Here is a 60,948-nt window from a genome sequence, read left to right as displayed (position 1 = left end):
TAAATGAGCAAATGGGTGTTGCTGCTTTAATTTGTCCTTCACTGCAACACACTGCTGAGTGCCTGTGCTACATTAAAGTACATATCAGTTTGTTTGGATCAGTGTGCAACTCCAGTATACTGATTTCCAGGATCAGCTGCATTGATAATGGTGGTGGTGGAGGAGGAACATCTCGATTATAAAACAGCAGTGGGCTCATACCTGCTGGTTAAACAGGGAACGGCAGTTACTAATAAGCTGGCATGGAAGATTATGCTATGAAAGGATTTTCAGTCGTGCGAGTCCCCACAATCCACTGTGATAGACAACAAATTCCACCAAAATCCTTTGACAATTTTTATACAGGTTTATTTAAAACAAACTTTGTGTCTCTGGAAATACATTCAGATCCTACAAAATCATTTAAAGATGTACTTCATTTTTTTTTTAAAAAGGTACCAAAAATAATTAAAACCTCAGCTGAATAAAGTGGGGCGTTACCTCAGATTGCAATTATTTACACCAAGTCCCGACAATGGTCTGAGATGGAATGTTCCATCAGGTACTGATGTGAGCACAGTTCCAATGTGATGGTTAATCCATTCACCAGCTCCTTATCCATTTAAAAAGCTCTTAATGCAGGGATACAGGACATGCTATAATTTTGATTCTGGAAAAAGGTTTAAGATGCTTTCATTGCTCTCTCTATTGCCTCTGGTTCCTGCATCTCATTCATGCAATGGAGCTGTAGCATTTTTATTGATGACGCCCATTTATAACCTATTAAAACCTCATTGTGATAAAATTAATATTGCCAGCCTTATGTAAAAATGTGCAGCCACTGTCTCATCCTTGAACTCCATTAAATTTAGGAGGTATTACACCCTGTGTATTAATGCTCCACTATACTGGGTCAAGCATGGGTTCCACACCCAGTTCAGTTCATGCAGATACATTCACCATGTCAGGCAGAGACATGCAGCATCACCAGGGGAACAAAAATAATAGTGTAAGTTTTTCAGGAGTTGCCCCCAGGAAGAAATCTGCATTTCTCGGTCCGCAAGTGGAAAGAAAGCCATCTGGCTGGGGGCGGCTTCTCAACCGTGGAGATGATAGTCGCAAGTTTAAACATTCTGCCTTCCCTCAAAAAAAATGTAGATGCCAGGAACCAACATTTTTTTTTGAGGTGTGGGGGTGGGTAGAAAGAGGGAGACAAGGAGGTAACAAACTCCCAACAAGCCAAACTTCACACCAGCAAACACGTACTTAGATTCTGAGGATCAGCAGATCTCAATGAGTCAACTACAACCAACTCTAGGCTCTGTTAGATACTAACGGCACAAAAAAGTGGTTCTGATTCTCAAAGAGAGCGCCCAGCACCCATCAAGTTCTACTGATTCTCCCAGGGCACAATACGTGGAAAATGTGGTGAAGTTGCAAGATTGCGATAAGACAACTGTGTCATATGAAGGTTGATGATCCTAAGTTTGCAATAATGGAGTTTTTGCTTTGAAGGAGACATTTTAATTAGGAACTCTAAGGGACACTGGTGAAAGGGTTAAAATCACAGAAAAAACATTGACTGGGCATGGCTGGAAATATACACAAATTTCACAATTCATCTTTTGTTGCAGTTTTATCTTCTGATGCATCCTCATCCTCCTCCTCCTCCTCCTCCTCTTCTTCTTCATCCTCATCTTTCTTTTCTTCCTCCTCCTCACCATCATCATCTTCATCCTCACTGCCTTTATTTTTCTCTTCCTCAGCACGACGATTCCTCTCTTCTTCATCCTGACTTTCCTTCATTTTCTTCTCGGGCTCCTAAAGGACAGCAGCAAAGGGACATCAGGTAAAATATGTGGGGAGAAGCCTATGAGTAACTATGCAACCCTAACCAGACCCAGATCCACAACATACCTCCCATACAGCAAACCATCTCCCTGTGAACTCATCAAAAATCACCCAATCGAAGCAAGTATCTCAGACTGGTGCCATTTAGTGCGGAGTAAAGTGCAAGACCACTGGAGTTGCAAAGTCACCAGAATTTTTTTTTTAAAACTTTGTTTCTGTTCAAATTTTACATCATCCCCGTACAATCACATATTGTTACATTCTGATCCACACAGTGACCTTCATGGGATTTCTCATTTGGCAACTATTACTCTTCCAAAAATCCTGAATATCTTTCGTTTTTTTCCTTTCTTTTCATTTTGATTTTTCCAAAGCTTTTGTCTGAAGGTTGAGTGTTTCTCCCAATGGACTGTAGGGTAAAGTCACCATTCAGTGCAATCTAACCTATACAGAACAGAAGGTCATAAATACTACCCATGGCAATAGAGAGTCAGAGGGTCATTAGGCAGACCAATGCTTGGGCTAAGGCTTTGGTGTAGGGAAATCAGGGTTTCGGTTCCTCAAACAATGAGATACCTTTTGGAATGGAGAGCCTTTACAGACCGGACGGGTTCCACCTAAGCAAAGGCCCGGGGGGGGGGGGGGGGGGGGGAGCGGGAGAGGGGGCGGGTGGGGTAGAGGTGTTAGCAGGCACAATAGATAGAATGGTGGGAGCATATTTAAACTAGATGTGGGGGTGCTTGCGGTAGCTGCAAGAAAGCACCCGTACCGAATGAAGCATATCTTAAGGCATACCAGTGAAAACACAAATCGAAGTTTAATAAGTCCAATTTCAATGGTGGGAGAAAAACATAGTAAAACTATTAATTTAGCAAATGGGAAAGATCAAAAAAAAAACAATGGAGCTGCAAGAAGTCTGAAAAATAAAGATGTGTGACCTGGAAGGTCTTGCAGGGGGTGATAGATTGGACATCATTAACATCAGAGAGCCAAGGTGGAATGAGTCTAATCAATGGGATACATATCTGAAGGTTATAAATTGTTTAGAAGAGATTATCGGGAGAAAAAGACGTGGTGTGGCAGTATATATAAACTCCAGTATTGAGGCATGTGAGAGGATAAAAGGAAAGGGTAGGTGTAGCATCATTTTGGGTAGCATTAATAGATGGTGACAGAGGTAAACTATTACTGGGGGTATGCTGTTGACCCAGGCCAGGGTGAAAGCCTTGATCTGGAACTGTGGAATGAGATAAGGAAGGCGACTAGTAAGGAACCAACTATAGTAGTTGGAGATTTCAATTTACCAGAAATTGATAGGAATCAAAGACAGGGAAGAGATTTCTAGAGTTATTGGAAGATTGTTTTAAGACTCAGTTTGTAAATGAGCCAACACGGGGCGAAAACATCCTAGATTTGATTATGAGTAATAGGGACGATCAAATCTCCAACACAAAGGTGGGTGAGGCTTTAAGTACCAGCTTGAGAAGTCTTGTCAATTTGGGCCTAGAAGGTTTGAATATGGCTAAGAGAGTAGAGGAACTTTGGAGTTCCTTCAAGGAGGTGATTCTGAATGCAATGGACCAATGTCTACTCATACAAAGCAAAAGGTACCAAGCTTAAAAGGCACTCCTGCTGGGTAGAACAGGACTACTAGGCAACTCAAGAGAAAAAGGCATTTAAGGCTATGAAGGAAAATGGCACAGATTTAAGATAAATTCAATACCAAAAGGCATGTCAGGATTGTAAAAAAGGCACCAGAATGGCAAAGAAAAAATTTGAAATGAATATGGCAAGACAAATGAAGAAAGTATCACTAAGAAAAAGAAAAACGAGGGTTGGAACGGGACCATTGAAAGTGGGCTCAGGTGAGGGCATGACAATTGATGCTACACAGGCTGTAGAAGTGTTCAATAAGTTTTTTGTCTCAGTCTTTACCAAGAATGAGATAGGTAACTAATTCCCTTCCCAGATCAAATAAGAGGGTATTGCAGAGGTAGGTTGTAATACTATTCACATTACTACCAGCATGGTTGCTAAACAGCTATGCAAACAAGGTAAATAAATCTCAGGAGCCGGATAAGATGCATCCGAAAATCCTCAAGGTACTACGGGAGGAAATTGCAGGAACTCTGGCACAAATCTTCCAGAAATCACTGAACAGTGGAGAGGTGCCTTGGGGGAGGGGGGGGGGGTGTGGAAGAGAAAAGAGATGGGGACTGGAGAAAGGCAGATGTTACTTCTAACTTAAAAAAGATAGGAAAAGTAACCCAGGAAACTATAGACCAGCGAGTTTCACGTCCAATGGTAAAGTTATGCAAACCCTTATTAAAGATCATGCTAAAAAATAGGCAGTATGGATTCATGAAGGGGAAGTCTTGTCAATTTAATTTACTGGTTTTCTTTGAGGGTGTGACAAAGCAACTTGATAGGGGTACGGCAGTGGATGTGGTATACTTGGGTTTCTCTGGAAATGCTTGGTGGCTGACTAAAGCAAGTCAAATGTTGGGATGTATTAAAAGTTCAATACTGAGCCGAAAGTGAGGTAATCCTGCCACTTTATAAATCAGTGCTGTGACCGAACTTAGAATACAGTGCATAGTTCTGGTCGCTGCAGTACAAAAAGGATATTGCAGCTATTGAGAGAATGCAGAGGAGGGCAACCAAAATGATGGAGGGGATGGAGGGATTGGATGGACTGGATTATGAGGAGTGATTATGTAAATTAGACATGTTCTCACTAGGAAAGAGAAGGTTGAGAGGTGATGTGATTGCTGTTGTTAGGATTCGAAAGGGACTAGATAATGTAGACGATGACGAGCTGTTTCATCTTGTCCAGAACAGTAGAACCAGAGGACACGGCCTGCGCTTGGAGGGTAAAATGCAAAACTAATCTGCGGAAACATTGTTTCACTTAGTGAGTGGTCAATCTATGGAACAGGCTCCTTAAGGAAACAGTGGAAGCAGATAGTGTTGATTAATTCAAATGCAACTTATATGGATTTCTCCCAGAAAATATTTGGTATACAGTAGATGAGTAATTTGAGATGTGAAATATGGAGTGTTTAGCATGCTTGGGATGAACAGGGGAGTTTGGACCTATGGTTCCCAGAGCTTTCCAACACCAGGGGTTTTCCTTGCCTGATGTCTGGGTCTGTTGTAGACTGATTGAGAGAGATTGATTGCTATGATTAATCAGCTACTCCATTATCGTTGTATTGTGTGACTACCAGGAAGGTAGAAGGACGGTGGTATTTTTTTGTCTAACAATTCCTATGTTCCTACGTCCTAGGCTCAACCCATGGTCAGTGTCAAGTTAGTGCCAATTGGAATTGGGCTCAGCATCCCTGGGCTAAGAAAGGAGGGGGTGGGGCTGGGGGAAAATGAGTGTTCTTGATCATTACATAATGTCTCTTGTTGGAAAGTGAACATGTGTAGAATCAGTTAAGAACAGGACCCGGCTCAGCTGTGCCGCGCTTCGCGGTCCAACAGCTTGCTGACTTGGTCTCGAGATTTACACGTAGTCATTCTGGTAAGGTGCCAGAGGGGCAACCATAACCCACCGAGAGTCAGTACCTTCAGTTGAGGAGGGGAGAAAAAGGAGCAAAATAAACAAACATCACTGGGTAAGTGGCTTGCAGCGGTTAATACACTTGACTTTTATTCTCTCTTTCTTCTCCCCCTCCCCACCTACCATTTTGTTTTCCATGTACAATCCCTGGTTGGTAAAGCAGGGAGGGAGACTCATTGCCAGGCCTTTACAATATTAGTCAGACAACTGTTATGAATCTACTGGAATCATGAGCACAAATCCATGTCCTCGACTTTCACGACGACAATGGGCATGATTATTTTTTTAAAACAGGGGGCGGGGGAAAGAGATATATATTTTTAAAAACCAGACACTAAACCCGGAAGTAAAGTTGGCGGGTCGCATTCTGCGATCGCGAACTTAATGAGGGCAATAAATTTTACTTTGGGTTTTGTGCCAGACAGGGAGGGAGGGAGATATTGTGGGCCGTGGAGGACATCAGGGGTCGGGAGATGATCAGGATGCCAGAAGATCGGATGTCATGGAGATCGGAGGCTGGGAGAAATCGATCATGGGGGTCCGAACGCGCCAGGTGAGCTCGTTGTGCCTGGATGAAGCACTCCTGCTCCTCCGGGCCCACAAGCAGTGCAATAAAGGCACTCATGGATCCGGCCCTCCCCGCCTGCTTTCACGTAACGAGAATCAGAAGCAATGGGAAACCCGAACAGATAAAATTAAATTCATTTTATATTTCCAATACAATAAGTGCCTCAACTATCGCAATGAGGTACATCGCCCCTTTAACTATTGGCCCGCTGGCTTTAAGTGGGGATGGGACTTCCAGGTTTCTGTTGTGCACGTGCATCCTAACGCACCTGGGTTAAACCCGGAAGTGGGCATGTTGGAGCCGGTATGCGTTCCTGCTGATGAATTCAACTTTTTTTTTTGTTACTACCCACGCGCCCCAGCCCATCCATTCTTGGGGGGTTAAAATTACATACTAACACAATTAACTAAATTAGCCGATTGTCCCTGAATTCTTTCCCCATTCTACAAATTCACAGACTCCTCACCTTGGTCTTTCCCCAGGTGTCTCTGCCAAACTCTTCTGCATATTTTTCATCATCGGTGATGAGAAAGTTGTCAAAAATAGTTCCTGATTTCACCTATAAAATAAAAATTGGGATTAAAGTCCTTGAACTGGCCGCTTTTGTAACCCTATACACGCCATGCGTACAATCTCCCTGCAAATCAATTTCAATACATTTGTGGTAATTAGTCACTAAGTGGTACTTCATGTCATTCTTCAAGGAGACACTGAAATCATCTCGCAAACCAGGAAACCTCAGAATTCAGCACAGTAATCATATACTCTCAACAAATATAAAGTAACAAAAAAACAGGCAGTGAACGGGACAGGAAATGCCACCTTTGCCATTCCAATCAATCAGAATTACTGCAGTTGGAGAGAAAACTCATCCAAAAGACGGCACCTCCGGCAGTGCAGCACCTCAGCACTGTTCTGGTGTCAGCCTAGATTACGTGCTCAAGACTTGAGTGGGGCTTGAACCCACGACCATCTGACTCAAGAGGTGCGGGTGACAGCACTGAGCCAAGGCTGACACCTTTAAGGTAAAGAGCTGACAGGGCAGTGCCATCCTCACTTCTCTTGGCTACTGGAGTCAAAGTACTCTGTGCTAAAAATGGATGTCAACTCGGGACTAGCACAGCCAAAGTTAATCCGACCTTCAGCTCAGCACCCTCTAATTCACCACAGAATCATAGAAAGTTACGGTACAGAAGGAGTGCCATTCAGCCCATCGTGTCCATGCCAGCCGAAAAAGAGCTATCCAGCTTAATCTCACTTTCCAGCACTTGGTCCATAGCCCTGTAGCTAACGGCACTTCAAGTGCATATCCAAGTACTTTTAAAAATGAGTTGAGGGTTTCTGCCTCTACCACCCATTCAGGCAGTGAGTTCGAAAACCCCACCACCCTTTGGGTGAAAAAATTTCTCCTCAGCTCCCCTCTAATCCTTCTACCAATTACTTTAAATCTATGCCCCCTGGTCACTGACCTCTCTGCTAAGGGAAATAGGTCCTGCCTATCCACTCTATCAAGGCCCCTCATAATTTTATATACTTCAATTAAATCTCCCCAGAGCCTTCTTTGTTCCAAAGAAAGCAACCCCAGTCTATCCAATCTTTTCTCATAGCTAAAATTCTCCAGTCTTGGCAACATCCTCGTAAATCTCCTCTGTACCCTCTCTAGTGCAATTACATCTTTCCTGTAATGTGACCAGAACTGTACACAGTACTCAAGCTGTGGCCTAACTAGTGTTTTATACAGTTCTAGCATAACCTCCCTGCTCTTATATTCTATGCCTTGGCTAATAAAGGAAAGTATCCCGTATGCCTTTTTAATCACCTTTTATACCTGTGCTGCTACCTTCAGGGATCTGTGGACATGCACTCCAAGATCCCTTTGATCCGCTACACCTCTCAGTATCCTTCCATTTATTGTGTATTCCCTTGCCTTGTTTGCCTTCCCCAAATGCATTACCTCACACTTCTCCGCATTGAATTCCATTTGCCACTTTTCTGCCCACCTGACCAGTCCATATCTTCCTGCAGTCTACAGCTTTCCTCCTCACTATCAACCACACGGCCAATTTTTGTATCAAGCCACCCACATTCAAGTCCAAATCATGAGGTTTTCCTCTTCCTACACCAACCATTCTTAATCACCCGAGTAAAGCTGCCAAATTTTGGACTGTCTAGTGCCATGGATCCACACTCACTTTGAGCTGAGTTGAGTCCAGCGACTTTTGCATTTCATCCGCTGGGTTGGATTTGAGCCCTGATCCCAGGGGCTTTAAGCCAGCTCAGTAATGTCTAATACTGAGGGCTCAATTTAAATTTAAACACACACATTTCTGTCTCTATTTGATTGTGGTGGTATCACAGTTGAACTCAATTTTGCCATCATCCAATACCCATTTACAGCTGGGGTCATTGAATAGCGGTCAGGAACAGCAACTCTTGCTTTATCCCCCTCCCTTGTTCAGAGGCACAGGGTACAATTGTAGCAGCCCTACTGCCATGCCAACAGAGACCAGCTGCTGTGGCACAAACCAGGCAATGAACCTGGAACTTTCAGTCTGTTTGTCTCACACTGAGCCATCAGGAGTGGTGGAGTTGAATTTTCACATCAGTACAGACATCATCCTGAACCTGGAGTATTATAGGAACTATATGATTTTAACAGGACGAAAATTAATCCAGCTCCTTTGTAACATCAGGCTCAGTGACTTCTCCAAGCCAGTTACTGAGATCAAGTCATCAGTGTTGCAAATGGAAAGCCATGTGGTGAAGGATAAAATACTAGAGTCTGGTCTTAAGTTGTTTCCAAGCTTTTATTCACAGAGATTCCCCTTACACACACACCACGCCCTACATAAGCTCTCCTATATAAAAAGGATACCAGAGAGTCCCCAGTTGACACCCACCACCTGAATACAATTAACTGATATAAAAATCACACAATTAACAGTCAGCACTCAAACTGAAATAGATGAACGAGGATGCTAATCAGTGTTCTCTGAAACCGTTTGTAAGAAAGCCACGATTGTGAAATTGTTATTAAGTGCAGTTATTAAGTTAGGACAAAGGTCAGACCTGGCAATTGAGGAGCATACCTATTAATGACTTAACAGCAGTTGGGGTAGGTTTGTAGTCCTGTGTACTCCCAGTGTAAATATTACAATAAACCATACTGCAGCCAATCAAGAACCCCACCCATTACTGACCTGCCACAGGTCCAGTCCAATCACACCAATATTCTGAAATCTGTAGATGTTGGTATCAGGCGCATATTCAGGATTGTCGATCTCTGGATGGACCCAGGCACCTTTGTAGCTGGGGTTCTCTATTTGTTTTGGTTTCCATTCACCCTGTGTTAAAACAAACGATGAGTGAATACCACTCAGCACAAGAAACATCCTTACAGTCCAATCTGCCATTGTTTAATGCAACATACAAGTTTCTTTTAAAGCATGGCCTCAATACATGTGCTATGATTAAAAGGAGGCAGTTAACCTTTTGGTCAATACTCCAATTACTCGAGATTTTAACAGTTTTCTGTTGGGTGCCATTCTGTTCCTCAAGGCTGTGAAAAAAAACATTTTTAATAAGACGAACAGTGAAGACTGTGCTGCATCTGCCCTACTAGAACCAAACTGAATGAGCTTCTGAGTGATTAAAGCTTCAGTCATAGGAGCAAGGGGTAGGGTGAAATACTGAATGGAAAATAGGAGAATACCTGTGTTTCCCTCGTAATTAACAACCCGCTAACAAAATTGCATTCTGCATGTTTCAAACTTACATATTTCTGCAACATTAGTATATTTCATTCATAACGGACAAAAAATGAGCATCTTGTTTCTGTTAAAGAGGAACTTTCAGGGTAAGGGCTATTCACTGTGACCATATGGGGTTATACAGCAGGGCAAGAGTTATTCAGTCTGTGATTGTATGGGTTATACAACAGGGTAAGAATTATTCATTGTGACTGCATAGGGTTATACAGCGTGGTAGGATTACTCATGACTGTATGGGATTATACAGCAGGGAGTTATTCAGTCTGTGATTATATGGGGTTATGCAACAGGATAAGGGTTAATCACTGTTACTGTACATGGCTACACAGTAGGGAAAGGGCTGAACACCCTAACTTGTGCCGCTATATTAAAGTCAAATGGGCATTAGCTTCTGCCACCTAGTTTACAGCCGAAGCAGAGGCTGCTGTCCACAGTTCTGGTCTCCATATTACAAAAACTATATAGAGGCACTGGAGAAGGTGCAAAAAAGATTTAGAAGAATGATACCAGAAGGTTATAAATGTCAGGAAAGACTGAATAGGCAGGGGCTCTTTTCTGTAGAAAAAAAAACTCAAGGGTGACTCAAGAGGTCTTTAAAATTATGAAGAGCTTTGATTGGGTAGACATTGAGAAGATATTTCCACTTGTGGGAAAGTCTAAAACTAGGGGCCGTAAATATAAGATAGTCACTAATAAATCCAATCAGGAATTTAGGAGGAACTTCTTTCCCCAGAGAGTGGTTAAAATGTGGAACTTGCAATCACGTGGAGTAGTTGAGGCAAATAGCATAAATGCATTTAAGGGGATGCTAAATAAGTACATGAAGGAATAGAAGGTTAGATGAATTAGAAGAGCTCATGTGGAGCATAAACGTCGGCACAGACCAGTTGGGCTGAATGGCCCGTTTCTGTGCTGTAAATGCTGTGTAATACAGAAACACGTTATCAATGAGCTAAGTCAATACCAACAATTTCACTTCCATACCTTGTACTCTGGGTTTGGGATCATTGGAGGCTCCCACTCCCCATCCATTTCTTCATCCCAATCCTCTGGTTTCTTGGCCTCTGGGTCTGGAATATTCTCAGGCTTATCCCAATCCTGCATTTGTTAGTAGAGGTAAAGGATGCTGTGGTCAGATCAGACAACTACCATCTGCACTGGAACAGTTAGCAGGTCCCTAAATCCATTCATTTCCTTTCATTAGCTGGCTTGCAACACCAGTAATCAGCCTTCTTACCAAGATGTGTACATAGCGATGCCACTTTATTCCTAATTAAGGCTTTTTTTTTTAATTAACTTTGTAATCAAATCCATGCTAATAACATTGAGGAAGAGTCCCCCATCACCAGGTGATGCAGTTTTACAATGACCATCTACGTCACTCAACACAGCCTCTGATTCTACAGTGGAGTATACTCATCAAAAAGACTTGCATTTATGTAACCTTAGCTTGCTCAAACTGCTTTACAGCCAATTAATTACTTTTAAAGTGCAGTCACTGTTGTAGTTTGCACACAGCAAGATCCCACAAACATGTGATAGTGCCCAAGTCACATTGGCTACCTACAGGACACAATCAAGATCATAAAGATGCTTGAGGAAAGTCATTTGGCCAATCTTAATTCATTTATCCAGAAAAAAACCTACAGCCACCGCCACCCCCTACCGCATCCGATTTTGTTTCTTAAATGATTCCAAGGTTTTAGCCTCCACTGCTCTAGCTGGGAGTGCATTCCATGTCTTGATCACTTTTTTTCTAAGAAAAATTTTGTTTTCAGTCCTAAATTTACCTTTTAACTCATTTGAAACAATGTACCTGTGCCCCACTCTCAATTTAATTTGGAGTAGTTTTCCAGATTTAATTTTCCATTCCCTTAACTATTTTATACTCCTCTATAAGTTCACCTCTTGGATCTCTCCTAGCCAGACTGAAAAGCACAAGTTTCTCCAGTTTTTCATTATGCATCGGACGCCTGACACTAGCATCAGCTTCGTGGCACTTGAATGTCTGTCTCCCTTGTTTCTCAGCAACCAGCACTAGATGCAGTACTTGTGGTCCGATCAGAGTACAGGACAATCTGATCCTGTGATTTGTATTCTACTGTTTTGATTATGTAGTTCAACATTCTGTTTACGCAGCAAGCTGTCATCATCTGGAATGCACAGCCTGAAAGGGTGGTGGAAGCAGATTTTGCAGGGTTATGGGGGAAAAAAAAGTGGGGGAATGGGACTAATTGGATAGCTCTTTCAAAGGGCTGGCACAGACACAATGGGCCAAATGGCTTCCTTCTGTGTTGTATCATTGTATGACTCTTGGTTGGATATGTTGAAGGTTGAGTCTACTAACACTCCTAGGTCTTGTTCAACTTTATCCTGAGCCATTTCAACACACTTCATGGAGTACATGTCACCCATTTTTCCTCCTATATGCGTCTGCATCAAATTTCATCTTCCAATGTATGGTGGACTTACGTACCTTGTCTAACTCATTTTATAATTTCTCAGCTGTCTTCTTTGATTCCAGAGCCCTCCTTAGTTTGGTATCATCTAGAAAATGTTGCCAATTTGCATTGAGTTTCTGGATCCAAGTCACTAAAACCCAATCTCTGGGATGTGTGACAAAACCCAATCTCTGGGATGTGTGACATCTCCCCTTCCCCCCACCATTCCTGCCATGACTAATCTTAATATGTACCCATTGTTTTCTACCCTCATACACAATGTTTTCTACCCTTCAGTCAATTGCTTATTAGGTCCTAAGTTTTATTTTGAATCCCCACAGTCTTGAGCTTAGCTAGTAGCCTTTCATGTAAACTATATCAAATGCCTTTTGGAAATCAAGATACACAACATTAGAGGGCTTGCCACGGTCCATTTGGGTTATCATTTCCTCAGTGAAGTCTAGGAGGTTTGTCAGGAAGGATCTTTCCCTTCTAAAACTGTGTTGAGTGTTGTTTTACTAGGTTCTTGTTGTACAGTTAATCCTCAGGTTTACTCCTGATAATCGATTCCATTAATTACACAAAATGGAAGACTAATAGGTCTGTAAATGCCTGTATCTGTTTTGTCGTCGTCCTTTTTGAATATTCCTAGTCTCTCTCAGGACTCTTAAATACCATCTATTCCTGAGGATTTGTTTTTTTTTTGTAAGAAAGCTCTTTCAGCTTGTCTAGGACATCAATCTCATTTAAATTTTGCCAGAGCATCTCCAACAATGGCTTCTCTTCCTGCCTCTGTACCGTTACCTCTGGAGTCCCCCATTCTTGACCCCTCCTCTTCCTGATCGACATGCTATCCCTTGGCGACATCATCAGAAGACATGGAGTCAGATTCCACATGTACGCTGACGACAATCAGCACTGCCGCACTACCTCTGTACTGCCTCTGTGTTGTCAAACCACTTGTTTGACATTCAGTCCTGGATGAGCCGCAATTTCGTCCAGTTAAACACTGGGAGGACCAAAGCCGTTGTCTTCAGCCCCCGCCACAAACTCCATAACGTTGCCATTGATTTCATTCCCATCCCCATCCACTGTCTCAGGTTGAAACCGACTGTTCGCAACATCAGGCGTCCTATTTGACCTCCATCAAAGAGGGCCTACTTCCACCTCCATAACATTACATGTCTTCGCCCTGTCTCAGCCCATTTCCTGCTGAAACCCTCACCCATGCCTTTGTTAAGTCTAGTCTCTACTATTCCAATGCTCTCTTGGCCAGTCTCCCATCTTCCACCCTCCATCAAACTTCAGTTCATCAAAAACTCTACCCTATCTCACACCAAGTCCCGTTCACCTATCGCCCCTTCATTGCCTCCCAGTCCCCCCAATACCTCACATTTAAAATTCTAATCATTGTGTTTAAGTCCATTCCTTCCTTTTAAAAACTTTCTTTCCTCCTTTGACCCTCCTTAAAACCTACCTCTTTGACCAAGCTTTTGGGCACCCATCCCAATATTTCCTTTTCTGACTGATTACACTTCTGTGAAGCGACTTCGGGTGTTTTTCTATGTTAAAGGCACTATATAAATGCAAGTTGTCGTCGTGGTTTTTTTTGGAGGGATGGCATTTTGCTCATGTCTTCTGTTGTGAATACTTTGAGGCAGTAATCATTTACAATATTTACTAATTCACGCTTATCCTCAGTTTCAAGCTCATCTTTTAATGTCTTCACCCTTGTTAATGGCCCTTTTGTTATTGTAGTATTGAAGACTTGTATTTTACTGTTTTGCTTTGCTTCTGCAGCTGTTTCTAGTGTCTCTTTTACCCTCTGATCATCGTTTTAACATCTTTCTGCACGTTCCTATATTTGTTTCAGTGAACTACTATTTCTGGCGAGATTTCTCCTTTATTTCACTTTTAATTTGTTGATCCATTTAGTGCCACGCTTGTTTCATCTGAGCTTACTGATTTTGGTTATGTCTTTGTCCTGCATGCTCAGCATTATTCATTTAAAGGTTTTCCATGTAACCTCTACTGAAATGTTGCTATTTCATCAAACATAGAAATAGCAAAGTACAAGGTTACACAGACCAGAATCCACTTGATATGGTCACCCTGGTATCTACGTGTCACATTGTCAGGACATTACAAAGTCCAGGTAATTTGTGAACTGAAAGTTGATGTTTAAACATAGCGGGGGTTTGGAAAATCCTGCAGTGTTTTAGCTGGCAATCTCCAAAAATGGAAACATGGAATGTAATTTCAGTGAAGTTGTTCCTCTTTGAATTCTATTACCTCAACCATCTCCCAGAATTCAAACAAATGACATGCACTTATAAACAGGCACAGTGGTAAAGACAACCACAGTCCATAACCATAGAAGGAATTTAAAAAAAAACAAATAAAATTGATTGGTATGAACTGGTCATTTTCACCACAGTAAAACCATCTTGGACAGAGGTGTTCATACTTAACAAACACACAAAGATAGGTAGGAGGGAGTGAATTACCAAATTAAAGGTTGTAATGTAACTAACTGTTGTTTGATATGAATAAACCACAATATGACAGTAAAGCCTGAGCAGGTAATGAACATGCTAACTTATTTTTCAACGGTATTTTTAGACCTTGCCCATATTTTGGGTCTGGCCAAGAAGGCAGTTGGCACACCAAATCCTAGCTCTCCATTAGTGCAGCTCTGAAGTTAGTCATTAGGAGCCTTAAGAAAGTGGCTTTAGGTGTCTACCCCCTTTTTTTCTGTCCACCTTGTGGAGAATTGCCAGACTTCTGTTCATTGCCTCCGCACAACACCGTGCCTCAGATCAGAAATTCCACGTGCGAGTGAGAGCAGGAGTGAAGTAGTCCTCTCCTCATCTCATCTCTTGATGTTGGGTATCCGGCTTGATGTGCTACTGCACTACCTCGACACGCATTGGACAAAATACCATCAAATGTGTCATTCTCAAGCTGCCTCGATGGCTTATTGGGAAAATGTACCACACGATGTGGTACTGAGCTATACAGACTAGGACGTTTCCAGGTTCAATCCATTGTCTGTCCTTTTAGCTGATCTCAGCCAGAGCAGCAGTGGGAGCCCACCTACTGGGCTCAGGAGGAAATAAAAGTCAACCACAGCCTGGACTATTATCTAGTGAGTCCAGCGGCTATATTGTGTGTGCGCGTGTATTTGATTATTATAGTCTTTGGAAGGTAAGCAAGAGGTTTCCCTCTAATTGATCTCATTACCTCTCATCTCCCTTAAATATTATTGTAGGGTTACACAGGCACCCTCTACTACCTCACTGAGATGATCCTTATGAGTGTCAGCAGTTATTCAACTGCGAAGGGCATCAGGGCAGAGCCTAATCCTGTCTTTGCCCAGTGCGCATTTCCAGTAGAGGTTACCGAGTGGGAATCCTGGCTGATTTATTTTTTGCTCCTCCCGCCACGCCACGTGTGATTAGCCAACTCAACCTAGACCATGGGACCTGGCAAGGCGCAGGTATAAAAAAATAAATCTAGTCAGTTCCGGGTTTGAGAGGTGAGCTTGTCAGTGTGACCGTGAAGGGAGGTGATTAAAATGCTTTATGAGACAATGAGTGCCTGGCCTGCTGCGCTTGGTAGCCTCCCCGGAACAGCATAGTTGAGATCAGCAACTCATTGTGGGGAGAATCTCCTAAAGATCTACTAAAAGTAGGAAGCAAAGGGTAATGGCTGGGTGTTTTTTGGGTATACATACATCAATGATTTTGACTTAAATATAGGGGGCATGATTAAGAAATTTGCAGATGATACAAAATTTGGCCGTGCATTGATTGTGAGGAGGAAAGCTGTAAACTGCAGGAAGATATCAATGGACTGGTCAGGGCAATTAGGGATGGGCAATAAATGCCGGCCTCGCCAGCGACGCCCACATCCCATGAACAAATAAAAAAAAGTGGCAAATGGAATCCAATCCAGAGAACCGTGAGATAATGCATTTGGGGAGGGCAAACAAGGCAAGGGAATACACAATAAATGGAAGGATACTGAGAGGTGTAGAGGAAGAGAGGGACCTTGGAGTGCATGTCCACAGATCCCTGAAGGTAGCAAGACAGGTAGATAAGGTGGTGAATAGGGCATACAGAATACTTGCCTTTATTAGCTGAGGCACAGAATATTTGAACGGGGAGTTTATGCTTGAACTGTATAAAATACTAGTTAGGCCACAGCTTGAGTACTGCATACAGTTCTGGTCACCACATTACAGGAAAGATGTGATTGCACTAGAGGGGGTACAGGAGATTTACGAGGATGTTGCCAGGACTGGAGAATTTTAACTGGAAAGTGGGATTAGGCTGGATAGCTCTTTTTTGGCCGGCAGACACGATGTGCCAAATGGCCTCCTTCTGTGCTGTAAATTTCAATGATTCTATGCAGTTTTACAATAACCATCTACGCTGCTCTTAATTCTGCCAGGAGGCACACTGCATTGGCCCCAAATAACTCAACTTTCCATCTCCCCTCTCAACGTCTTTGCCAACATGAGTGATGGCAGAAAGTTGCTGTGGCAGATTATGTCACAATTAAAAAATTTGCTGTAACAATTGTGAAACGCTACTCCGCATCAGCAGCATGTATGCACTTGGCACCCATGGGATCAATAAAGGGTGTGTGCCCAGCAATTGCAGGAAGACAGAGGCATGTACTCGTCATGGTTCTCAGATCTCACCTCTGGCTTGACATCCTTATCATCATCAATGGTCTCTCGGTCATCCCAGTCCTCTGGCTTCTTCGCCTCAGGATCCTTGATCATCTTCGATGGCAGGAAGTCCCAGTCATCCTCCAGGCTACCCGATTCCACTTTCGCGTTGTCAATCTTAACTTCATATGTCTGATCTGGTTTGACAACCAGTGTGTAGAGGTGGGTCAACTCATCATCCTGCAAAGAACAATAAATACGGTGTTTAGAGCAGTACAATCCCACTTGTGTGGGCTCAGGCAGATCAATTTGAAACCCAATGGTCAATCACAAAGTATTGCTGCGCCAGAGTGAGGTGGGCTATAAGTGTGTACTTACAACCCCTCTCCCCCACAGGGAAGTCTCAAGCAGAAGCCAGGTGTGTCCTGGTAAGAAAGGGAGAAAAGGTGCAAAGAATTGTAGGCAAAATTGCTGTTGGAAGACCACAGAGAAACAGGAGGAAAAATACATTTGGTCTTAAAAATGAAGCCCTTCAATAAACTTGCTGTTTGCAGTATGGGACCACTTAGGCATGGCACTCCCTTCCACTTGTCCTTCCCCCATGCCTTCCTTCATTTGCCGTCTGCCTGTTCAATGCACATCAAATAAAACTGGGATCCATTCCCATTCCGTTGCACTTGCTGCCTATTTGAAACCCTCTTATAATTTCTCACTCTTGGGTTTCCCAGTTCACATATTGTTCCTCAGCCAAGTTCCCCAGTGGGCAACCTGGCCTCCATCAATATTGCTCCCAAGCTGGCCACTAACAAGTGACACAAGAACAAATGTGATGGGGATTCTCCCTCTGTTTTCTCCCACAGTAAGACATCTTCGTCTGTTGCTGCCTCCCTCCCCTCCACCACCTGCACATATCAGATCAGAGCAGAAACCCAGCGTGTGGAAGAATCAAGAACATGAACCTGTATCTGATCATCTGTGACAAAATACAAAAGCACCAACTCACTGTGCTGCTCTGCCAAGGCCTGCAACCTCCCTTTGTTAATTCTTCAAAATCTCTGTGGTCCCCGACTTGAATCCCATTTACTAACACTCAATAATATTTGTAGTCCTACAATCCTGCATACTGTCCATTCCTCCGACCCCAGCCTCAAGCATTTCACTTCTCATCTGCGGCCATGCCTTCAGCCTCGTAGGTCTCACCCTCTCGAATTCCCTTCATCTCCCTCTCCTTTAAGGCCCTTCCTAAAACCCACTTCTTCGACCAATTGTTCAGCCACCCCTCCTAATCTCTCTTCCTTTGGCTCAGCGTCCATTTTCCTTATGCCTCGGTGAAGTGCCGTGGGACGTTTTTCTGCATTAAAAAGTGCTATATAAATGAAAGTTGTTGTTAATACCCGCCTTGCATTTGATGTCCTTCTTGATTAGATGGTTTTTGCCTTTGTAGTTGAAAATTACGTGTACTTTCTTTGTTGAGTATCCACAAATATCAGGACCTAGGACACCATGAAAACAGAAATACATTTTCAATTCAGGTTCAATTTGATTCTTGATTAAGAAGGAAACTGCAAATGCAGCAGATCTGGCAGCATTTGTAAAGAGAAATGGAAATTTGTTGTTTGTGGGACCTTGCTGTGTGTAAATATGCCTACATACCAAAATGACTACACTTCAAAAGTAATTTACTGGATGCAAAGTACTTTGGGACACCATGAGAATATGATAAAGTGCTATATAAATGCAAGTTCTTTCTCACAGTATGGCACCATGTGCCCAATACACTATATAGTGTGACGCACAGAACACCGTGTGCCCAGTACACAATGTAGTGTGGCATAGGGCATGTTATGTGTGCCTAAATCAGTTCCACACACAGAATGCTCAGTTATTAAACTACTTGAGAACGTTGCATAAACACTGAGTAAGAGATCACGCTGAATCTGTTGAATCTTTGGTTTCCAAATGAACTGTGATAAAGCGCAGTAATGGCCCACTGACTAGACCACACTTAAACCAAAACGTTGTGACACACTGGGAGAGCTTACCTGATACCACACGTCTCTGGCCAACCACCCAACTCAATTATAATCTGGAAGCTGCTTTCATTTCTAACTTATATGTGTCAGTGGAATCAGTTCATAGTCTGTCATAACTTCCTCATGAAGCGCTTTGACATTGCTAGCCAGGCTCAGTGAACTCACCAAACATGAGATAATATTCAGATTCTCCATGAGTGGCCTCCTGATCCAGGTCTGCTGGGAAGAGTTTGATATAACCGCCACCGCAGTCAATCTTCTGCTCGTGTTTCACAGTGAACTGAATCACCAGGCTTTTCCCCTCGCTGCTGAATTGATCAAATCTTGCCGACAGGGCATAAAACTTAGCATCTTGGCTGGTCTGAATGCCTGGAAAGGATTGAAAAGTTTTATAAATTTCATAGTTACAGTTCACAGAATAGCTTATTGTAGAATGGCATGAACATGGGTTAGGCACCAGTAACATGAACGGGTTATCAATATGGGGTGGGTACCAGTACAAGCAGTAACATTCAGCCCCTCAAGCCTGTTCTGCCATTCAATTATATCATGGCTGATCTGTATCTCAATTCTATTTACCCCTCTTGGTTCCGTAACCCTTAATACCCTTGCCTAACAAAAATCTATCAATCTCAGTTTTGAAATTTTCAATTGACGCCCAGCCTCAACAGTTTTTTGGGGAAAGAGAGTTCCAGATTTCCACTACCCTTTGTGTGAAGACGTGCTTCCTGACATCGCCCCTAAGCAGCCTAGCTCTAGTTTTAAGGTTATGCCCCTCGTTCTGGACTCTCCCACCAGTGAAAATAGTTTCTCTCTATCTACCCTATCAAATCCTTTAATCAACTGAAACACTTTAAGTAGATCACCCCTTAATCTTCTATATTTAAGGGAGTACAAGCCTAGTCTGTGCAACCTGTCCTCATAATTTAATCCTTTTAGCCCCGGTATCATTCTGGTGAATCTGCACTGCACCCCCTCCAAGGCCAATTTATCCTTCCTGAGGTGTGGTGCCCAGAACTGAATGCAGTACTTCAGATGGGGTCTTATCAGAGCTCTGTACAACTGTAACATAACTTCCACCCATTTGTATTCTAGCCCTCGAAATAAAGGCCAACATTCCATTAACCATTTTAATTATTTTTTGTACCTATCCACTAGCTTTTAGTGACTTCTGTACTTGGACTCCTAAATCTCTCTGCTCTTCCACAGTACCCAGCTTCTCACCATTTAGAAAATACTCTCATCTATTTCTCTTAGGTCTTAAGTAGATGACCTCACACTTCCCCACGCTGAACTTTATCTGCCACAGTTTTGCCCACTCACTCAATCTACCAATGTTCCTTTGCAACTTTCTGCTCCCAGCAAACTTAGGTATACGGCTCTCTATTCTTTCATCCAAGTCATTTATAAATATAGTGAAAAGCTGAGGCCCCAGTACAGATCCCTGGGGGACACCACTAGTCACATCCTGCCAATTTGAGTCATACCCATTATCCCTACTCTCTGCTTCCTACCTCCTAACCAATTCCCTATCCAAGCCAATAGGTTAACTCCAATTCCATGCACTCTCATTTTTGTTAAGTCTCTTATATGGAACCTTGTCGAAGGCCTTCTGGAAATCCATATAAATAACATCCATAGACACTCCCTTATCTACCATGTTAGTCACCTCCTCAAAAAAATTCAACTAGGTTCGTTAGTCATGACTTACCCTTTCCAAATCAATGCTGGCTCTCTCTGATCAGCTCATATATTTGTCCAAATGCTCAGTTACTCTGTCCCTAATAACAGATTCTAGTAACTGCCCCAGAACTGACTTTAGACCAATAGGCCTATAATTTCCTAGTTTCTCTCTCTCACCCTTCTTAAATAGTGGAGTGAAATTGGCAGTTTTCCAATCCAAGGTGGCAATTTCTGAATCAAGAGTGTTTTGGTAGATCATGACACACATCAACAATTTCCCCACCTACTTCTTTTAATACCCTGGGGTGGAAACCATCGGGTCCTTTAGATTTGTCTATCTTTAACAACATTAGTTTCTCCATCACCGCATTTTTACTTATATTGAATCTAGTTAGTTCCTCCCCTTGATTTTTAAAAAAGTTTTCCTTGTACCTTTGGTATTTTATCCTCATCCTCTACTCTGAAGACCGAAACAAAGTAGCTATTTAGTAAGTCTGCCATTTCCTGGCTTCCATTTACAATATTCTCTTCTCTGCCTATAAAGGGCCCACGTTACTTTTAGCCACCCTCTTTCTCTTAATATATTTGTAAGAACCTTTAGTGTTGTCCTTGATATCCCTTAAGCTTTTTCTCATATTCCCTTTTTGAGGCTCTTACCACTTTCTTTGTATCCTTTTGCTGTTCTTTATATCTTTCCGAGCCTGCGGGATCTCTACTGTTCTTTGCCTTCATATAACCCTTCCTTTTAGTTTTATACCACCTCTCGCTTCCCTTGTTGACCAAGGTTGTTTAATTACACAAGTAGAGCTCTTGCACTTTAGGGGTATGTACAGGTCTTGTATTCTACCAAATACTTTTTGAACACCTCCTGTAGTTTTATCCCGTAGTTCTGCCGAGTCTATTGTGGTCAATTCCTGCCTCATCCCTCCAAAGTCAGCTTTGCCTAAATTTAAAACCGTGGTTCGTGACTCACCCTCTCCCTCTCAAACCTAGTATCAAATTCTATCATATTATGGTCACTGTTAGCTTGGTGTTCCCTTACCGTTAGATTATTGACTATTTCAGACTCATTACTCATTATTAAATCGAAACTCAAGAAATTCACTGCCTTTAGGACTCAAGCTGACTCGACCCCAGTCTGTGTGAAAATTAAAGTCTCCCGTTATAACTACTGCTTTTGCAACAAGCTTCTCTGATTTCCGCATTTATGTATCCTGCTACTTTATCACTGATATCTGGAAGTCTATAAACAACTCCCAATGTCTTGCATCCTTTTCTATTCCTCAATTCTACACATAGCATTTCTATTGCCTGTTCACCCTTACTGATATCCCCTTTCTAATGTTGTATATAGTGTCCCTTATCAATATTGCTACCCCTCAGTTTTCAATTTCCCTGTCCTTTCTAAAGACCTTACAACTTGGAATATTTATCTCCCAGTCATGCCCTGTTTGTAGCCAGGTCTCAGTGATGGCCACTACGTCATACCCCTTTAGCTGAATTTGCACATCTAATTCACTTATTTTATTTCTTAGGCCACGTGCATTAGTGCATAGAACTTTTAATTTGGCAATAGACCCTGTCCTGCCTTTATGCCCTGATGTTTTTAAACTTATCACATTCCTTGTTGTTTTTAAAAATCACTTCTATTGTATCTTGATCAGTTATTTTGTTATTATTTGCTATCTTTTTTTCTGAACCTGAAATTTTTAATATTACCTTTAACTCTATTGATGACCTGGACTTCGCTCTCATTCCTTATTTTAGTCTTCAGACTAATTTAGCTTTTGTTTCTGTCTGAACCCCCCCCCCCCCCAACTTTATTGGTTTAAAATCCTTTCTACAGCCCTACTTGTCCTTTCAGTTCATCTGGTTGAGGTGATCAATATGGGCTGAGCACAGCAGGAATACAGGCTAGGCACATGCAATGATGTGCCGTGGGTTTAGGCAGCCTTGGTGAGACCTATACAAGTGAACAGGGAAGCTCTGCTCATATTCATGTGTATCCACTCTGTACCTGTGAAGGTCTGGCTCAGTCCACAAACAACCAACCAATTTCATTCACACAAGACTTTAAGAAGATGTCCATCAACAGAAACCCGTATCAGATGTGTTAATGGCACACACGTGAATATAATTCCACTAGACACAGGTCAAATGCATGCCTGTCTTAACGTCGTCTTACCAACAGCGTGAAGTCAGCCACAGAGAACCTGACAGTTGTAAACTCTGAAGATGAAAGGCAACTTTCAGTAGGAAGAAAATGACAGCCAACCCCAATCCTATCACCACCTGACATCCATATTTCTACATTTCCAACAGGAGACACAGGCTAGCAATCAGGAGTGGGAACCCTAGTTAACTTTCCTCCTCCCTAACCCAGTGGTAGTGAGGCCAACTGTAGTTCTTTTACTGCCACTTTGGCCGAGGTCAGTTAATTCAACGCAAACTGAGGATTGGACCTGGGATCTTTCTGGTCTGTACAGCTCAGCTACACACTGAATAAACTTGGTGAGTCACTGGATGGAGACAGCCTGAAAGCAGATGCGTTGTACAGGATGCCCTTTGGATGACATGAGTGGGTAGTGCTGCCTTCATAAAAATTGTGATGTCACTGAGTGCAACCTCAGATAGTATAAGGTTCAATATAAAATACGTGTCCCTAAGTCACCTTTAATCCATGATTCTGAAAATAGGCAACAAGAGACAAGAGAAATTCAGTAGAGTTTATTTCTTTCAGGTTATAAACAAGCCTGGATTACAAGGATGTTTATATCAGTACCCCATAATCCATTATAATACGCTGACATGCAAGTCGTTCTGCCGTGCAAGCACAGTGCCAATGCTTTGAATTTCAAAGCTCAGAACTATCAAGGACAAGGTAGCTGGAGACATCTGTTTAAGAACATGAAATTGTATTTCAGGTGTCCAACCCATTTATAGGAGTGAAAAATGCAAATGTACACTCTAATTAGTTCCCAGTTCCTCGAATAACTTCCTGTTCTGAGGTTGCATGCGTCACTGACTGTGCCAAGGCCTTGCCTCTATGAAATTCACTGATCAGTAGATAAAGCAGGCAAAAATCAAAGCAGTCTGTTATTGGAGTATCACAGGACAGTGTAAGAATCAAACCTATGTACAAACAGGTGTACAATTAGAAATAACTTAAATAAAACATAAGAAATCAGAATCTTAATGCCTTCTATCAGTCTTTATGAACCAAAGCCGTTACAAGAAACTGGCTGGGCCATATGCATGATTCCTCACTCAGCTAGTTCCTGATCTCAACCAAGGCATCAAGGAGATGCACAGAGCACAAGAAAGGCCCTTCTCTAGAAGGAAGGAGGGGAATAGACCCAGAGCACTGTCATTTATCAGCATTTTACAAAGTGGCATTGACAGAGGCCTGGGGAGCAAGGTACCAGCCTACTCTTCTCATCTACAGAGCACAGTGAGGAGCAAAGGAAACTGGAACGCTAACAATGGCCCAGTTAGTATGTGAAACGTAGTCATACAAACTGAGAATTTCCAAGGTTTGGCAGCAATGGTGCTGAAACTTATTGGCGAGAACTGGACCAGACTTCGCTGCGATGACCCCAATTATGATTGTCTGATTTTCTGTGTCTAGGCTTAATCATGAAGACTAGTCTCTTGCCTGAAGCACCTGACGAAGGAGCAAAGCTCCGAAAGCTTGTGATTTCAAATAAAGCTGTTGGACTATAACCTGGTGTTGTGCGACGCCTTACATTTGAACAAATGCTAACCTACCTTTGTCTTTTTCCAGATCCCCGTAAAATTTTCCAGCGGTCAGTTTGAATTTGCCGTAGTCCGATTTATGTTTGGATTCAATCCATCGGCTCTCCCAGGCATCTGAAATCAGAACAAGAGGGGGGAAAATCTGTCAATAACTTATTTAGCTCACCTGCTGCTGTCCTTTCCACTGATCTTTCCACTGATCTAACTAATTCAGATCAATCCCATCCATTCAAAAATCAGCCAACCAGTAAACTCAGGGAAACAGGAGGAGGCAAAAATGAGGTGACAAAAAAGGTGAGGCGATGAAGAAAAGGAGAAAATAGAGAAGGGGAGAAAGAGGAGGCGAAAAAAAGAGAAAAAGACTTGCATTTCTACAGCGCCATTCACAGCCTCAGGACGTCCCAAAGTGCTTTACAGCAAATGAAGTACTTTTGAAATGTAGTCACTTGTAATGTAGGAAATGTGGCAACCAATTTGCACACAGCAAGGTCCCACAAGCAGCAATGAGATAATGACCCGACAGTCTGTTTTTAAGTGATGTTGGTTGAGGGAAAATACTGGCCAGGACACCGGGGAGAACTACCCTGCTCTTTGAATAGTGCTGTGGGATCTTTTACCTGTATTGAGAATTTCAGAGATTACTGACTATAACATTTACAGAATAAAATTGAGAGGAGTCAATGCACTTTTACCCCTCAGTTTTGTTTAGTGCTTAAAACCCAATTTTCTTTCCACCTCCCCTGAAAGCGCAAGTCTTGATTGGATACGTTTCCATGGAAGCCAGCAGTTCACCCAAGTATCTATTCTCCACATAACAGCTTAGGCCACTTGACAATGCTGGCGGGATGTTTGACCACGGAGGGATCACAGCTGAGTCTGACCCTATCCTCACCTAATGTCGGCAGTCATTTACTAGCAAGTCACAGCACAGCAATTAGGAATAGGAATCCTTAGTAATACCACCCCCCTCCCTCCTTAGCCCAGAAGTGCTGCTCACCCAAGATTAGCTAGCTCAGAACAGGCTGAGAATCAAACGTAGGACCTCTCTGTGCTTTGGATACAGCCTAGTTACATATCTAGAGAAAGGATTTCAACAGACTGGGTTGTGAGGCTCATTGAAAAACAGTACTTGGGTTCAAATCCAGTCTAGATAGAGGGAATATGCTGATCACTGTTAATTAACCCAATTTAAAGGCTTTTGGACAATCGCAATCCAGTACAAAACGTAGCCAACTACAGCAGAGCTGGCCCACTCTTCAGTCTCACTAAAAGAAACCTGATAACAGGAAAATGGAAATAAGAGATTGTTCCAAGCTGGTATTCAAGCTATCTGGCTACAGTAATGCCAGGAATTCGGAGGTGCCCAAGATCCAGAAGACAAGTAACCTGGGATTATTTAGGATAACGCATGATGCGGATGTGGGAAATGATTAATTTCCCAATAATCATCCTGCACTTAAAAGGAGCCACAATGTCTATCAAAAAATAAAAAATTATTCCCCGAGTATATTGATTATTCAATTTTAATAAAATGATTTTTTAAAATTTTGAGTAGTCTGTCAGCTCAGCCACTCCCACTGGCGTCTGTGCCGTATCCTAGGCAGGTACAGTGACACCTGTAAATACCTCACTATACCAGAAACCTGAAGGCAGGGGGGGAAAGATGAGGTTGGAGAGGTGGGGAAGCAATTGGACACACAGTGCTTTCAACTCAAATGAAGTATCAAGAACACACCTTTGCTGTTCATTGCCCTTTTGATGTTGTATTACTGAATTTCTTTTATTCATGTACTTCAGCTCTAATAAAAATAAATTAATTTCTCCAGAGCTTTTCTTTTTAAACACACAGCTCCTTTCATAACTGTTGGCTAGGGTTTCAAATACAGAATTGTCACAAATTTGGAAAAGTGCCCACTGATTCCACTCCTCTATAAAAAAGGCACACAACTAGGTTTGTGAAGTTGTACTGCTAGCCGAGCTAACACAGGTAGAATTGGAAGTTCACAGGTGAACCTTTCACTAGTGAACTATTTATCTCTTCATAGAAATTTACAGCACAGGAGGCAGCCATTCGGCCCATTGTGTCTGTGCCGGCCGAAAAAGAGCTAGCCAGCCTAATCCCACTCCAGTCCTGGCAACTTTCTCATAAATCTCCTGTGTCCTCTCTAGTGCAATCACATTTTTCCTGTAATGTGGTGACCAGAACTGTAAGCAGTACTCAAGCTGTGGTCTAACCAATGTTTTATACAGTTCTAGCATAACCTCCCTGCTCTTATATTCTATGCCTCGGCTAATAAAGGAAAGTATCCCATATGCCTTCTTAACCACCTTATCTACCTGTCCTGCTACCTTCAGGGATCTGTGGACATGGACTCCAAGGTCCCTTTGTTCCTCTACACCTCTCAGTATCCTCCCATTTATTGTGTATTCCCTTGTTTGCCCTCTCCAAACACATTACCTCACACTTCTCTAGATTGAATTCCATTTGCCACTTTTCTGCCCACTTGACCAGTCCATTGATACCTTCCTGCAGTCTACAGCTTTCCTCCACACGGCCAATTTTTGTATCATCTGCAAACCTCTTAATCATGCCTCCCACATTTAAGTCTAAATCATTGATAGATGCCACAAAAAGCAAGGGACCTAGTACTGAGCCCTGCAGGACCCCACTGGAAACAGCCTTCCAATCACAAAAACACCCAGCCATTACCCTTTGCTTCTTACCTTTAATAAATTTTTAGGAGATTCTCCCCACAATGAGTTGCTGATCCCAGCTACAATGTTCCAGGGAGGCTACTAAGCACAGCAGGCCTAGCACTCATTGTCTCAAAGCATTTTAATCACCTCCCTTCATGGTCATGCTGACGAGTTCACCTCCCAAACCCAGAACTGACTAGAAGCAAACTATACTACAACCAAGATACAGCAAGAACTGGATGTATTTTTTTATACCTGCACCTCGCCAGGTCCCATGGTCTAGGTTGAGTTGGCTGATCACAGGTGGTGTGTCGGGAGGAGCAAAAAATAAATCAGCCAGGATTCCCACTCGGTAACCTCTACTGGAAATGCGCACTGGGCAAAGACAGGATTAGGCTCTGCTCTGATGCCCTTCGCAGTCAAATAATTTCCGACACTCATACATAAGAATCATCTCAGTGAGGTACTACAGGGCGCCAGTATAACCATACCATATGAGTGAGTCACCATATTTAAGGGAGATGAAGGGAAATGACAGCAAATTAGAGGGAAACCTCTTGCTTACCTTCCAAAGACCATTATAATCAAATGCACGCACACATAATATAGCCACTGGAGTCACGAGATAATGGTCCAGGCTGTGGTTGACTTTTATTTCCTCCTGAGCCCAGTAGGTGGGCTCCCACTGCTGCTCTGGCTGAGATCAGTTAAAAGGACAGGCAATAGATTGAACCTGGAAACTTCCTAGTCTGTATAGCTCAGTACCACATCGTGTGGTACATTTTCCCAATAAGCCATCGAGACAGCTTGAGAATGACAAATTTGATGGTATTTTGTCCAATGCGTGTTGAGGTAGTGCAGTACATACGAACATACGAATTAAGAGGAGTATGCCATTCAGCCCCTCGAGCCTGCTCTGCCATTTGATAAGATCATGGCTGATCTGATTGTGACCTCAACTCTACTTTCCCGTCTACCTACTATAACCTTTGACGCCCTTGTTAATCAGGAATCTATCTAACTCAGCCTTCAATGACCCTGCAAGGGACCCTCAGAGAAAAAAATTTCTCCTCATCTCCATCTTAAATGGGAGACCCTTTATTTTTAAACTGTGGCCCCTAGTTCTAGTCTCTCCCACAAAAGGAGACATCCTCTCAGCATCTACCCCTTCTAGTCCCCTCAGGATCTTATATGTTTCAATAAGATCACCTCCCATTCTTCTAAACTCCAGTATATACAGGCCCAACTTGTCCAACCTTTCCTCATAAGATAACCCCCTCATCCCAGGAATCAGTCGAGTGAACCTTCTCTGAACCGCCTCCAAAGCAATTATGTCTTTTCTTAAATAAGACGACCAAAACTGCACACAGTATTCTAGATGTGGTCTCACCAATGCCCTGTACAACTGTAGCAAAACATCTCTACTTTTATATTCCATTCCCCTTGCAATAAATGACAACATTCCATCTGCCTTCCTAATTAATCACTTGCTGTACCTGCATACTAACTTTTTGTGATTCATGTACTAGGACACCCAGATCCCTCTGTACCTGAGTTCTGTAATCTCTATTCATTTAAATAATATACTGCTTTTCTATTCCTCCTACCAAAGTGGACAAGTTCACATTTTCCCACATTATACTCCATCTGCCAAATTTTTGCCCACTCACTTAACCTATCTATATCCCTTTGCAGACTCCTTACGTCCTCTTCACAATAGCAGAATACTCTGCTCCTCCCCCAGCCCTGGGTAAACTTTGACCTCATCCTGTAACTTTTTCACTAAATTCGTAGCAGCACATCAAGCCGGAGACCCAACATCAAGAGATGAGGACTACTTCACTCCTGCTCTCACTCGCACGTGGAATTTCTGATCTGAGGCATGGTGTTGTGCGGAGGCAATGAACAGAAGTCTGGCAATTCTCCACAAGGTGGACAGAAAAAAGGGGGTAGACACCTAAAGCCACTTTAAGGCTCCTAATGACTAACTTCAGAGCTGCACTAATGGAGAGCTAGGATTTGGTGTGCCAACTGCCTTCTTGGCCAGACTCAAAATAGGGCCAGGTCTAAAAATACCGTTGAAAAATAAGTTAGCATGTTCATTACCTGCTCAGGCTTTTCTGTCATATTGTGGTTTATTCATATCAAACAACAGTTAGTTACATTACAACCTTTAATTTGGTAATTCACTCCCTCCTACCTATCTTTGTGTGTTTGTTAAGTATGAACACCTCTGTCCAAGATGGTTTTACTGTGGTGAAAATGACCAGTTCATACCAATCAATTTTATTTGTTTTTTTTTAAATTCCTTCTGTGGTTATGGACTGTGGTTGTCTTTACCACTGTGCCTGTTTATAAGTGCATGTCATTTGTTTGAATTCTGGGAGATGGTTGAGGTAATAGAATTCAAAGAGGAACAACTTCACTGAAATTACATTCCATGTTTCCATTTTTGGAGATTGCCAGCTAAAACACTGCAGGATTTTCCAAACCCCCGCTATGTTTAAACACCAACTTTCAGTTCACAAACTATCTGGACTTTGTAATGTCCTGACAATGTGACACGTAGATACCAGGGTGACCATATCAAGTGGATCCTGGTCTGTGTAACCTTGTACTTTGCTATTTCTATGTTTGATGAAATAGCAACATTTCAGTAGAGGTTACATGGAAAACCTTTAAATGAATAATGCTGAGCATGCAGGACAAAGACATAACCAAAATCAGTAAGCTCAGATGAAACAAGCGTGGCACTAAATGGATCAACAAATTAAAAGTGAAATAAAAAGGAAATCTCGCACGAAATAGTAGTTCACTGAAACAAATATAGGAGCATGCAGAAAGATGTTAAACCGTTGATCAGAGGGTAAAAGAGACATTAGGAAAAAAGCATAGCTGCAGAAGCAAAGCAAACAGTAAAATACAAGTCTTCAATACTACAATAACAAAAGGGCCATCAGCGAAGGTGAAAACATTAAAAGATGCAAACGAGCTTGAAACTGAGAATGAGCGTGAACTAGTAAATATTCTAAATGATTACTGCCTCAAAGCATTCACAACAGAAAACATGAGCAAAATGCCATCCCTCCAAAAAAACCACGGTGACAGCTTCCATTTATATAGCGCCTTTTAACATAGAAAAATGCCCGACGTCGCTTCACAGAAGTGTAATCAGACAGAAAAGGAGATATTGGGATGGGTGCCCAAAAGCTTGGTTTTAAGGAGGGTCAAAGGAGGAGTGAAAGTTTTAAAAGGAAGGAATGGACTTAAACACAACGATTAGAATTTTAAATGTGAGGCATTGGGGGGGACTGGGAGCCAATGTAGGGGCAATGGGTGAGCAGGACTTGGTGTGAGATAGGGTAGAGTATTTGATGAGCTGATGTTAATGGATGGTGGAAGATGGGAGACCGGCCAAGAGAGCATTGGAATAGTAGAGTCTAGAGGTGACAAAGGCATGGGTGAGGGTTTCAGCAGCAAATGGGCAGAGGCAGGGTGAAGACACGTAATGTTATGGAGGTGGAAGTAGGCCCTCTTTTTGAAGAAGGTCAAATGGGACGTTGATGTTGGATACAGTTGATTTCAAACTGAGACGGTGGATGGGGATGGGAATGAAATCAATGGCGACGTTATGAAGTTTGTGGTGGGGGCTGAAGACAACGGCTTCCAGTGTTTAACTGGAGGAAACTGTGGCTCATCCAGGACCAAATGTCGAACATGTGGTTTGACAACAGAGGCAGTACAGAGGTTGAGGGAGGAGGTGGCGGCGGCGAGGTAGTGCTAATTGTTGTCAGCGTACATGTAGAATCTGATTCCATGTCTTCTGATGATGTCGCTAAGGGATAGCATGTAGACCAGGAAGAGGAAGGGCCAAGAATGGGGGACTCCAGAGGTAACGGTACAGAGGCAGCAAGTGAAGCCATTGCTGGAGATGCTGTGGCAAAATATAAATGAGATGGAAACAGAATGTTGAACTACATAATCAAAACAGTAGAATACAAATCACAGGATCAGACTGTACTGTACTCTGATCGGAACACAGCTTGAGTACTGCATCTGGTGCCAGTTGCTGAGGAACATTCAAGTGCCACGAAGCTGATGCTAGTGTCAGGCGTCTGATGCATAAGGAAAGATTGGAGAAACTTGTGCTTTTCATTCTGGGTAGGAGAGATCGAAGAGGTGAACTTATAGAGTATAAAATAGTTAAGGGAATGGAAAATTAAATCTGGAATACTACTCTAAATTAAATTGTGAGAGTGGAGCACAGGTACATTGTTAAAAGGTAAATTTAGGACTGAAAACAGAAACTTTTCTTCCCAGAAAAAAAGTGATCAAGGCATGGAATGTACTCCCAACTAGAGCAGTGGAGGCTAAAACCTTGTTAAGAAACAAAACCTGATGCAGTAGGGGGTGGTGGCGGCTGTAAGTTTTTTCTGAATAAATGAATTAAGATTGACAAAATGACTTTCCTCAAGCATCCTTATGATCTTGTTTTCGTCCTGTAGGTAGCCAATGTGACTTGGTCATTGTCACATGTTTGTGCAAACTACAACAGTGACTGCACTTCAAAAGTAATTAATTGGCGGTAAAGCAGTTTGGGCAAACTAAGGTTACATAAATGCAAGTCTTTTTGATGAGTATACTCTACTGTAGAATCAGAGGCTGTGTTGAGAGAGGAGGGAGTCCTTTACTCAGCTGTAAAAGACACCAACAAAACATCTGCCCCCCCCCCGCCAAAAATCAAATCACTCCAAAGCAGTCCCCTTGGAGCTCTTCATGAGTATTTCCTTTTGTACCCCTCCCCCAGATTCACAAGTCATCGTAGCACTTCCCCAGGGGGAGGGTCAGTCGGATAACAGCCATCAAGCTGGCCCTATTTTGCCAAGCCCAAAACGGGACAAGCCGGTGGGGTGATAACGTGGGCTGCTTTACTGATCGCGAACATTCCTGAAGAAACCTTGATATCACCTCATGAAACAGTGGAGGAGTTAAATGCCCCTGAAAGACATTTCAGTGCCCGATGAGATTCAGGAAACCGCCCAATTTAGAAAAGAAAGCTAAACGTAAAAAAACCGAATTAACAATAATTTCCCCCATCCGCAGAATCAATCAATAATAGCGACAAATGGCTAGTTAAGAATTGACTAGGTTAATGAGAGCTTAAAGCAGTTGATTTAGCGGGAAAGAGCTCGTTAAGGAGATTTCAGTATCGAGAGCAATTTATATTAGTTAAGGAGTGGTGGTTAAATTAGTTGCAGAAAACTCATTGCAGACCGCTAGTTAAGTAGCTAGTTAGTCAGATAAGTCGCCGTTTTGTAAACCCTATGAAGGTGGCAACAGGTCTCGGTTTATCAATCTCACCTCCGTCTGCGAACTGCTCGGTGAAGTAGACGGCAGGCTGGGCGATGCCGGCCACAAAGCAGAGCAGCAAGAGCGGCAGCAGCGTCTCCATTTGTAGCAGACCGGCGGTGGATATGTGATCGAGCAATCCGGGGGGACAACACACACCAGTAGCAAGTCGGCGGCGGAGATAGCAGCAAAAGCGATGACTCCCAGCTCGGACAGTCCAGATCAGCCCCTTCTCTCCACACGGCTTCAAACCATTGGCTGCAGTCAGCAGCCGCCCCGCAAATCAGCTCCAAACACGTTTTTCCGTCTCTTTCCAGTTCCTGGATGATCCCAGGCTGTACCGTCCCCTCTCACTCTAACAATGCATTTCTATACTTCTGTCTTTCTGCGCGGCAGAATTGTCAAATCCAATAAATTAATTTGGGAATATATTAATAGGCAATCCAGACCAACGCAAAAAAAAAATTAAAATGGAAAAAAGGTATAATTGTCAAAGTGGCAGAAGTACATTGGGAGCTTCTATTTCTACTAATTCGGAGTAGTGTTAGTGCTAAAAAAAATTGAATTATCAGATAATTTGATATGAGCAATGTATTACGTAGAAATTTAGTGCTTAAAGTTGAATTATCAGATGTTTTGAATTTAGAGTAGACTGTCCTGCATAGAGCAATGGGATGCAGGTTCAAACTCATTGAATTCCCATGTTTCCAATCTCTGATTTGGTGCAGAGACTAGATTCTGTCTTTAGGGACAGTGACTGCACTTGGACAAATTTGAGCTGATCAGTAGGCATGAATTTGTGACGGGTAAGACATGTCTGACTAATCTAGTTAAAATTTTTGAGGTCACTAACATGGCAGTAAGCTAGTGTCTATGGATGTTATCTATATGGATTTCCAGAAGGCATTTAATAAGGTTTGGCACTAAGGAGATGATTAGCAAAAATGAAAGTGTATGGAATTGGAGGCAACCTTGCAGCATAAGTTGGAAATCAGTTGGGAGGCAGGAGACAGAGTAGGGATAAAGGGTATATATTGATTGGCAGAATGTGACAAGTGGTGTTTCCCCAGGGTTCTGTACTGGGGCCTCAGATTTTCACCATATTTATCAATGACTTGGATGAAGGGATAGAGAGTTGGATATCCAAGTTTGCAGATGACACTAAGTTGGGAGCCACAGTAACTAGTGCAGATGGGAGCAGGAAGTTACAAGAGGACATGGACATTAAAAGAGTGGGCAAAACTGTGGCAAATGAAGTTCAATGTGGCAAAGTGTGAGGTCATCCACTTTGGATTCAAAAAAGACAAACTGGCATATTTTCTAAATGGTGAGAAACTAGGAACTGTGGAAGAGCCAAAAGATTTGGGTGTCCATGTACACAAGTCCCTAAAGCTAGTGGACAGGTATAAAAAGCAATCAACAAGGTTAATGAAATGTTGGCCTTTATCTTAAGGGGGTTGGAATACAAAGGGGTGGAAGTTATACTTCAGTTATACAGAGCCTTGGTCAGACCCCATCTGGAGTACTGTGTTCAGTTATGGGCACTGCACCTTAGGAAGGATATATTGGCCTTGGAGGGGATACAATGTCATCTAGCATAGGGGCCAGGAAGTGAAGTTGGGTGGTCAGCAGTTTAGTGGGAATGAGGTCAAGGGAGCAGGAGACTGGTCTCATGGACAAGATGAGCTTAGAAGCAGGCATAAGGTGGATAGGGAAGGAGCTAGAGAGACACATGTGTTCAGGGCAAGAGCGGGGTAAGCCTGGGAGAAGGTTGGGGCTTGGTGGGGAAGGGGGTGCTGAGAAGCAACAGAGGCAGCTAAATGGATGGTTTCAAACCTTGATGACAGAAGTCCATGAGCTCAGTGGGAGGGATAGGCATTAAACTGGGTGACAACGACATTCAAGGATTTAGAGAAGGAGTGGAAGTTGGGAGAGGAGAGTGCCAGCTTTTTTACAGAGGGTTATGATGAGGAATTTAAAGGGCAGGGAGGTCAGAGCTGAAGAGAGGGAGCCATTGATATTGTCAGAGAGCGCTGAACCGAGCAGATGTAGTTGTGCGGTATTGAGTTGAGATGGGATTGAGGGTGCAGGAGGTGAGTCTCAAGAAGATGAGCTTGGGGAGAGATAGGAGAGAAGCTATAAAGTGATATGGGGTCAGGACAAGGTTATCGAGGAGGCTGAGAGGTGCACAGGGCAGGGAAGGAGATGGCTGAAGCAGCCAAACTGGTGCTTTCAATCTCTGAGACAAAGAAATCCTGATGTTTGGTGTTTGAAGTGAAAATGAGGGAGTAAAAAAGATGGGTGGGAGGAGGCAATTTGCCATTGAGAAGAGGAGCCATACATTGTTCTTGTACTCCAGGATAATCCTAGAGTAGTGGAAGGATTTGGATGGAGAAAGGCAGGCACAATATTGCTTTTAATGATAGGAGCCAGCTCAGGTGGTGAACAGCCAGGCCAAAATTGCAAGAAGTGCACTCCAGCCTGTAGCCCTCAGCTTTATGAGGGAAAGGAGGCGAGGACACTACCATAATACATTGAAGTTACAACATGGAAACAGGCCATTTGGCCCAACCAGTCCATGTTGGTGTTTACCCCCACACAAGCAAATAGATTTAATCACATTTACTCACCCTGTTCCGATATCTCTTCTGCCTCATCCACTTATTCAACATAATCTTGAATGTTGACAGTTTCTGCCTCAACCACTAACCCTGGAAGTGAATTCCACAGTCTCACAACTCTCTGTGTAAATAAGTTTCTCCTGCTCCTGTTCCAAAACTCTTATATTTAAATGGCAAAAGAAACATGGGGAGATGAGGAGAAATTATTTTATGCAGCAAGTTGTTATGAAAGGGTGGTGGAAGCAGATTAAATAGTAACTTGAAAGGGAAAAAATTGCAGGGCTATGGGGAAAAGAGCAGGGACTAATTGGATAGCTCTTTCAAAGAGCCGGCACAGGCATGATGGGTCGAATGGCCTCCTTCTATGCTGTAAGATTCTATGATTCTTAATCTTGTATCTTCGGCCTCTCGTTCTTGACCCAACTACTGGATCAGTTAGCTTCCATCTACCCTGTTCCTTCCTTTCATAATTTTAAACACCTCTTTCATATCGCCCCCAAATCTGCGTCATTCTAACAAAAAAAAGACCCAATTTTTCATGTCTTTCTTCATCATTAGGCCAATCTTTGGCCTGTCTTATGTTATCATAATACAACCCATGATCATGCATCGTTCCCATTCCAAGACAATATATCATTGATCAAAAAACAAAATAACTGCAAATGGGGAATATCATCAACAAAAACAGAAAATACTGGAAACACTCAGCAAGTCAAGAAGCATCTGAGGAGAAGTTGGGCCCTTGAGCAGAACTTCATAATTGATGGTGGGTACTACCATAAAAGATTCCTCCAACATCCACTTGCATGTTGGGATGAAAATTTTCACACAGTTCCGCTGATCTCCTGTGTAACTTTGGTGGAAGATCAGCAAGAACTTCTGGGGAACAGGATAAATGTACATTTTTAGCCATTTCCCCAAGAGGGGGGGAATACCCCATCTTTTGCAAAGTTACGGCAGGAGATCGGCAGAATCCCTGCTGAAATTCCAGCCGTACATATTCTTGCGCTGTTGTTTTGGGAGGCACAATGGTCAGTTGCAGAGCAATAGTAGGGCTTAGGAAACGGTCAGCACTTCAGCAATCTCTTTATGATTGCAAGAAAAAGCCCACAGATAAAGAGGGAAGGTAGCTAACTGGCAGCAGCACTCCCAACCTGAAGACTGGAGGAATTAACATTAATAATGGGGATGGGAGTTAGTGACGGACTTGGATCGGACAGAAGTATCAACGGTGGAGACAAGTGAGCTTTTCAGCAGGTTGAATGCAGATTTGTCAAGACAGGTGGAAATCCAGAGGAAGAATTTGGGAGTTTGAGAGGATGTTGGAATTTGGACTGAGAGATAATTTTTGCAGTTAGGCTGCTATCCAACCTGTGGATAGCAGCTCCAGGTTCAAATGATTTGAAATCCCACAAGACTGGCAAGCCTGCACATCAGCCACATGATCATAGAATGTTCTATAACTTTACTTTTCCCTGATCAACAGACGTGGCACTGCATCCATGCCTGCTGTTCCATTGTTACTTGCAGAAATTTTGCCTATCATACCAATAATTTTCATCAAAACATTCCAAGCTAACCTTGACTCTGCTCGTAACTTCTGTATGTCTGTGAACAGAGTGCTAAATGTAATTTTGCTGAAAATAAATAATCAAATACTGTCTTTGTGTCCCTCCAGCAGTCCTGTTCAAAAACAGTCATCTGAAGCTTCTTTTCCACCTCTCTCCCATCATCTTGTTTAAGTTGCTAGTTCTCCTAAAGAGAAAGCTGGCCTTTTTGGCTCACCTTTCTCCTCTGATTCTAATCTTGACAAGAAACCATTCTATTCTACCATTATGACCACCAAGTTTTAACTCTTACCATATCTGTTGGAACCTCCATTCTCTTGACTCCAATGAGATCTCTGGTTCTGAAGATGTGCGAATCTGAACCTAACCCAGTCCTATGTCAGCGATTCAGTATTTCCTATTCCAAGTTCACCTTTCCTTCCTGGAAATTTGCTAGTGTTCATCCTAACCCAAGAAAGGCAATCTCTTTTACCCGTCCCACTACAGCCTTATTATCCTAACATCTGCATTTTCTAAAGTTATAGAAGCTGCTGCTAACTTTCAAATTATCCATCACCTTGAAAGTTTGCAGTATGGTTTTTGGCATGGCTGTTCCATTGGAGATTCTTGTCAATGTTATGCATCTCTAAAACTATGTTCTTGAAAACTTTGATGAACCATCTGTCATTTCCCTGGACATCTACAAAGCCTATGACAGAGTCAGGAACTGTTCTCTTTCAAACAAATGATCATTATATCTATGAGAAGACCGATTATGACATTGTCAGGGATCTGAATTATGAGGAAAGACTGGAGAAACTTGGGCTTTTCGGCCTGGAAAGGAGGCATCTGAGAGGTGATCTAATAAAGGTATACAAGATAGTTAAGAGAATGGAAAAGGTAAATTCAGAATATTATTTTAGTAAGAATAGGACAAAGGGACACAAGTTCAAACTAGTAAAAGGGAATTTTAGGTCTGATATCAAAGTTCTGTTCACCCTAAGCTGCACTCTTTGCTGCTGAGATCAGGGCCTTCTGGCTTTCTCTGTGGACTTACCTGTGGAGCCTTCAGCCTGCCCAACTCCACCACCCCAAGAACAGGGGGAGAGGGCACAGTCTTCATTGATATTTTTCAGAAAATGCTGAATGATCAGGGCACCATAGCGCCGACTGGCAGCATGAAATGGTAATGATTGGTATGATGTGGTTAGAATGTGGAATTCGCTATCACAAGTAGTTGAGGCAACTAGCATAAATACATTTAAGGAGAAGCTAGATAAACACATGAAGGAGAAAGGAATAGGGGGTTATGCTGATAGGAGTAGATAAAGAGGGGAGGGAGGAGGCTCATGTGAAGCATAAACACCAGCATGGACCTGTTGGGCCAAATGGCCTGTTTCTGTGCTGTAAATGTAATTTTTTTTTCACAAAGAGTGATGGACACATGGAATAGACTTCCAGATTTGGTGCAGACGTTTGATGGGAGATATGGAGACTTTGGAATCATTTACGAAGCAACTGGATGCTACAATGAGGAACTGTGGAGTCTCTCTGGGTGGATGGATTAATTAAAGATAGGTCAATTGGCTTTCTTCATCGATAATTATCTTGTGATCATAGCCGCCTGCGAGTTCATTGGCCAGAGGATAAGATGCACCTTTCATAACACTATACTGAATCCTTTTATAAACCAATATTTTTTTCCAAAGGGTATTTTAACCGAAATCTTTTGACCTGATATTTGCTCCGAGTGCTCGCTCCCGTGGCGCTCCGCCGGCCGTTATTTCGCGCCAGATTCCAGCCACGCACTAACCCCTCGGCGCCGCCAGTACTCGCGCGCTGATTGGCTGCACGCCACGCTCTGGGAGGACGACGCAAGAAACGCGGAGACAGGCCAACCCGGAATGAAAATCACGTAACACCAGGACCCGGAGCACTGACTGGGTAACACTGGGTAACTAGGCAACACTGGGAGAGTGGCCCGAAGCATCAGGTAGGTAACCGAAGCAGTTAAAGTTCACCTCATTCTGGTTTAAAGTTGGGGCATTTTGTTAGATTAAACACACTATATAAATGCAAGGCCTGTTTACGTATCTCTCTCCATTCCGCCGGCGCGGACTCGATGGGCCGAATGGCCTCCTTTTCTATGATTTGTTCGAAACGAAAATACAAACACACAGCAGGTCTGTCACCATCTGTGGAGACAGCAGGCAGGCTAAAGGTTCGGGTTCATATCCCTTTTCAATTCTCATGAAGGTTTCGACCCAGAAACATCGGCTGTCTACTCTCTCCACAAATGCTGTGTGTTTCCAGATTTTTTTTGTTTCAGATTTCTGCCATCTGCAGTATTTTATTTTTTGCTCCTGTGCTTAAATGGGTTTGCAGTTGGTCTCATCCTTTTTGATTACAAGTATCACTCAAGTTGTGGGGAACCAAGGGTCTAATGAGAGAGATGAACTTAAAGTAATTAAGATTAGTAAAGAAAAAGTACGGGAAAAATTAATGGGACTAAAAGCCGACAAATCCCCTGGGCCTGATGGGCTACATCCTGGGGTTTTAAAAGAGGTGGTTGCAGAGATAGTGGATCTTCTAGAATATCCTAGATTCTAGAATGGTCCCCATAGATTGGAAGGTAGCAAATGTAACCCCGCTATTCAATAAAGGAGGGAGAGAGAAAACACAGAACTATAGGCTAGTCAGCCTGACATCAATAGTAGGGAAAATGTTAGAATCTATTATTAAGGATGTAGTAACAGGGCACTTAGAAATTTATAATGTCAGAGTCAACATGGCTTTACGAAAGGAAAATCATGTTTGACAAATCTATTAGAGTTTTTTGGGAGTGTAACTAGCAGGGTAGATAAGGGGGAACCAGTGGACGTCGTATATTTGGATTTTCAAAAGGCATTCGATAAGTTTGTTACACAAAATTAGGGCTCATGGGATAGGGGGATAATATGTTAGCATGGATTGAGGATTGATTAACGGACAGAAAACAGAGAGTAGGAATAAACAGGTCATTTTCAGGTTGGCAGGTTGTAACTAGTCGGGTGCCGCAAGGATCGGTGCTTGGGCCTCAGCTGTTTACAATATATACCAATGACTTAGATGAGGGGACCGAGTGTAATATATCCAAGTTTGCTGACTATGCAAAGCTAGGTGGGAAAGTAAGCTGTGAGGCGGACGTAAAGAGGCTGCAAAGGGATATAGACAGGTTAAGTGAGTGGGCGAGAAGTGGAGTATAACGGGGGAAATGTGAAATTATCCACTTTGGTAGGAAGAATAGAACAGCAGAATATTTTTTTTAAAGGTGAGAGACTAAGAAATGTTAGCAGTTAGAGGGATTTGGGTGTCCTTGAACACAAATCACAGAAAGTTAACATGCAAGTACAGCAAGCAATTAGGAAGCAAATGGTATGTTAGCCTTTATTGCAAGGGGGTTGGAGTATATGAGTAAGGAGGTCTTGCTGCAATTATATAGGGCTCTGGTGAGACCACACATGGTACAGTTTTGGTCTCCTTACCTAAGGAAGGATATACTTGCCTTAGAGGGGGTGCAATGAAGGTTCACTAGATTGATTCCTGGGATAGGAGGGTTGTCCTATGAGGAGAGATTGAGTAAATTGGGCCCATATTCTCTGGAGTTTAGAAGAATGAGAGGTGATCTCATTGAAATGTATAAAATTCTTAGAGGACTTGAGACGGTAGATGCTGAGAGAGTCTGGAACTAGGGGTCATAGTCTCAAGAGATGAGGTCGGCCATTTAGGACTGAGATGAGGAAAAATTTCTTCACTCAGAGAGTTGTGAACCTTTGGAATTCTCTACCCCAGAGGGCTGTGGATCCACAGTCGTTGAGTATATTCAAGATTGAGATCGATAGCTTTTTGGCCAATAAGGGAATCAAAGGATATGACGATAGGGCAGGAAAGTGGAGTTGAGGTCAAAGATCAGCCGTGATCTTATTGAATGGCAGAACAAGTTCGAGGGGCCATATGGCCTACTCCTGCTCCTATTTCTTATGTTCTTATAACTACATTTCATCCATGTTGACAACTCTTGACAATAATGGTGGCCCTGACTTTCTCTCAGAGTAGGGCAGGGCTCACGGACCAAATAACGGAGTGGTTCGGGAGGGCAGACACAGCAATGCAGTGGAGGCAGGAGGCCAGAGCCATTAATGCATGTTTTTTCTGTCACTGTCATGTTTCCCTCCTTCCTGTTGGTAAAACTGATCCTTCTGCTCCCAGTGCCCCTGAACATGTATAGCACATTAGCAAGGTGCATTGGATCCAGAGAACTGACACTTGACAAAGCCATCTAAATGGCATGTTATTTAGAGCTGATAAAGTGCCAGGTGATGGGTTAACTGAAGTATTAGACAAGTCACACTTTAGGTATGGGGAAGGAAAGGAATGAAATAATCATCCTAAGGAGAGACTTCTGCCAAGCCAGAAAGTACCTGTGCCTTGTGTATGCTGTAACCAAAGACACAGTCAAGAAGATAACTGTTCAGTGTATATATAGATGCAGGAAATCTAATAAGTCAGGACATTTTGAAATAGTTTATTGCACCAAGCTTCTTAAAGCATTGACCATTAGTGATAAATCACATGGGGAGGAGTCAATCTGCATTGGCTTAGTTAAGTACGTTGACAACACAGACAAATCACGAGAGGCAGCCCTGAAGGTAGATGACAAGGTTGTAAATTTTAAAACTGATACCGCTGTGGACGTTACTTTTCTGTCACAGCGTATGTATCGCAGTAACCCCTGTTACAGATGTTATACTGTAAAGCCCAGGAAGGAAACTAGATTCCAAGGGGCTTCATGCCACATACTACATACACAGGAGGAGAGTACAAGTTTTGAATTTTCATGATCAGGGGCTTCATGTTAATGATTTCTAGGCCAAGATCAACTTGGAAAATAGGTTTGGTACAGAGAACGTGTGTTTGACGGCATTGGGCTGCCATAGTGGAGTCTGTAACTATTGTGCTTCAGAGAGATTTTGTCTCTTATGGTTTGAACACCCTGGTAAAGTTCTATTCCTAATACTTTCAAAGTGGAATAGGAATTAAGAAGAATTAAATTATTGAGGAAGTTACTGAACCTTTGGAATGGTGTACACCAATAGTACCAGATGCAAAAGAGAGAATGTTTCCTGGAAAGTTATTTGTAACTGATGTATTTTCAATCAGGAATCCAATTAAAAATACAGATGAGATATTGAGAATGATGTAAAGACCTGCAAGTCAACATCTGGGGAGAGATTTGCACTTATAAAAGAAGCAACAACTACAACAGAATACTTCAAATACATCAAAAAAAAAGTTCATGATGAATTGAGAGAATATACTGTACAAAGACAACTCTCAATAACTAATACATAGAAACATAGAAAATAGGAGCAGGAGTAGGCCATTCGGCCCTTCGAGCCTGCTCTGCCGTTCAATATGATCATGGCTGATCCTCTATCTCAATACCATATTCCTGCTCTCTCCCCATACTCCTTGATGCCTTTTGTGTCTAGAAAGCTATCTGGCTCCTTAAATATATTCAGTGACTTGGCTTCTGTGGTAGAGAATTCCACAGGTTCACCACCCTCTGAGTGAAGAAATTTCTCCTCATCTCAGTCCTAAATGTCCTACCCCGTATCCTGAGACTGTGACTCCTCGTTCTGGACACCCCAGCCAGGAGAAATATCCTCCCTGCATCCAGTCTGTCTAGCCCTGTCAGAATTTTATATGTTTTAATGAGATCCCCTCTCATTCTTCTAAACTCGAGTGAATACAGGCCAAGTCGACCCAATCTGTCCTCATACGACAGTCCTGCCATCCCAGGAATTAGTCTGGTGAACCTTCGCTGCACTTCCTCTATGGCAAGTGGCAAGTACATACTTTCTTGGGTAAGGAGACCAAAACTGCACACAATACTCCAGATGTAGTCTCACCAAGGCCCTGTATAACTGCAGTAAGACATCCTTGCTCCTGTACTCAAATCCTCTTGCAATGAAGGCCAACATACCATTTGCCTTCCTATCTGCTTGCTGCACCTGCACCCAGGTCCCTTTGTTTCCTAATCTATCACCATTTAAATAATACTCTGCCTTACTGTTTTTCCTTCCACAGTGGATAACTTCACATTTACCCACATTATACTGCATCTGCCATGTATTTGCCCACTCACTCAACTTGTCTAAATCGCCTTGAAGCCTCTTTGCATCCTCCTCACAACTCACGATCCCACCTAGTTTTGTGTCCTCAGCAAACTTGGAAATATTACATTTGGTTCCCTCATCCAAATCATTGATATATATTGTGAATAGCTGGGGCCCAAGCACTGATCCCTGTGGTACCCCACTAGTCACTGCCTGCCACCCTGAAAAAGACCCATTTATTCCTATTCTCTGTTTCCTGTCTGTTAACCAATTTTCAATCCATGCCAGTATCTTACCCCCAATCCCATGTGCTTTAATATTGCACACTAACCTCTTATGTGGGACTTTATCAAAGGCCTTCTGAAAATCCAAATAAACCACATCCACTGGTTCTCCCTTATCTATTCTACCAGTTACAACCTCAAAAAACTCCAGTAGGTTTGTCAAGCATGATTTCCCTTTCATAAATCCATGTTGACTTTGTCTAATCCCGTTGATATTTTTTAAGTGTCCTGTTATCACATCCTTTATAATAGACTCCAGCATTTTCCCTACTACTGATGTTAGGCTAACCGGTCTATAGTTTCCTGTTTTCTCTCCCTCCTTTTTTAAATAGTGGGGTTGCATTTGGCACCCTCCAATCTGCAGGAACTGTTCCATAATCTATAGAATTTTGGAAGATGACAACTAATGCATCCACTATTTCTATGGCTACTTCTTTTAGTACTCTGGGATGCAGAGTAATAGCTTGTTAATGTACCAGAACAGGATATTAATCCCTGCCAAAGTGAGGAGCAAGATTCGATTCTCAACAAAATGCATGATTAAGTGAATGGGCAAAACTATGGTAAATGGATTTCTATGTAGGTAAGTGTGAGGTCATCCACTTTGGATCTAAAAAAGATAGATCAGAGTACTTTCCAAATGCTGAATAGCTTGAAATAGTGGAGGTCCAAAGAGACTTAGGGGGTCCATGTACATAGATCATTAAAATGTCATGGACAGGTACAGAAAATAATCAATCAGGCTAATGGAATGCTGGCCTTTATATCTAGAGGACTAGAATACAAGGGGATAGAAGTTATGCTACAGCTATACAAAGCCCTGATTAGACCACACCTGGGGCACTGTGTTCAGTTCTGGGCACCGCACCTTGGGAAGGATATATTGGCCTAGGAGGGAGTGCAGTGTGGATTTACTAGAATGATACCTGGACTCCAATTTACAAGGAGAGATTACACAAACTAGGGTTGTATTCCCTGGAATTTAGGAGATTAATGTGTGATTTGATCAAAGTTTTCAAGATATTAAGGGGAACTGATAGGGTAGATAAAGAGAAACTATTTCTGCTGGTTGGGGAGTCTAGGACTAGGGGACATAGCCTAAAGATTAAAGCCAGGACTTTCAGGAGTAAAGTTAGGAATCAGTTCTACACGCAAAGGGTGGTAGAAGTTTGGAACTCTCTTCCGCAAATGGCAGTTGCTGCTAGCTCAGTTGTTAATTTTAAATGTGAGATCAATAGATTTTTGTTACTCAAAGGTATCAAGGGATATGGAGTTAAGGCAGGTATATGGAGTTAGGTCACAGATCAGCCATGATCTCATTGAACAGGCTCGAGGGGCCAAATGGCCTACTCACGTTCCTATGAGGGATATCAAGGATTAACAGTGCCGGGACCAGAAAGCATATCTATGCAGTAGCCAGGCATCAGCGAGGATATCAGAGAAAGTGTCTTCATGTGAGTTTTGCCAGGCTAAGGAAAGAATCTTTGATGCCAGTGCCATTACTGGAGCAGCCTTAGCAGAAAATTGTAGTGGAATTATTTGAGCATGGACAAAAGTACCATGTAGTTATTGACTATTCTAGATTTCTTGAAATAGCGCATCAGCTATAACAAGTCATCACATTATTGGAAAGTTTATCAATATGTTTGCTCAATGGGGTATTCCTGAGGAACTTATTCTGATATTGGAACACAGTTTCAGGTGCTCAGAGCTCAGTATGACTGTACATCCCACCACCAGTTCTTATTGTCCACAAGTTAATGGAAATTCTGAGAAGGCTCTACAAACTACACAGAGTTCTGAAAAAAGAGAATTCTTTCCTAGTGTTACGGAGCTACAGAGAAACTCCAATTGTAGCTACAGATAATACAGGCGCAGCTCCAGAACTAGCTGCGCCTCTAGCCAAACTGTTCCAGTACAGCTACAACACTGGCATCTACCCAACAATGTGGAAAATTGTCCAGGTATGTCCTGTCCACAAAAAGCAGGACAAATCCAATCCAACCAATTACCGACCCATCAGTCTACTCTCAATCATCAGCAAAGTGATGGAAGGTGTCATCGACAGTGCTATCAAGTGGCACTTACTCACCAATAACCTGCTCACCAACGCTCAGTTTGGGTTCCGCCAGGACCACTTGGCTCCAGACCTCATTACAACCTTGATCCAAACATGGACAAAAGAGCTGAATTCCAGAGGTGAGGTGAGAGTGACTGCCCTTGACATCAAGGCAGCATTTGACCAAGTGTGGCACCAAGGAACCATAGTAAAATTGAAGTCAATGGGAATCAGGGGGAAAACTCCCCAGTGGCTGGAGTCATACCTTGCACAAAGGAAGATGGTAGTGGTTGTTAGAGGCCAATCATCTCAGCCCCAGGACACTGCTGCAGGAGTGCCTCAGGGCAGTGTCCTAGGCACAACCATCTTCAGCTGCTTCATCAATGACCTTCCGTCCATCATAAGGTCAGAAATGGGGATGTTCACTGATGATTGCACAGTGCTCAGTTCCATTTGCAACCCCTCAGATAATGAAGCAGTCCGTGGCTGCATGCAGCAAGACCTGGACAACATCCAGTCTTGGGCTGATAAGTGGCAAGTAACATTCGAGCCAGACAATGACCATCTCCGACAAGAGAGAGTCTAACCACCTCCCCTTGACATTCAATGGCGTTACCTTCGCCGAATCCCCCACCATCAACATCCTGGAGGTCACCATTGAACAGAAACTTAACTGGACCAGCCACATAAATACTGTGGTTACTAGAGCAGGTCAGAGGTTGGGTATTCTGCGGCGAGTGACTCACCTCCTGACTCCCCAAAGCCTTTCCACCATCTACAAGGCACAAGTCAGGAGTGTGATGGAATACTCTCTGCTTGCCTGGATGAGTGCAGCTCCAACAACACTCAATAAGCTCGACACCATCCAGGACAAAGCAGCCCGCTTGATTGGTACCCCATCCACCACCCTAAACATTCACTCCCTTCACCACCGGCATCCTGTAGTGTGTACCATCTACAGGATGCACTGCAGCAACTCGCCAAGGCTTCTTCTGCAGCAACTCGCCAAGGCTTCTTCTGCAGCAACTCGCCAAAGCTTCTTCTGCAGCAACTCGCCAAGGCTTCTTCTGCAGCAACTCGCCAAGGCTTCTTCTGCAGCAACTCGCCAAGGCTTCTTCTGCAGCAACTCGCCAAGGCTTCTTCTGCAGCAACTCGCCAAGGCTTCTTCTGCAGCAACTCGCCAAGGCTTCTTCTGCAGCAACTCGCCAAGGCTTCTTCTGCAGCAACTCGCCAAGGCTTCTTCTGCAGCAACTCGCCAAGGCCTCTTCTGCAGCAACTCGCCAAGGCTTCTTCGACAGCACCTCCCAAACTCACGACCTCTACCACCTAGAAGGACAAGGGCAGCAGGCACATGGGAACAACACCACCTGCACGTTCCCCTCCAAGTCACACACCATCCCGACTTGGAAATATATCGCCGTTTCCTGGGTCAAAATCCTGGAACTCCCAACCTAATAGCACTGTGGGAGAACCTTCACCATACGGACTGCAGCGGTTCAAGAAGTTGGCTCACCACCACTTTCTCATGGGCAATTAGGGATGGGCATTAATTGCCGGCCTTGCCAGCGACACCCACATCCCATGAACAATTAAAAAACATGTCCAGCACAATTGATGATTGGGATGCACTTTAAAACTATGGTTCCTACACCTGACAAAAATCTGAAGCCCCAACAGGCAAGCAGAAAATTGATGAGACAAGAAAGCCAAGAACTCTTGCTAGCATTTCTTTTATCAGCATGATTCAGTTAGAGTACTGCCAGCGCTAGAAGCCGGTGATCAAATAAGGATCAATCGAGCTTGATGAGGAGAAAAGTGAAAGTGCTACAGTGAAAGTCTCCAGGATCATATATAGTGCAGATAGCTAATAGCATTATCTGCAGGAAGAGGAGACTTCTGCAAGTGATTTTAAGCTTATTTTGAAGAGAAAGAGTCACACTATGTGGTGATAGTGCTGCATCAGTACAAACAACAAAAATGTTATAGCTCAAAGTGAGAACTTCAGTGGTAGGATTGTGAGAAAATAATTTGTTATAGGTAGAATGACTAGTAACAGCAAACTACTGCAGGGAACAAATATTCCTGTGGTCAGAGCTAGGGTTGTCAACCCCAAAGTCCAGTTAGGTTTGTTTATTTCATCGGCTGGAAGGAAGGGAAATGTAATGAGAATGTATTTCCACTGGAAGAGAATGAGTCTGTGATAAGGCTGGAATGTTTGTTTACTCGAGGAATTGCCAAACACATCAAAGCATTCCACTTTTTTTCCCTCTTTACCCCTCCTGATGGTAGTTACTCATGCTGTGATTTGATATTCTGAAGGCAAATCACCATATGAACATAGACAATAAGTGTTTAACCATAGATGTCAATACAATCCTGCGGCACACTTTCCAGCAGAGGTCACTGTACAGTGATTACTGTTGTTGTCCTGGCTAAGACTGTCCTCCTCATTGCACTAGCTCAGCCCAGGCGAGGTACATTTACACACTAAGCCTTTTGCAAGCCCTTTCCTTTGCATTTTCAGTTAAATTCTGAATAAAAATAACGGCACTAAGTACTAGTTAGCAACCAGCCCATCAAACTAAGAAAGCTGCTACAGTGGGGCTGTTTTGGGGACAGGGAGACAAGAGGAGACACAGAATGTGTTTTGTGCAAACAGTTATTTATTTATCTCTCTCTGAAAGAATGTTCTGTGACTCCCCTTTCCTGACCCATGTGTTCTCCTTTTGTTAGGATGTTCAGGAGAAGTGGACTGGGGAGTTCCGCCCTGGCTAGAGCCCAGGCCCAGCTCTCTGGGCAGAGGATATTAGCAAGTTTCGAGGACTCTGGGGACGAACTGCAGGTAATGAAAAACTCGTATTAAAGGTAACTGCTACATGTAGCTGTCTTTTTCCAAGATTAGAAAATCAATGTAAGATTTATAGGTAAAAATAAAACTCTTCCATTGGCTTTCAAAAATGAAGCTGAATGAGGCTGCATGATTTATGCTGTCAGATCATGGGTGAATGTTTTATTCATTAATAACAATGTCAACCCTGCCCATCAGACATAGGATATGCTGCTCCCACAAAACTAAAACTAACTATAACTAGGTGTCAGCCTTGGCTTAGCGGTAGCATTCTTGCCAAAATTGGCAGTTGAGCAGGCCCAGGAGCCTGGTAAGAAAAAAGCAGGTCGACACCAAGGGTGCAGACCACCCCACCAACAAGATGTTCAGACGGGGGTTTCAACCCCAAGCACCAACCAACTCCCTCCCTCCATCCCCACAAACCATGGTGCACCCATCCAGAGAGAAAATTGGAGTTAAGTTAAGGTCTGAAGTTGCTAAAGTCAGCATTAAGGCCTGAGAACTACAAAGTGTCGAGTAGAAAGATAAGTTGTTGAGCTTCATTCGACAGTGTAGCAGGCCAAAGACAGAGAGGGTCAGAGTGGGAGTGCGGATGGAGAATTGAAATGGCAAGTGACAGGGAGCTCAGGGTCGCACTTGTGGACAGATTAGAGAGCGGTCATCTAATCTGCGTTTAATCATCCCGATGTAGAAGATCGTTACATATAATTTTAGCACTCTGCATTTAGTGTACAGTAATGAAATACGGTGTCTTGGGGCAAAATATGAAGAAAGATTGTTAGTAATAGAAATGGCTTTCCGAGACACATTCTAGACATTTTTATCCAGAGTATTAGCAACAAGAGTGAGTGAAACTTGGAGTCAGTAAAACAGTAGTGGGATGAATCACTGAAAGATGACTCAGATATGTAACCAGAATGCAACAGATTAATGAAGACTTATCCATTCTTGCACAGAAGCAAAATGACAGAGAGGAAGGCCACAAAAGCACTGGTTAGACTGTATTAGATGAAATTAGGACCAAGCAAAGAAAGAACCTACAGGTATACAGTGCCTTTCACAACCTCAGAACGTCCAAAATGTTTCACAGCCAATGAAGTACTTTTAAAGTAGTCACTGTTATAATGTAGGGAAACACGACAGCCAACTTGCACACACAGCAACGTCCCACAAACAGCAATGAGATAAATGACCAGATTGTTTTAGTGGTGTTGGTTTAGGGATAAATGTTGGCCAGGACACTGGGAGAACTCCTTTGCTCTTCCTCAAAAAGTGCCATGGGATCTTTTATGTCCATCTGAGCTCCCTGTCACTTGCCATTTCAATTCTCCATCCGCACTTCCACTCTGACCCTCTCTGTCTTTGGCCTGCTACACTGTCGAATGAAGCTCAACAACTTATCTTTCTACTCGACACTTTGTGGTTCTCAGGCCTTAATGCTGACTTTAGCAACTTCAGACCTTAACTTAACTCCAATTTTCTCTCTGGATGGGTGCACCATGGTTTGTGGGGATGAGGGGAGGGAGTTGGTTGGTGCTTGGGGTTGAAATCCCCTGTCTGAATATCCTGTTGGTGGGGTGGTCTGCACCCTTGGTGTCGACCTGCTTTTTTCTTACCAGGCTCCTGGGCTGCTGGAGCCTGCTCAACTGCCAATTTTTCATTTCCCTTTCAATCTATCTATCCCCCACCCCTATAGCTATTAACACACTTTGTCTCGTATATCTTTTCTTTCTTTGATTTCTCTCATTATGCCCACTATTGTCGCATACTAATGTCACTTCTGCCACTTAACCATCTTCTGTTCTCCCCTTAAGCACTTCATTCTATTTCTTTTCCTGTGGGTGTCTGTGTTCTTATATTTATTCTCCCTAACCCCTCAGCCCTCTCCCCTTTCTCTTGTTCTGTTTCTTTTAAAATGCTCTTCATATGTCATTTCTTCCTATTCTGACTAACCTGAAACATTAGCTCATCTGTTCTCTCCAGAGCAACTGATTTTGTTTGATTGCCAGCATCTGCAGTACTTTGCTTTATATCGCTCTGTTTCTTCTCCATTTACGTTAACTTTGGGTTTTCCAGTCCCCTGGAAACAACAAACTTTTCTGTATTTATGTTTAAGCTAAACATGTTTCTTTAGCATAGTCAGGAGAAGACAATCTTATCTATACTGCCCATCCAATGATCTCCTTTCTTTCCTATGAGATGTCTCAAAGCATATCACTTAATAACCATAAATCCCTTCGGATGCCAGGAACTTGTATGTTTCCTGTACAAGCATCAACGGTTGGCAGTTTGTTCCATATATTGATCAATTGTGTGTGCGTGTGTGCCTTTTTTTTTCACCTTTAACTCAGCAGGGCCCCAACTGCTGCTTCATTTGAGATCAGTTAAGTCCAACTTCTGACCTGTATGCCTTAGCACTACACTATATGATGCATGGTCTAACTAAGCTATTAAAGAAGCTCAGGTACATAGACTTTTTCCCCCATTTGAAATATTTAGAATCCTCAGGACTTTTCTCATTACCTAGCATGTAATTAGTCAGTTGTCAGGTAATCTACATGAAAGTTCTGCCAATCCAGCTATTAAGATCACTGCTAGAAGGTGCACAAGATTTCCATCCTCTTCCCCCTTCTGTTGAAGTTCCTGACTTCCTCTCGGAGCCTCTTCCTTTGGCTCAACTGAAATTGGGAATTGTAGGTGTCATCCCGCGTCGTGTGATGCGGTACGGTCTCCCACTGTACCTCCTTGAATCGACATGCTTTCTCTTTCAATCATTTTCTAAACTGTCGCTCTTGTATTTGCAGGAATATATGAACACTGTCTGTAAGAAAAGCAGTGCCCTGAAGGTTAATCCATTCAGCCTGCATGAAATTAGTGACCTAAGCGACCTTTCGATAGAGGACACGGTGGACAGAGAATGGAAAGAAAATCGATATTCAAAAACCATAGCCAATCTAAAGCCAGCAGAAGGCATCAGTGAGCTGCCACTGACTGGCAGTCGGTTCTTGAACAAGCCAAACAAATTGTCAATATCACAGAGTCCCACAATGAGCAAAAGCGTGTTGAAGAAAGCTAATAAGGCAGACACAAGGAGGCCTGATGCTGCCTCTGCGTTGGTCGGGTCCTCCAGTGCTGTGCTTGCCAGACTGGCACAAATAGAAAACAAAATCACGAGCAGAAAACTGAGTGTGCACGCAATCGATTCTGACGAGGGTTTACGGACGTCCGATGAGAGGCAACTTTCCTCTAAGTCAAGTAGTGAGCTAAGCGGAAAAGGGAGCAGATTCCTGAAGAGAATGCCAGAAACTGCTAAGAAACAGGAGTGGAATGCTGGGGGTCAGGAGCAAGAACAGAGATCTGCAAAGAAAGACCAACATCATGCACATCCTAGAACTCCAGTCAGAGTGGCCACAATCGACAGTGACGAGGAGGAAATGAGAAGGATGCTGGGAGGCTCCCTAGAATTCTCAGATGAAAGTGAACTTATCAAAAGATCGCAAGGGACTCCACAACGCAGCCCCGAGTTGCACCACCAGGTAGTGTGCACACACAATACAACAACAACTTGCATTTATATAGCGCCTTTATCATAGTAAAACGTCCCAAAACACTTCACAGGAGCGTTATCAGACAAAATCTGACATCGAGTAGATAAGGAGATATTGGGACAGGTGACCAAAAGTTTGGTCAAAGAGGTAGGTTTTAAGGAGCAACTTAAAGGTGGAGAGAGAGATCTTGGGGCCTAGGCAGCTAAAAGTCCATATCTGCTACATCTACTGCATTCCTTTTATTTATCTAATAAATAATCTGCTCATGTGGAGGGTAAATGTCAACACTGGCTGGATGACCGAATGGCTTGTTTCCATGTTGTCACTTCTTCAAAAAGGATACATCAGAGTACTTATTTTAGCTTGAATTATGGATTCTAAGAGCTTGCCTACAACTGATCTTAGACTAACTGGTCCATAGTTAGTTTATCCCTCTGACCCTTCTCACCTTCTGAGTATGCCCCAGAGACATTTTGCTGGACCATAAGGAGAAAGAAGCTCCATTTAACCTGGGGTCTGTTTCTGTGTTATAACTTCTATATATTGTCTGGGATGTCTGCCAAGAGGGATCTTCCTATGAAGCCAGTTTGATCTGGGTGGATTAGTCTAGAGACCAGTCAGCCAAGAGGTGAGAATTTAGGTCAGCATTTTATTGTCCCAGTTAAGGACTGTCATGCTGTGACAAAATCAGAGAATTCTATCTTTATTTTGTAGGATTTTAGAGAATCGGGGTAAAGTTTTAAAAACATGGTTTTAGCCAGCTGTGTCCCTGGAGTGGCTTTGTGTGAGAATTCCCATGTTCAGTAGCTGCATTGCAAGTACAGAGTGTCTGACTCACACCTGGGGAAATCCCTTTGATCTTGAGGGCATTGCCTCCTTCCTGGGCTGATGTGCTAGACGTAAAATATGATTTCCTCTTTTATTGGGTGTTGAGAACCATTGTAACTGGGAAAATGAAAACATCATTGATAGTTGGAGAACCCAGGCTTCATTAAGGTACTGAGATCTTTCCCATTCTATATAATCCTGGTCGAGGTGTTCGATTTGTTTATAGTCCTATTGGTTGCGAATTTATAAATATTTGGTTGCAATTGTTCCAGATGTTATTAACTCATGCTTTATTTTACACTTAGTCTGTCTTGAAAAACCATCCGAGGAGCCAATTGAGAATGCCCTCTCCACCCAGTGTGGGCTCCTCTCAATTAAGTAAGTCTCCAAGAATGAAGTTTGTGAAACGACCCCCTTCCTCCCTATCTGAGCGTAGTGTGATTAAATCTCTGGATGAGCTCTTTACTGAACCCTCTGTTGCTGAAGATGATAGAAGTCTTGACAATGAGACCTCTAATGGTGAGTATCTCTTTGCACCTAATTTTGGGCATCTTGTTCGATTGGAATTGAGAATGAGCATAAAGTTTGACGGACTCTACAAGGACACTGCAGTCCTCAGTTTTGTTATATTAATTCTCAGTTTCTAGCTGCATCTGTCCACACTGTGTAGCAGTAGTCCAGAAACTTAGGAAATTTTAGCAATAGGAAAAGGTCACTTGTCCAACAAACCTGTCCTTTTCAAATGATCTTAGCTACACATTGATTTCTCACCATATCCACCTATCCTCTCTTTCTCCAGAAATGCATCTAGTTTGTTTCTTGAACCCATTCCTAGCTGGTAGCCCAATTTCCTGGAGTCCGATAGCGGCAGATCATTTGTCAAGTTGGTTTGGAGTGGTGGTCCCTGTCGTTTTTCCATGGAGTCACTCTGGGACATAAGGCGAGGGGGGAATGTTGCTTCTCTTGGTAACTACACTTTTTTTAAAGATAAAAAAGTCAAACCAGATTTTGATAAGTTTGTCTTTTCCAGCATAAAATGGGGAGAACTTTGGATAAAATAATACTCTCCCCAGACTTAGCTTTCCCCTTAATAGACAGTGAACATTGACAAGCTACTTGATATGTGGGGGGCATCACAGCTGAATCCAGTCCTGTTCTCATCAGCCATCAACACACATGTACTTGCCAGCAGGAGTAACCAGATAGCCATCAGGAGTGGGAACCCTACCTTAATTTATTTTTCCTCTTTGTGTAGCCCAGGGACACCAAGGCTCTTGTCATTCCCCAACTGCTATCCAGGTTGAGATCAGCAAACCCAGCATTGTCCATTGATTAACTTGGTCACTATGGTTTAGTATCACAATGCATGGTGCATGTACCTACTAAGCTGGCAGGGAAGTTCTCACTATGTTTTATACTTTTGTCCCAGGCCATGTCTGGCAGGTAGTTCGACATTTTTCTGTAGAGCTCCAATAAATATGATATCATGTTTGGGTGCAGCCTGGGAGCAGATATTTTGTATAGAACTGTGAAGAGACGATGAACTGTGGGCAGCACTCCGCATTCTGATGGTATCAGTTCTAAACAAAATGTGCGCTCCCAGGCTGCAACCAAACTGTGTGCAATTAAATTGGGAGACAGTATTTCAGTAGCTGCTGTTATGTCAATGCTCTGTATAACCAGATTGCACTGTTATAATTTAAATACCACCTCACTTTCCAACGTGTATACTATGTCCGTTTCAGACTTCAGGCTAAATATCTTGACTCTGGAAGATTTGGGTCCAGCTATAGAACAGGAAACTACAAAAAAAACACTGACTGTGCAGGTAAATTGTTTGTCCAGGTTCAGATTTTTTTAGTCATCAATTATCTGGTGCAGTGTCTACCCCTATAAGCTGTTATAGGATTTTAAATTTTGTAGCAGTGTGCAATTTCCCATCCCTGAATGGATGAGCTGCCAATCAAAGATATTTTTGGAGCTTGCCCATAATATATTTCAATGAAGCTGACCCCAGAAACTATGGCAGGGTCAGCGCTCAGGATATTGGGCTGGTATGAGTGTCTCTCCAGGCCTACTCTCGTGCACCTCTTATGGGATACCTATAGAGTGGCAGAGACAGTGTGTCATATTCCCAGAGAAGTTGCTTTGCATAGGGACACTAAGGAGGAGTTAAATAGAAAAGACAAGTATCGCTGTGATGCAGTGTACTGACACATAGTGCAGTATGAATATTTGCTGCAAATTACCTAATGGGAAACAACTTTGCCATCAAACCTGGTGGATGGCTAGAGAACAGTTCTGCGAGGCTTTGAAACCTATTGTGATTGACAGCAGACAGCTCTACTCAATTGTGAAAGGTGCCTTTAATATCTCAGGAAAGGGGTTGATTGACAGCTCCTTGCCTAGGTACAGAATACATTTCTGTGTCTTAGTTGATGGGATAGAGAGCCACATATCTAAGTTTGCCGATGATACAAAGATAGGCAGCACTGTAAACAGTTAGATGGAAGCATAAAATTACTGGGAGATATTAATAGATTAAGTGAATGGGCAAAACTGTGGCAAAAGGATTTCCAATGTAGGCAAGTGTGAGGTCATCCACTTTTGACCTAAAAAGGATAGATCAGAGTACTTTTTAAATGGTGAAAAGCTCAAAATAGTGGAGGTCCAAGGAAACTTAAGGGTCCATGTACATAGATCATTAAAATGTCATGGACAGGTACAGAAAATAATCAAAAAGGCTAATGGAATGCTGGCCTTTATAACTAGAGGACTAGAATACAAGGGGTTAGAAGTTATGCTACAGCTATACAAAGCCCTGGTTAGACCACACCTGGAGTACCGTGTTCACTTCTGGGCACCGCACCTTGGGAAGGATATATGGGCCTTGGAGGGAGTGCAGTGCAGATTTACTAGAATGATACCTGGACTCCAAGGGTTAAATTACAAGGAGAGATTACACAAACTAGGGTTGTATTCCCTGGAATTTAGAAGATTAACGTGTGATTTGATCAAAGTTTTCAAGATATTAAAGGGAACTGATAGGGTAGATAGAAACTATTTCTGCTGGTTGGGGAGTCTAGGACTAGGGGACATAGCCTAAAAATTAGAGCCAGGACATTCAGGAGTGAAGTTAGGAAACACTTCTACACACAAAAGGTGGTAGAAGTTTGGAACTCTCTTTCGCAAACAGCAGTTGATGCTAACTCAATTGTTAATTTTAAATGTGAAATTGACAGATTTTTGTTAACCAACGGTATTAAGGGATATGGGGTTAAGGCAGGTATATGGAGTTAGGTCACAGATCAGCCATGATCTCACTGAATGGTGGAACAGGCTTGAGGGGCTAAATCACCTCCTCCTGTTCCTATGTTCCTATTTGGCAGCCTTGCATCAGTTCAGCAATTCTTCCTGTTCTAGCGACATGGAAGGTAACACGTCAAGGCTCCACGGGGATAAACTGAACCTCCCATGTCAGTTTTGTGTTAGGGACTCTGGTCCAGATTAAGTGTTATTAAGACAATTAGCGAAGCATTCTGTCTTTTTTATTATTTTGTGAACTGAGGAGCTGTAAGTTAAATGTAATTAAATCTGTTGCATTGATATTTTCTACTGTTTAATTTTTTTTACTTCTAATGTAAAACTGGTTGGCAGTTTATGGCGTAAGCAACATAGTCTGACAGTGATTACTCTTCCACTGTTGAAAGAACAAGGACATGCGATGGCTTGTGTCATTTGCAGTGAGCATATTGCAGCAACAAGGATGTTCTGTTCTTCCCTGGGCAACACTACATTACCAGATATTGTGCATATAAGATCACATTTCAATTTGTAGGGAGTGAGAGATTACTTACATGGTCCTTGGCACTGAGCTCGAGAGAAATATCCAATGAGGCCTGAAAATCTTATCAGCGACACTTCATCGGAATTGCATTGCACAATATTTAGTGGAGTGAGTGTTTTATTTATATGACGATCTGTTATCGCAGGGCTATTAATCTATACCTGTGATACCAATCAGGAGTGGGAGACCTGGTTGATTTTTAATTTCCCCTCCTTCCTAGCCCAGGAGCACTGAGACCAATTGCAGTGGTCCCTGGCTGAGATCAGCTGACATAACACAAACTAGTAATCACATCCCAGGTCTACATGGCTTAGTTCCACACTAGGCACTGCACTTACCCACCAAGCTATCAGGGAGCTATAGTATATGTTGTTAACCTGAGCAATGGACTGGTAAAGTAGAGTAATGTATCTATTTATATTGCTAGTTGTTTACTTGTGCTTTGGTGTCATGGAGTGTTTTAGTTTAAGGATTCAGTCTTTTGATGCCTTTTGTTTTTAAGAATAAAGAGAGCCAATCGTCGGGTGATCAGAGCACACATTCTGCTTTTCATACCTCAGGGCTACATATGGCAGATGAGCTGTTCAGTCCACATCCCCAACTCACCAAACCTTCAAAGGAAAAAGATGGGAGTGACTTGGAAAGTGAGATCCAGACAGAAAGCGCTGCAGCTGGAAGTGAAATCTCCGAACATTTGAATGGAGATTCTAATGTGTCGAGGAAGGAAAAGAAGTCTCCAGGAAAGCTGCACAAGCAATTTAAAGAGGACAATGAGAGCACTCTGTGTTCCGAATACTCAGAGGACTTTGAAAATTCTGACTGTGAAGTGTCATCGATAAAAATGGATCACAGTGAATCGGGCGGCGAGCGGTCATCCAGACAGGAGTTAAAGACGGATTATTCTGACAACAGCACTTTTAATTCAATATCCTCAACTCCAACTCCAGACCAGTCCAAGTCAGCAACAAGCACTGAATCTCACAGTTCCTTGAGAAGGGTGCAAGAGTTGGGACATACGAAAGTGACTGTAAAAGATACAGCAATACAGACGCAGCCATCTGGATTTACCTACACCTGGCCCAAAGGTTAATTTGTGAATAATTTTAATTTTTATTTGTTCCCTCTCCTCCAATCGTTCCTTCCTCCTCCTTCCCCCAGTTTACCCCAGTATCTCTCGGTGAAGAGGTTGGGTGGGCAGGGACTCTCATTGACTGCTGTTGAAGCTGTGTAGAAATTAATAACCATGTATTATAATCTGCTACCATGAGGCTCCCTCCCTCCTTGTTAGCAGTCCATAACCTGCTGAAACTCCAGACTGGGAGTCAAAGTTGCAACTATAATACTTGATTATGAATCAAGTGATTTACCAGTATGCTGTCGGGCTGCCTAAAAACTGACTCTTTCTACTCGCTGTGGTCTGATGACTGGCTGTTTACAACTCCTGGCAGTATTGTCACAGTGTTTATTTTCATTACTTTCTCCCCTCCCCTCTGACTGCCAACAGGATGATTGTTCACGAGTCTGGTTATAAAAGGCTAGTTTATAAATGTTAAGTCACCCTCAGCTATTGGTGTAATGCAGAGATTGTAGAATTAGTTGTAGCTGTGGGCATACCTTAATTATAGCTTTGGGGCATTAGTTAGCCCCAGTACCATACTTGAATTTGAATTCCAGTCTTAACTAGAGTTCATTGTTGGGCTTGCCGAAGGAATCAAGTATCAGATCTGGAGCAGGGAGAGAAACTTTATCCATATGTTCCCCATTGTGCCATTCAAGCACATCCTGCTAACAGATCAACTACAGTAACAACAACAAATTGCATTTATATAGCGCCTTTAAGGTAGTAAAACGTCCCAATGCGCTTCACAGGAGTGCAATCAGACAAAAATTGACACCGAGCCAAAGAAGAAGACATTAAGACAGGTGACCAAACACTTTGTCAAAGAGATAGGTTTTAAGCAGCCTCTTAAGAGGTAGAGAGATGAAGAGATTTGGGGAGGGAAATCCAGAGCTTAGGACCTAAACGGATGAAGGCACAGCCACCAACGGTGGGTCGAAGGAAATGGGAGATGGACAAGTGAGTGTTATTTAAAGTATCTGTGGAGTTGGACACAAGCTGGAGTGTCCCAGTCTCAACCAAAGAAGAGAGCAGCAAAGTATAGATGCACAGGGGAAAGGGAATGACTGTCATTAGAGATGGAAGAGAAACTGAGGAAGGGTGAAAAACAAAAATGCAAAGATCTCCACGATATGCTTTTCCATAGAGTGATGGGACCCGGTAGAGAAACATCTCCTGGAGTAGTGCAGGATATTGTATTTCCGCCCTTCCTGACTGTTGCTTCTGGATTACACATTTAGGCTGGTTTATTGTCTCTCCCTGGGGATTACATGGCCGCTGATGGTGGGGAACACTTGGGGTCCTTATGTTTAGTTGCAACATGACTATGTGGGACAGTCTCGATGGACTAGCTAGTCTTTTCCGGTCCATCAGTTTCATATGTTTGTAATCTCTCAAATCAGGTTTCCGCCTCAGCCAAAGCACTGAAACAGCACTAACCAAACTCACAAATGACATCCTGTGTGACTGCGACCATGTGCACTATCCCTTCTCGACCTCTCTGCAGTCTTAGACAGAGTCGACCATGCCATCCTCCTCCAACACCTCTCCTCTGTTGTCCAGCTCAATGGGACTGCCCTCATTTGATTCCATTCTTATCTAGCCGCAGCATTTCCAGCAATGGGTTCTCCTTTGGCCTCTACGTGCTGCCCGTTGGCGATATAATCCGCAGACATGGGGTCAGCTTCCACATGTATCCTGACGACACACAGTTCTACCTCTCCAACATCTCTCTCAACCCCTCCACTGCCTCTGTATTTATCAGACTGCTTGACCCTGAGCTGAGCTTCCGACCCGTATCCTCTCCATCACAAAGACCATCGACTTCCCCCTCTTAACATCTGCCTCAACCCATCTACTGCTGAAATCCACAGTATGATCTTCCCAGTTAATCCCTGGCAAATTGAAATCCCCCCATCACAATTGTATTAGATTCCTTTTTTAAAATGTATTTTTTGGATTACACCTCTATGAAGCACCTTGATAAGTTTTTCTGTGTTAAAGGTGCTATATAAATACAAATTGTTGTTGTTGTTGTTCCTCCTTACACATTTCCATGGTTTGAGCATACAGAACCCTACCTGTGCTGGATCTTGTAGCCTTTAACAGACACCTAGGACGATTTTCCCTTCCCTGTTTGTTGTTCAATCTGATGCACAAAGTTCCAGATCTCCTATATCAGTGGAGCTTTTGAAAGAGACCTGTGAGTGACAGTAGTCTCGCCACTTTCAATATTAAGACACTGGAGGAATAATTACAAAAGGAAAATAATTGTCGGGTTACAATGTCAGAACAGTAAATTGAGGTCACACTGAGGCTTAAACATACACTGGGCAGACCACTCTGGCAGGACAGTATACAGGATTTGGTCACATTTCATAAGGAACATACACTGGAGAGGGTGTAGAGAAAAGCAACAAGGATGATCCCAATGGAAAGGTTAAGAATTATAAAGAACAAATTAGAGAAGCTTAAGCTTAACAGTTGAGAAAGAAGGTTAAGGATGACATCATTGAAATATATAAAGTATTAAATGGTTTGGATAAGGTGAACCCAGAATATTACTTCGTGAGTCAGACCAATAGGACATAAATTTAAATTAGTGAAATTTAAAACGAATTTTTAAAAAAGAATTCTTCACCGAAAAGATGATAATCATTTGCAATAACTTACCAAGTAAAGTAATGGAGTCAATATCAGGGGATTTCAAAATGCTGTTAGATGCTAGTCTGGCTAAGTTGGAAAGCTAGAATGATGAGCTTGATGGACTAAGTGGCCTTTCCCATCCGTGACTTTTTCTTAGTTCTTATGTTATTAAGTTTATTGGTTGGGAGTTGGTCGAGTGCTTGATTCACCCCTTTATAGTTGCATTTAAACAGCTCTTTTGCAACTAAATTTGCCTCTGCATGAAACAGCCCAATGACCATATATAGCCTGTGTGTTGAAAGCAGCTGCTGGTTAGGTTGCCCATTGTGTCACAAACAATAAGCATTATCTACTCTTTCCATAGGAGAAGGTGTGGCAGTACTCGGAGCATCCCTTGGAGCTGCCTATGTGGACCCCACGCCCATTGCCAGTCACGTTATCAGCCCTGAGGCAATGGAAGGTAAACATTTAGCATTTTACTTATCAAGATGATGTTAAATAGAGGCTTAAGTGCAGCCTCTAGCAAATTCCATACTGGAATGGGAATACTGTGCTGAGGAATGCATGAGGTGTGAAACTACTGTGCGATGTGCTGCAAGTTCTGTACTGGACTACGGGACAATGAGCTGAAAGTGAGAGAAAATAGCAGCCTATATACTGGAATCCAATATGGGGGACTGGGTATGGAGTAAACTATGATGTAAGAGCTGAGTTTGAGCCTATAGATAAATCACCATAAGGTTTCACACAGGACTAAGGGACAAGGAGCTGAGTAACTTGGAGTCAAGTAGAATTAATGATGCACAAAACATTGAATTCTGTTTAAATCTGTACTCTTTGAGAACATTGTGATTTAAAAAAAATATGCTGGAGCTGGGACTGGGATCAGGTTCAAGTGTAGGCCAGACTGGTAGGATAAAAGTCTTCTCTAGGGCACAGTCTAAGTGACTTGACAGACTGTTTATAGCCTTGAGGTGGGAGACCTAAGGATGTCGAAGAAAAGAAAGAAGTAGCATTTATATAGCACCTTATTGCGTATCTCAGGATGTCTCAAAGCACTTCATGTACAATT

General features: G+C 42.7%; 2 protein-coding genes across 2 annotated transcripts in view; one reads left to right on the top strand and one right to left on the bottom strand.

The window, feature by feature from the left end:
* Nucleotides 1-326: 326 nt before the first annotated feature.
* calr3a (calreticulin 3a) lies at nt 327-32,602 on the bottom strand. Its single transcript, XM_067968038.1, has 9 exons — nt 32,386-32,602; nt 24,340-24,441; nt 19,054-19,257; nt 18,254-18,348; nt 16,886-17,095; nt 10,721-10,834; nt 9,167-9,310; nt 6,433-6,525; nt 327-1,800 (listed from the first exon to the last, which is right to left on the bottom strand). Exons 1-9 carry the CDS (start codon nt 32,474-32,476, stop codon nt 1,591-1,593), a joined length of 1,263 nt encoding a protein of 420 aa, XP_067824139.1. The 5' UTR covers nt 32,477-32,602; the 3' UTR covers nt 327-1,590.
* A 5,852-nt stretch (nt 32,603-38,454) lies between these two features.
* The window catches only part of c29h19orf44 (chromosome 29 C19orf44 homolog), a 32,211-nt gene continuing 9,717 nt past the window's right edge, over nt 38,455-60,948 (top strand). The window contains exons 1-7 of the mRNA XM_067968023.1: nt 38,455-38,534; nt 47,776-47,884; nt 50,695-51,426; nt 52,572-52,785; nt 54,012-54,094; nt 56,616-57,198; nt 60,241-60,336. Of these exons, the coding sequence (XP_067824124.1) occupies nt 47,777-47,884; nt 50,695-51,426; nt 52,572-52,785; nt 54,012-54,094; nt 56,616-57,198; nt 60,241-60,336 (1,816 nt within the window). The 5' untranslated portion in view covers nt 38,455-38,534; nt 47,776. The remainder of the gene's footprint in view (nt 38,535-47,775; nt 47,885-50,694; nt 51,427-52,571; nt 52,786-54,011; nt 54,095-56,615; nt 57,199-60,240; nt 60,337-60,948) is intronic.

This window comes from Heptranchias perlo, chromosome 29 (assembly GCF_035084215.1).
Source record: "Heptranchias perlo isolate sHepPer1 chromosome 29, sHepPer1.hap1, whole genome shotgun sequence".
Taxonomy (NCBI): Eukaryota; Metazoa; Chordata; class Chondrichthyes; order Hexanchiformes; family Hexanchidae; genus Heptranchias; species Heptranchias perlo.
Note: the sequence above shows the minus strand (reverse complement) of the source record. Positions and strands in the feature narration are given on the sequence as shown.

Excerpts from the sequence above, each read along its gene's own strand:
- calr3a (XM_067968038.1), bottom strand. The coding sequence starts at position 32,476 with ATGGAGACGCTGCTGCCGCTCTTGCTGCTCTGCTTTGTGGCCGGCATC. Across the intron at positions 24,442-32,385 it reads CGAGCAGTTCGCAGACGGAG|ATGCCTGGGAGAGCCGATGG; the intron begins GTGAGATTGATA and ends TTCTGATTTCAG. Across the intron at positions 10,835-16,885 it reads ATAAGGATGTCAAGCCAGAG|GATTGGGATAAGCCTGAGAA; the intron begins GTGAGATCTGAG and ends TAACAAATGCAG.